We start from the raw sequence: 72,089 nt of genomic DNA on the forward strand, positions 1-72,089 counted from the left end.
TTTGAATATTCCTATCTAATAATTGCCTCAACGACACAGCATCCTCAAATAAACCAGTCTCCAGCGTGAGGACTCCGATCTTTCGAATATTCCTATCTAATACATGCCTCATCGACTCGACATCCTAAATAAACCCGTCTCTGGCGTGATGACTCCGATCTTTCAAATATTCTGATCTAATATGACTTCTGACCTGTAATGTTGCCAGAATCATAATCATATACTGTTTGTTCATTGGCCAGACTGAGCCTGGTTTCTCCCAAAGTTGATTTTTCTCCATTATGCCACCTGATGGAGTTTTGGTTCCTTGCCACTGTCGCCTTTGGCTTGGCTTGCTCAGTTGGGGGACACAAAGTTTTCAACTAAATATTCCAATAAATTTTAAACTAAATTACTGATCTGCCCGCATTGTCACTATATGGTAATTTAACCGAGCTGGATGACATCACCGTTTTCTCCAGAGTGTCTGTACAGCCGAAAATTCTGTTGCATTATTTTCCTGTTTAACACTGTGAAGCTGCTTTGAAACAATTGAAATTGTAAAAAGCGCTATATAAATAAAGGTGACTTGACTTGACTAAATCAAACGGCCTTCACAAAAATAAAGGTAAAACAACGATGTCGGACAATTATAAAGTTGGAGGAGAACATGAGATGGAGTTTTTGGGTACTTCCACCTACGGTGGTCTTCCTTTTATGGTCATGACCTTTCCGACATGATGACGTCATATGTCGTGAAGAAGCACAACACCAAAGTTAAAGTGCATATACATGCATATTTTGGGGAAATGATCGATGGTTTTGCTAGATAAGACCCTTTTCCTCGGCTGGGATTGTGCTGAGCCCTTTGAAACTGCATTGATTTCGATCTTCAACCCGTTGGTTGCAATTGAAGTCCATTATGTGGAGAAAAATCCAGGAATGTTTTCCTCAAAAAACATAATTTCTTTTCGACTGAAGAAAGAAAGACATGAACATCTTGGATGAGATGGGGGTGAGTAAATTGTCAGGAAATTTTCATTTTGAAGTGAACTAATCCTTTAAATAAGCCACTTTCCAACAAAAGCAGTTTATTCAGAATAGTGAAGACTCCTTCATTGACACCCATTCAAAATTACGGCCTCTGGTCTCCTTCCGTGCAGCTTTGGCAGGCTTTTTTTGCTAACCTTGCAGGCTTGCCTTGAAGTGGCTTTGGCCTTTGTAATCCTTAAAAACATTGATTAGCTCTTTCAGGTTTGTTTGATTATGGTTGGTTCTAAACTCTGCAGGACAGTGCTACTCCAGGACCAACGTTGCCCATGTCTGCGTTAAGGAATCATGTCTTTACAAACCCAGTTGACTTTCGTTCACAAACAGTGTTCTGAAGAGTGTTGCTCTGTTTCATCACGAATATGTGTCTGTTTGTCCTCTAGGAGGAGCTGCGGACAGGAGAGAGAGCCGTAGTGTGTTTCAGATTCTTGAAGCACCCCGAGTACTTGCGCGTGGGAGCCAAACTCCTCTTCAGAGAGGGGGTGACCAAAGGCATAGGACACGTAACGCACCTTCTACCCTCCACCCAGAACCACATGCCTGATCAGAACCGCAACCAGAACCACAGTTAGACCAAAAGAGGACATTTGATCTGTCCCTGCCTTGAGTTTGCATCCCCTAGTTTTATCATACACATTTCATTTCCACTCAGATTGTAGATTTGCCTGTGTGTAAATGCTCTCCGTTCCAGTGACATTTGCAGGGTTGTGGTACAGTGATTTAACGATTCGAGTATATGTCTGCTGGGTGTAATGGTCTGGGCTCTCCTATTTTTGCACACGTGCGTTTCACATGTTACGTTAAAGCTGGCTGACCTTGAGGGAAGCATGTGGGATTTCCAGTTGCTAAGTTTGGTATCTGGAGCAGATTTCTGCAGGAAAAACTCCTGCCTACAGACTGCATTATAGATAGGAGAACAATCGTAGCATCTGAAAATTCGTTTTTTTCAGCAGTAGTATTACTTCTTCAGATCCTCTGTAGTATTAAAAATGTACAGCAAATCTGGTGCACACACTTCGGATTTGTTTTTGTTCAGATTTACACAGAAAGGTTGGAAGCAAGAATCTTAGTGTAGGCATCAAGCCCAAAGTATACTTCAGCTTTGATGCGAAGGCACTAGAATTTTGGCCTGGTCCTACCAGACTCTCGGGCATTTCATTTGTACAGAGTCTGGCCACTCTAGGCGGATACTCTGTTGAAGTTTAAAACTATTAGATCTGCCCAGATCCACGTCATCGTTCTCAGTCACTCCCTCTGTTCGCTGATTGGATCGGTTAAAATTTGACCGGAGTAAACCAGAGAATATACCGCCATCCCAGACGGAGTACTGAAGAAAAATGAAAATTGAGCGGAAGTACGTAGGAGGGCGGAGCCAGGTTACTAGAGTTTGTCAGGTATCTCTTAACCTCCTCACACAAGTGTCTACTGATTTGTTGTTAGTTTCTTCCCCGAGCCAGTGTTGCCACCTTGTGGTCCACTCCAACTAGTTAGTGCAAACAAAATTCAAGGTGCATATGAGTTGAGAGTATAAAGTACACATGGTTAGAAAAATCAGGTTGAGTGCATAGTGTACATAACATAAATTTCGCAATCAGCTTAGAGTAAGAGTAAACACCAAGTATACTTTGGGCTGAGCTCACACTGAATGATTTTTATGGTCCTTTATGGTTGTTGATTATCAGACTGTACAATATTGTTGGGAAGAGTTTGGTTCCCGTTGTCCTGTTGCATGCTCGTAGGAGCAGTTGTAATGATGTGGCAAAATTGTGGACACTGTCGGAACTTCGTCAGAGGCTAAGATTTGTTGGAAAGGCAATTAGTAACCTTGGTGAACATGTTACATTATAGGGATAGTTCACAAAAAAAAAAAATGAAAATTGTCATAATTTACTCACCGTCAGATTGTTCCAAACCGGTATGAATTTCTTTCTTCTGCTGAACACAAAGGAAGGCATTTTGAAGAATATGGGTAACCAAACAGTTGATGGACCCCATTGACTTCCATAGTACTATGGAAGTCAGTGGGGTCCATCAACTGTTTGGTTATCGACATTCTTTAAAATATCTTTTGTGTTCAGCAGAAAAAAAGAGATTGATACCGGTTTGGAACAACTTGAGGGTGAGTAATTGGGTGAACTTATCCCTTCAAGTGATCAACGTCTGGTCAAGTGAAATATTAAATGATTCCCAAAAATGACCTTGAATGGAAGTATTGTGGCCGATATCTTACAGTGCATCATGAGTCGCAAATGAAAACAAGGTTGTAACGGACAACAATATAGTCCATTTGATTTTTTTGTAACAGACTTGGGGCCAGATTTACTAAAAGCTTGCACCAGCGCAAACCCTATTTTGGCGTTAAAAAACTACTTTAAATGACGACTTATTTAAATGAATCATTACTAAGGTTTGCGCTAGTCAATGGTATTTTCGCCATTATTTACCACCCAAAAAAATGGCCTTAAACCAGACGCTCATTTGCGCTAGATTGCTTTGGTCATTATGGAAATGATCCGGCTGTGTCTGTGTTCTTTAATTTGCGCGTCGTCAGTAGATCACATGCAGAAATTTCCACCACCATCTGCGCTTTGATTGGAATGGCGCTTATGCTAATTTGCCATTTAGTAAATCTGGCCCTTAATGTGATAATGAAAAATACACTGATTCCCAAACTATTCACAAATGCTTTCATGAACAACAGTTTTTTATTAATAAATGACCACAGCCTTGTTATCATTCACGTAATTTAGTTTATTTTCAGTGCGTTTGTTGGTGTGATGGGATATCGCCCCCATCTTCAGGACAGAAGATTTAACTGAAAGGGAATTTTTGGAGCTCTAGTGTTGTAAGATCAGTCAGGCACGACTGGGTTTTCATAATCCTGATTACATTGTGCCTAATAATACATTTATCTTCACTGATATGACTCCAAAAAAAATGGTGCATATTGCACGGTTGTTTGTTAGCAAATATAAGCGAGGTTTAGGTCATTTCAGGTGGCTTAAAGGCAGGGCTGTGCAACTGGTGCGACCGCACCGGGCCCCGTAGCGAACATGAGCGCCCCATGCTTGGGACGGACCAGGAAAACTTAAGGCAGCTTAAAGCGATCGGCATTCGTCTTGAGCATGCACAGGAACCCAGATAACAAATGTGTTGTGCGTCTCGTTCTCCTGTGCAGTCCTATTTGAGATACTGTGCAATTATTAAAACACTGAATGTATTGATCATAGATATAAATGAGTGATCATTTAAAGTTACTAAACTAATAATGTCACAGCTAATGTATAAAAGCTCATTTCATTCAACTATATTGAATATTTGGCATCATTTATGAAACTTGAGCAAGTGTAAATTACCCGTAAAACCATTCTTGCATACATTTTCACATGAACGATGTGTCAAGAATGGTTTTACAAAAAAAAAGAGAAATTTGTTCTTCTTGTGTTTCATAAATTCAACTATTGGTCAACAGTGCATGTTGTGCTTACCCAAATAATAATTAATATTGTCTGAAGTACAACTGGTTAGCTTTTTTATGTTTGGGATGTATCTTCATTTCATGTACTTCTTTAAAAAAAGGCTTTAAAAGCCTGCAAACAAACCTGACTAGATATCTATTGCTTTGCTATTAGCTCCTATGTAATAAAAATTGTTTTATTGTGGAAACCCTTTGTTTGTAATTTATTTTATTTTATTTAAAACAGTTCAATATCATGGCATTAAATTAGGGCCCTATGATTTCTTTGATGCAGAAAATGTGGATGGAATTGCATAATTTTATTCATAAAAATAGATTTTACTATGTAATGCAGAATGTCACAGAATTTGTCAAATTGTTGATGAATAAATCACAAGTAGAACAGTACACTTAAAGGGATAGTTTTTAGGGGTAGTTCACCCAAAAATGAAAATTCTGTCACCCTTATGTTGTTTTAAACCCATAAGACTTTCTCCGTTCATCATATAAAGCAATCGAGTCTCTTCAGGAAATTTGGAATAAACCTCTTGATTCGTATATATATTAGTCTTAAAGGGATAGTTCCCCCAAAAATGAAAATTGGCCCTTGATTTACTCACCCTCAAGTCATCCTAGGTGTATATGACATTCTTCTTTCAGACGAATACAATCGGAGTTATATTAAAAAATGTCCTGGCTCTTCCAAGCGTTATAATGGCAGCCCAAAATTTTAAAGGTGGGGTAATTGGTATTTCAAAACTGCTTTATAAAAGTGTCTCGGGCCGAGTACCAAAACAAATGTATAGCCAATCAGCAGTAAGGGGCGTGTCTACTAATGATGGGGAGAAGAGAGCGCTCAGTGCACGTCATTATTCAAAAGACACGACACAGGACGGACATTAGCCAACGACAGAAAGAAAGGTGGCAGATAAAAAAACAAATGTGGAAGATGTCTGTGGAACAAAAGAAGGCTTACGATCAGGCAAGAAGCAGGACCTGTGTAAATATCGGATCAGCTTTCCAGCGCTGGAGAGAACTCAAGGAGCGAAGGCCGAGGTTGCTTTATTTCTTCTCGATAGGCGAGTAACATTGATTTTGTTTCACAGGACTAATATATGCTGGCTTTTGCTAGAATATGCTCATGTGTCATGTTTGATAAAGACCCATTCATTTCCACACCGTATAAGCCTGGAGCGTCTAAACCTCCTCACTGTCTGTTTCAAGCGTCAGCTCACAGAGTGTGTCCGAAAAGTAAGATAATATACTCCTAATTAGGGCTGGGTATTGATTCAGGGGTTCTAAAAATCTTCTATCTAAAATCTAAATCTCAAATCGATTCGATTCTCGATTCAACTCAATGAATATAGATTTAATACAAATACTATATTTATAAAAAAGTGACAGTGGACATAAGTTTACAAGTTGGTAATTAAAAAGGAATTAAGAGCCACAAACCTGTATATTAAATAACTATATCATACCTGGACACAAGTAATTGCCATGGTAACGAACAACAATACCTTAAAGTGCTCACTTATGTGGACCAACTTGTATATGAGGAAATCTGTTTATAATATAAGTTATTAGGTTTGAATTATTGGTCCTGTGCTGTCTATTGACTCAGTTGATTTGAATATGTCTATAATGGCTAACGTACGTGCTTAAGTGAACGCTCAAGTTAATACAATGATCATAATGCAAGGCAAGCATTCGCATGTAAGTGATCTATTTTTGCTCGGCTGTGGGGGTGTTGCAACGTCTGGGTGATGTCTCATCAAATGGTTCCGCAGATTTGTAGTATTACTACAGCATTTCACCTCAGCATTACAAACGTCGACAATGCACTGGAAGATGCCATTTAAGCACTGAACGAATGAATGACAGGTGCGCCTCTCGCTCCTTTGTAACATCGCGCAAGGCAAATAAGAGGGTGATATCTAGTGGAGAAGACTAGTAATTCGATTTACGTTAATCTTATGTTTAATGTTTCCGGAAATAAATATGGGAAATAATCGATTCGTGGCCTTTGAGAAATGATTTTAAATCGACCACATTTAAAAAAAACGATTAATCGAAAAATCGAGCACGACTCCTAATATATGTTTGTTTCCTCTTTTCATGATCGATATAACCCTTGAATCTTGTCATAATAGTAATATGTCCGTTAGTAGGACTGTCGTGAGAACTGTGTTTGTGTTTTTGGGATGTAAGGGATGACTTTTTCACTGAACATTCGACCAGGATTACCATAGTAACACACATTGCTTTCACTTATTGATGACATCATAGCTGCGGCCGGCTGGCACAGCAGATTCCGCCATAGTCGGTGCCTGGGTTATGTATATGTGGGGTGGAGCTATCAAAATAGGGGCGTGTTTGTTTTGGTGATTTGAAACTTACTCCACACGGCTCCGGGGGGTTAAGAAAGGCCTTCTGAAGCGAATCGATGGTTTTTTGTAAGAAAAATATCCATATTTAAAACTAAAATAACTAGCTTCCAAGTTGACTTGTGGCAAAAGAGTACCCCTGATGCAGGATGTAGGAGTAGCTTAAGCTTTGACGCCTCTCGCGGTTCAAACAAATAGGTCTGGGCAACAAACTTAAGCCCCCCTTATTTCGAAATCCTCCGACTTTTTTCTTTACAAATTCTCATTTTAGACTTCCAATTCGCGACCGGTGTTTTGTTTTGCTCTATCCTTTGCCCTTATGCGTTCATCAATACGTCAAGTGTCAGGTCAGGGGTTATTCTTTCGCTGTAAATTGATGCGTACAGCCGTCTGTCGAAGCTAGTTATTTTAGTTTATAAAGTTTTAAATATGGATATTTTTCTCACACAAACACAACACTTCACTTCAGAAGGCCTTTATTAACCCCCCGGAGCCGTGTGAAACACTTTTATGATGGATAGATCATAAAACAGAAACAGCCATTCACTGCGATTATAATGCTTGGATTAGCCAGGGCATTTTTTTTTATATAACTCTAGGATGACTTGAGGGTGAGTAAATCATGAGCTAAATTTCATTTTTTGGTGAACTAACCCTTTATGATCTTTTGAAGCGTCAAAGTGGTAGTTGCTTAGACTGTCAATGGAGGGACAGAAATATTTCTGATTTCATTAAAAATATCTTCATGAATGAAAGCATGAAGATGAATAAAAGTCAGTCAAATTTATTTAACCAATAAAGCAGAGTCCTGAGAGAGAGAAAAAACCCCAACAGATTGTATAGGGCCCTAAATTTAATTGCAAAATGAAATTGGATTCACTGCAAAAAATTGTGTTCCTCAGGTTTTTTGTTTTAAACATCCATAAATAAAGATACATTTACTTGACATGCAAAATTAAATCTTGTTTATTAAGAAATTGAACATAAGTGAGTTCATGCTTAAAACAAGAACAAATATCTGTCAATAGGTACGGAAATGACTTACATTTGAATGAACACTGACAGATATTTGTTCTTGTTTTAATCATAAAATCACTTTCACAAGATTTCTTATCTCAAACTTTTAAGCTATTTTTAGTAAAATTAATTAAAAAGTTATGGAGATCTATTGGAATTAGTATTTTCAAATACAACTCATTGTGTGCTTAGTAGGGTTGGGAATCGTGAGAAATTTTCCGGTTCCGGTTCCGGTTCCGGTTCCGCCTAACGATTCCGGTTCCGATTCCGGTTCCATTAAAATTATTAAACAAATAGTGGTAAAGGAAAAAGGCACAATACGCAACTCAAACAATCCATTTTGTGTTTATTACTTGCTCTAAAATTTATTTACAGGTTGGCAATGTCAAAAAAGTCCTGTACTGTACATATATTACAGTATTAATTAAGCCATTCTTGCAACACATTTTTTTTCAAATGAACACCTCTGAAATTGTCTTATTACATTTTATCTCTCTGTCTCTGAATAAAACCAAGTTATAAATTATATTTATTAGTTATATTTATTAATTAGTTATATATTAATTTAATAGTAATTCAGTTATTCAGTGAACTTGTAAATAATAAATTGCAATTCAGCATTACAAAGGTAATTGTGCCTAAACGCTTACCTAAACCATGGTGACTCAACGGTTGACAAATATATATATATATATATATATATATATATAGGCTATATATATAGGCCTTTCACTATAAATCTGGTATAAGCCCTGTGGCACTCTGTGCTGTAGCAAATGTTTTGTCAAATTGCTAGTGCAGCCTCCTTTGCATGTTATTAACTTTTCACGTGTTACATTTTGCTTCATTATCATTCATTCTTTGGAGATGAATCCATACTTGTGACTTTCTCTTCGCTATGCTGGTGGTCAACGAGAAAATATCTGACGCAAAACCGTAAATGTGAAGCGCGAGGGCTTTCAGTGCTGAACTGCGTTGCCCTCCTGGAAGCGGCAGGCAACGTAATTAATATTCATGATGAGGTGAGCCAGGGTTGCCAGGTTTTCACAACAAAACCCGCACAATTGCACAATCGTTTCAACCCGCGGACATGAAACACAGCCCGCGGCAACAGTGGAAAACGGGAAAGCGGGAAAATCACGGAGTTGGCAACACTGGCTGTCACTCGCTATGAAAGGATACGCTTCCAGCGCTTCGCACACACATTGCACCAGAACCGTTTTCGGAACCGAAACTTAGGAATTTCGCGCGGTTCTGGTATTTTTCAAAAATCAGTTTCGGTTCTGCATAAGAACCGGTTCTCGGTTCCCAACACTAGTGCTTAGACATTACATGTAGAGAACACATTGACCGTGTTATGTTCCCCTTCAATTTATTGGTCTTAAAAAGATCTTAAATGTACCTTTATAAAACCTGCAGAAACCCTGATATCAGCATATCAAATCAATATAGATGATTTTGAATCATACCACAAAACATTCCTATAGAAACCAAGTGTGGGACAAGACGAAAAAACAGCAAGTCAGAAGTTGACAAGTTTTATTATGATAAATGAAAGCTGTCTTTGCGCAATAAATTGTTAATTGTTCACAGAACACACTGTTGTAGCGTAGCAGCAAGCACCATAAGAAGAGGTTTATGTAACATGGCGTTATGAATAAAATAAAAAAGAAAATATTATATAAAACTCTTATTTTACCTTCAAAAGATGAATGCTTTTTGTTTTGCACTTTGTGAAACAAATCAGCATTAGTGAATACAGAAAATTTCAGATGAAAAACTACCACTAAATATCCTTCATATGAGATATAATACTCAGATGACTATTAATGCATCTGTACCATTCATACATTCTTCATTCTTCCTTCACTTAACTATACATGCTTGAACCTGCTTGAAATGTGCATCTAAATCTACTTGTTCTACCAAAGCTTTTAACCTTACAAACATGTATAACATACCGACATGAAACTATTCATAGCTTTTCACAAATGTGTAAATGTGACGAGTTCATCTTCAGAAATTGCTCTGCGGAACTAAGTGACTGTTGAAATTATGCCTCTCGGGAAACGTCAGGCACATCAGTGCTGATTTGGACATTTTACGCAAGGCTCCTCTGTCTGGGCTTGATTCTGGGGTAGAGCTGCAGAGGAAAAACAAATATCAGCAATCGGTAGCAAAAGTCCGAGATAAGGCAAAGCTTTAAAAAAAATAATGTCAAGGTTGTAGAGATATACTTGTATTGATTGTATTAATACATTTTTGAAAAACATTTATACAATTTTCAACAAAATGTTTTATTTAATGACTTGTGTTAAGTGTCAAGTAGTGTAACTATCGAGTTAAAAAAGTGCTGAAATATTCCTTATGCAATCATAATTTACAAAAAATTGCTTCCTGCGTGTTTTGTACACCTTCCTTACTTTGTGGTTTGAAGTTTTTAAAATGAGCATCATAATCATTGACTCAGCAATTTTTTTTAAATGTATTCTTAGGGCCCTATTTTAGCGATATGAGCGCATGGTCTGTAGCGCATGGCGCAGGTGCACTTAGGGCGTATCTGAATCCACTTTTGCTAGTTTAACGACAGAAAACAATGGTTGGCACGTCAGGCACATGGTCTCTTAGGCCACATCCACACAAAGCCAGAGCTTTCCCTATCCAATTTTCTCAAGAAATACCTGCATTCTCACGAAACCACTGAAACCGACTCAAAACGATGTTGTTTATATGCCAGACCAGTATGTGGCGCAGTAATTCTGCCTCAGATATACAACCCCAAATCAGAAAAAGTTGGGACAGTATGGAAAACGCAAAAAAAAAGAAGTGATTTCTAAATTTACTTTGACTTGTATTTCATTGCAGACAATATGAACACAAAATATTTCATGTTTTGTCTGGTCAACTTCATGTCATTTGTAAATATGCATCCTTTCCTGTCATTCAGACCTGCAACACATTTAAAAAAAAGTTGGGACAGTAAAGCATTTACCACTTTGTAATGTTGCCATTCCTTTTCACAACACTTAAAAGACTTTTAGGGACTGAAGACACCAAGTGATGACGTGTTTCAGGTGTAATTTTGTCCCATTCTTCCTGCAAACAAGTCTTAAGGTGGGCAACAGTACAGGGTTTTCGTTGTCGCATTTTGCGCTTCAAAATGTGCCACACATTGCAGGCAGGCCAGTCAAGTACCCGTACCCTCTACCTCCGCAGCCAGGACTTTGTAATGTGTGCAGAATGTGGTTTTGCATTGTCTTGTTGAAATATGCATGGACGTCCCTGGAAAAGATGTCTTCTTGAAGGCAGCATATTATGCTCCAAAATCTCTATGTACTTTTCAGCATTAATGGTGCCTTCACAGAAGTGCAAGTTACCTTTGCCAAGGGCACTGACACAACCCCATACCATGACAGACCCTGGCTTTTGGACTTGTTGCTGGGAACAGTCTGGATGATCCTTTTCTTCTTTGGTCCGGAGCACACGGCGTCCATTCCTCCCAAAAAATACCTCAAATACTGATTCATCTGACCACAGTACACGTTTCCACTGTGTGATGGTCCATCCCAGATGCCTCCGAGCCCAGAGAAGTCGACGGCGCTTCTGGACATTGTTAACATAGGGCTTCCTTTTGGCACAGTACAGTTTTAACTGGCATTTGTGGATGTAACTACGTAATGTGGTACTTGACAAAGGTTTGCCAAAGTAGTCCTGAGCCCATGTGGTGATATCGCTTATAGATGAATGACGATTCTTGATGCAGTTCCGCCTGAGGGATCGGAGATCACGGTTGTTCAGCTTAGGCTTGCGCCCTTGTCCATTACGCACTGAAATTCCTCCAGATTCCTTGAATCTTTTAATTATGTTATGCACTGTTGAATGTGAAATATCCCAATCTCTTCCTATCTTTCTTTGAGGAACATTGTTTTTAAACATTTCAATAATTTTCTCACGTATTTGTTGGCAAACTGGCGATCCTCGGCCCATCTTTGCTCCTAAAGGATTAGACCTTTCTTGGATGCTGCTTTTGTACCAAATCATAATTACAATCACCTGTTGACATCACCTGTTTCAAATCACATCATTATTTAACCATTTTACCTCATTACTAGCCCTAAATTGCTCCTGTCCCAACTTTTTTTGAAATGTGTTGCAGGTCTGAATGACAGGAAAGGATGCATATTTACAAATGACATGAAGTTGACCAGACAAAACATGAAATATTTTGTGTTCATATTGTCTGCAATGAAATACAAGTCAAAGTAAATTTAGAAATCACTTCTTTTGTTTTTTTGGCGTTTTCCATACTGTCCCAACTTTTTCTGATTTGGGGTTGTACACTAAAAACGGAGAAGAAGTGTTGTGGCTAGATGGGGTACAGCAACGGTCGGAATTGAGGCAAAATCTCATTATAAAATCACAATAAATACATTTGCTACTTACCAGATTGTGTTTTATTAACACCTACCCCAATCCTAAACCTACCCTTACAATAATGCAAATACAGTAATTAAATGACGCAATATTGATGTACGCATGCCCAGTGCCTGTAGCTGTTTCGCTTCTAGGCTGAATCCGAAATCTACCCCCTATACCCTCAAATAGGGCATTATTTGAAGGGGCAGCCATTTGTAGTGGTGTCCGAAACCATAATGGATGTTATCAATTGCACTCATTCAATCCCACATTGCACCGCAATACACACAATGGCTGTCTGAATTCACTCACTCGTTTTCATTCACTCCTTCAAGTGAACTGTATTAGTGGACTAACTTAGGGAATAGTGATTGAGGGTTTAGGGGGCGATTTCGGATTCAGCAGTAGTCTTTACCATGCGGGACGTGGTGTGATGAGATCACCGTTTCACAAAATATACGGATTGGCTGTACACACAAAAACGCAAGGGTGTCGGTTTCAGATTTATCCACTCGGGGACCTGGTTTCAAAAAATCCCGGTTTCAGGCTCCTAAAACGCCGGATCCATCTGGATGAAAGGTTGATACGATACAAAATTTTTACGTATATAGTTAAACTCGTGTGGACGGGGCCTTAATGAGTCATGGGTGTGTTTTGGCGTAACGTGCATTAAACCAACCAGAGTCTCATCTCCCATTCTCTTTAAAAGCCTGTTGCGCTGGCACCATGGCCGATTCGCAATTTACATGGTGGAATTTGCAAGCGGAAAGACTGAACACTTCTCCATAGAGGAATCCTTTTATTTTTAATATTTAAAAATGTTTGTGTGCTGCTGCGCGTCCCTGTGTGTGTAATAAGCAGAGTGTGAATGCGTTGTGCACCCAGCCATAGGCACACATTACTAACGCGCCCTTTAAATAACAAAAAATACTGCACTATTGACTTTAGACCAGGTTTTTGTTAGTCAATGGCGCAGTCGTTTTCAGTTCCTCAAAATAGCAACAATGCGCCTGAACACACCTCGTTTTCAGACCAGCACGCCCATGGGTGAACAGATGGGCGCGAGTACATTTGGTATTTAAAACATTTAAACGTGGTGCTGGATGTGAAAATGATAACTGCGTCGGGCTAAAACTAGCAAGAAACACTTGCGTCGCACTGCACCGGGTGTATGATAGGGCCCTAGGCGTTAGTCCTGTGTCAAATGTACTTTTTTTTTTTTTTTTTTTTTTGTAAAGTCTCGTCTTTTTTATGTCATCGTTTAATGTAGTCTCGTTATCGTCTCATCATAGTCAGGTCATCACGTAAAAAATTTTGCCACAGATTTCGTTAACGAAATTAACACTAATGCAAATGCGAAAAAATAAAGGCATTTCCTTACCCCTAGGAGATTGCGAGGTATGTAGCCCTCGTTGTCGGCACATCTTGCCCACCACCACTCTGTTTCTTCGCTGTCCTCTCTTCGTAGGACGGTCAGGCAGTCTCCTTCATTAAAGGACAACTCATCTGAGCTCTCAGCATCATAGTCCCACAAGGCATAAACTACGCCCCTGTTCATGATGCCCATCTTCTCTTGCACACCTGTGGAAAAACACCTTAATGCTACAGATTTACTGCGATACTCTACCAGTTGACCCATAAAAAGTCCTATTTTCTCATAATGGTTTCTCACCATAGAGAAACTGAGAGCATTGGGCGTATCCTTCTTCCATCTCCTCGCACTTGTCTGCCGCCGTCTGCATGTCACTGTAGGTTGTGGCGTATACGGCAGCTCCCGATTCCACCAGGAACTTACACACTTGCACGTTATTACAGGAAGCAGCGCAGTGCAGAGGAGTCCTAACAAAAAGAGATGTTTCGATTTGCTGCATTAAAACTATGGACAGAATTATCCTGTGTTTACAAATGTTTTTCACTCACCATCCATCGCTGTCTGCGGCATTCGCGTTCACTCCATACTGCACCAGGAACTTTACGATTTCGGTGTGTCCAGCGCACACAGCATTGTGCAGAGCAGTGATGCCCTCATCATTGGGCAAACTGGGGTCGTCCACCTGGATATTACATTAAGACATATGCTTGAAATGCTAACCTGCAATGCATATGTCTAATCGTTATACTACTTGCTGGTGGACCAACTATGCTATCGATCTTGACCAATTCCTCACCTCATATATGATCCTCTGGACAAGGTCGTACTCGCCCTCTAAAGAGGAGTCCAGCAGGAGGGCCAGGGGGTTGAAGCGCACACGCATCCCGTGGTTGATGCGCTCCGAGCCTGTTTTGCGCAGATTTGTTCTTTTACCCTAAGAAACACAAGAGGGGATAGATGGATAGATATTTGGTTATAAAAGGGGATTTCGCACTGGAGGAACCTTTTCATAGCTCCTAGAACTATTGCCGGAAATACCAAAATGTTGGCGTTATGATGAAAATATTTAATTTATGCTTTTATTCACATATCAACATTCATCAACGCACACATCAGTTGTGGTAAACGGAAGCTCAAGCATGTTCGCTTGATGTGCGAGAACCAATGAGGTTCATTCTCGTGTTATGCAGCACGTTTGAGCTTCAGCAAGAACCAATGAGGTTCATTCTCATGTGTTATGCAGCATGTTTGAGCTTCTTCAAGAACCAATGAGGTTCATTCTTGTTATGCAGCACGTTTGAGCTTCCACAAGAACCAATGAGGTTCATTCTTGTGCGTTACGCAGCACATTTGAGCTTCAGCAAGAACCAATGAGGTTTATTCTTGTGTGTTACGCAGCATGTTTGAGCTTCAGCAAGAACCAATAATATAAAGTGATCGAGTCTCTTCAGAAAATTTTGACTAAACCACTCAATTGATATGGATTTATTTTATGATCTCTTTAAGGAACTTTTTCATAGTTCCTAGTTTACTAGTCAACTATTGGCGGAAGTACCCAGATTTTCGCACCGCAGGAACTGGGAACGATTTTAGTTCTAGGAACTCCTTTTTGGGGAACTAATTTAGCTCCTACTTCAGAGTATAGGGTCTACCCAGCACAATAGTCACTACCAGTGACGTAAGTGAATGCTGATTGGCCGAATGGACGCGAAACACCAGCACCTGTCATTTTTAAAAATGCAGTGTAAAAACACAGATTATAGCATATATATTTACTCTATGAACATGGAAAACAGTGAAAGATGGTCCTCTCAACCTTCACACTAAAGAGAAAATCCAATGCAACTTTGAGGGGACCAAGCGAAACATGATTATGTATTTCTGCTCAGCTAACTACATTGAACATCAACCCCACGGCTAACGCTAATACTTTTTCATATACAGTCTACTTTCTTTGTGTAACAGTTCTATCTAATAACGACAGGACTGTTAAACAGATCATAAACTATCGAAGACGGAGAATGGAAGAGCTGTGTGCTCAGGTTTTAGCTTTCTCAGCGCCATCAAAATAAAGGTCCGCCATGATGTCAAAATAAAAGTCACAAAAACAAGTGCAGCTTACGTCACTTCAGAGTTCCTACTGTGTGAATGCAATCCCAGGGGAACCACCATTGTGGATAGTTCCTAAAACTAAGTTTCTAGAACTACCCAGTGCGAAAGCCCCTATGGAACTTATGTAGCCCCGGCCCTTTTCAACGCTGCACTCGTTGTGTTCTTTCTTCCGGTTTGTATTTCCACAGCATGAAGGTAAGATCTTACTGATTTATGAATGAACCACTTGAAGTTAATTATTCTTCGACAGCGATGCCACAGAAATATACGCAGCTATCGCAAAAACAGACATTCAAAGACAATATTCTAAATATGATGTCTGGCGCATAAGGCCTATCCTAGAAGGAAATTCTGTATATATTGTGTAATTTATGCATTCCTTCATAAACTAAGTGGTAAAGTTCTTGGACATAAAGTAATAATCCTAGGTGTTGGCCAGACATGAACCACTCTTTCATTCCGTATATATTAAAAGCCCATTGAGGGTCACTGGTTGCCACTTCTGCTCCATTTAAATGTTTAATGAGATCTGCGGCGGAGTGCTCGGAATCTTAGTGTGGCTAGTTGCTAAGCAACAGCCCAGAATGGATGGTTTGTTTAGAATATCTACTGACCTGACTTGTCTCTACCTCTTTCTATCTGTGGCCATACTTGACTCAAATCTGTAGGCTAAATGGCTAGAGAGTTTTCTATAAAGACAAGGAACCTATCCCAAATATCGTCCTCATCTCTTAAGGGTCTTTTTCTGAGTCTACATTTTGGAGATGTAACAGCTTGTTGATGACAAATTGGACACCCTATAGTCTCGGGCACTTCATGGTCACACAAATAAAGGCTAAATGACCATAGGTTGTCCTAATTGTCATTTTATGAATCAGCAGGCATGCCCTTTTGTGGCCATGATATACCTTCTATGGACACTTTTGTCACCCAAGACTCCCTAAATAATACTGTCAGGCTCTTTTGCGCAGTGTTCGTCTGTAATGGACTGCTCAGCGTTGAGTCAGTACCTGACTATGCTAAAATGCTTGCACACCTTAGCACAGCAAAAAAGATATTCAATTTTGACCCGTCCATCAAGACCAACCCTGCTACATTTTGGATGTCTACCTTATATGACACACCCATTTGAGGTCTTGGAGTCTAATTTGTGTCCTGTTTGATTAGAAAGACATACAAAATGTGCAGTGTTGGGCAAACTCCAGGATCAGCGCTGGGAAACACTGATCAAGACAAAGTAGATGTTTTAGTTTTATGGCTGTATATTCACAGATCATAACGCCTACATCAATTCAAGTTTCTTGATTGGTAAAAACATGCCTGTTAAGGTTCACATTGACAGCAAAAAAAATACTGGATGTTGCATAGTCACTGTAAGGCTGGTTACTAGGAGGTCAACTTTATCAGGAGGTGAATCAATGTTTAAATGTGACAGAAAGTAATAATATAAAGCGATCGAGTCTCTTCAGAAAATTGACTAAATCGCTCAAATCATTGGATTAGTTTTATGATCTCTTTATGAACTTTTTGAAGCATCAAAGTGGTAGTTGCGTAGCTGTCAATGAAGGGAAAGAAATCTCTCATATTTCATCAAAAAGACCTTCATTCGTGTTGCAAAGATGAACATCCATTATATTTGTGAACTGAGAAATGAATCAGTGAAGTCAAAACTTTTGTGCGGTGGGGTTTGCACCTAAAGGAAAAGTCACCCAAAAATTATCCCATAATTTACTCACCCTCAAGCCATCCATGGAGTATATGACTATTCTTTCAGCCGAACACAATTGGAGTTATATTAAAATATGTACTTCCCAGCTTTGTTGTGAATAGTAGAGTTTTTAAAGTTCCAAAAAGTGCATCCATCCATTAAAAAAGTAATCCAAACGACTCCAGTGGGTTAATAAAGGCCTTCTGAAGCAAAGCAATGGGTTTTTGTAAGAAACATATCCATATTTAAAACTTTACAAACTATAATCACTAGCTTCCAGCAACAGCCGTACACGCGTTCACGAGAGAGTCGAGTTCCGGCGAAAGGGTGATCTCTGACCTGATGTATAGGATGGCTTGAGGGTGAGTAAATTATGGGATAATTTTCATCTTTGGGTGAACTATTGCTTTACCGGGTTTAAAACAAAGAAAAATCACACAGCTCAACATTGTAATATCAGTCACTCATGTAGCGTTAAAGGGATAGTTCAACCAAAAATTAAAATTCTGTCATTAATTACTCACCTTCATATCATTACAAACCTGTAAGACCTTCGTTCATCGGAACATAAATTAAGATATTTTTTATGAAATATATATATTTTTTATACCTTTCTGGACCTTGAAAGTGTTCATTTAATAGCTGTCTATGGAGGGGCCTGAGAGCTCTCGGATTTGAGGGTGAGTAATTAATGACAGAATTTCATTTTTGGGTGAACTATCCCTTTAAATCGACAACTCTTGCAGAAATTGAATGACATGGGCCATTTGGGTCACTGCCATTTGCTGTCAGTGGCCTTTAGTCCTCCATAGATATAGGTGTGCCTTTAGGGAATATAGTAGTACCTACCGGTGGTAGTGTGACCTGTCCTGTGACCTCCGGAGCCTTCATATTGATGCTGTCCTCCCCCGGTCCCTCCTGCTCTGTCATGCAGGGATATGGAGGTGGTGGGTAAGGTGGGTACTCCTCAACATAAGGCTCTGGAGCAGCCGGCCCATAGACTTCCTGTTCTTCCTTCAGCTGTGGTTCCTTCGGTCCAGTGCTAGAAATTGTGCTATCATCCAGTATAGGCGATCGAGGTGGAAGCGGTGGAGGCGTCAGCTCCTCCTCCTCTCTCTCACACTCAGGTATCGTAGTATCATGATGTCCCTCCTGGGGTCTAGTGCCCTCGTCAGCTACCGGCCCGCACCCATCCTTGCCTTCTGTTTGAAAGAAGGCAGCCGGCGTTATAGTGGTCTCCATGGCTGCCAATGTGGTCTTCTGGTAGAGGAGCTTCTGGATGTTGGGTCCACCAGGCCCCTCGGATTCTGTTATAGAGCCACGCTTTTTAAGAGGTCTGGGCGCATGGTGCAGTCTCTTCCTCAGGGCCTCCAAGTCAACGTCGCTCTGGAGCCGATGGGAATTTGAGAGGAACGGGAGAAGTTTGGTTGGGCTGAGGGGCCGGGGAACACGTTCTACCTCCTGGCCCTCGACAGTGGAGGATGCAGGGGCCATGTTGTTGCCCTGGTCCACTTGGTCACCATCTAGACCTCCAGTTTTCTCAAGATGACTGCTGTCCTGAATAAGGGACTGTCCCCCACTGGGTGGGATGACTGGTTTACCGTATACTGTGAGAGGAAAAGGAGAGATGATCAGGTACTTGAAATAAAACAAATATAATAAACATGTTGGGTGTCAATTGCTGTTTATATTCCAGAGCGACCACTAAAATAAGAACATAATGTACATTACTGAGCTAGAATCGAACCAATCCAAGGGTACTAAGTATACAGTCAAACCAAAAATTCAGACACCAGATATCATTTTTTACTAGTGGGTGCAGGACACTATAGTTCATTTATGTAAGTGAGGATAGCAAAATAAAGTAATTTGTGACATATTATACCCAAAGATTCTTCATACAGTAGACTAGCAGTAAAACTGATAAACATTTGGGACCAAAATTATTTGACCTGACCAAGTGTTTTTTCTTTAATTGCTAATGCGACCTTTTACAGCACAGACTGAACAAAATGAAGCATTGCTTGGTAATTGGTTGACCTAAATTGGTATTATCTAATTGTGTACTTAAATTTAACAGCTGATTGGTTGACTGTAATCCATTACATACCTTTCTATCAAAGTTATCTGACATTATCAAGATGAATTTGTTCTGACACAGTTTAACTCTGGGTTCTTGTCATATTTTATTACCATTTTCGAAAACCAAAGCGAATAAACTGTGATAATGTGAGAAAATGTTGAAGGTGCCTGAATACATTTTGGTTTGAATGTATATGCTAATGATAATATATTAAATTTTATGACTATATCCTCATTTAACACTTGTTTCCGTGCCACATTTGTTTCCGTGCCACAATGTGTACCTTTGCAAACAGAGCAATTTGCCTATGTGCTCCGAGTTTTTAAAGATATGCAAACCAAAACTGGAACCAAATGACCACAAAGTTATATAACAAAGGAAGGATTACTTTCCTTCTCTTTGTGAAAAGGGAGCTTCACTATGAGCCCTACTCACACTGTATAAAGCATTACTTACATTCTCATATGTACATTTTGGTACACCCTAAAAGCACACATCACACTGTACACACATAACCTTGCTAATGTGCAAGCAAAATAAATGTGTACAGCTTGTGGCAAATAACACTTCTGTGCCAAATACTGTCTCCTTGTGTCTTTAATTCAAATTTATTCCAACTTGCGTACTGTCTCTCCATCTGGTGTGTGCTAAAAAAGTGAATAACACTTGTAAATTGAATGAATACTGTGTAGCAGGGCAATGTAGTGTCCACTTGCCGCAGTGTCATTCAAGGGCACAAAATGCCATTTGGAATTTCCCCAAAATCTAATTTGGTGAAAAACAAGTCCAACAGACTTTCTGTTGTAATAATTAAGCAGCTTGGTTTAAATACTATATCCAAATCAGAGGCTGTAATAAATCCTTGTTTCTGGCCTGAGGAACTTTAAACTGATCTGAAGCTTTTGAACACTCAGACGCAATGTTTGGATCACGACTAAGAAGTAAATATATTTATTTTAAGCTCAAAAATCCTGTTATTAGACTTTCAGTCATTTACACAACTACTGTATACCGATCAGGCATAACATTATGACCACTGAGAGGTGAAGTGAATAACATTTGATTATCTCTTCATCACGGCACTTGTTAGCGGGTGGGATATATTAGGCAGAAGGAAGGAAAAATGGGCAAGCGTAAGGATTTGAGCAAGTTTGACAAGGGACAAATTGCAATGGCTAGATGACTGGGTCATAGCATCTCCAAAACTGCATGGGGTGTTCCTGGTCTTCAGTGGTCTATCAAAAGTGGTCCAAGGAAGGAACAGTGGTAAACCGGCAACAGGGTCATGGCTCATTGATGCATGTGGGGAGTGAAGGCTGGCCCGTGTGGTCCGATCAAACAGACGAGCTACTGTAGCTCAAATTTGACGAGAAGTTAATGCTGGTTCTGATAGAAAAGTGTCAGAATACACAGTACAGCACAGCACAACACCAGTCTGGGTGCCGATGGTGACGTTTTCCCTGGGAAACGGTATTCCCTGGTGGCTGTGGCCTCTTTCAGGAGGATAATGCGCCCTGCCACAAAGCAAAAATGGTTCAAGAATGGTTTGAGGAGCACAACTTGGCCTCCAAATTCCTCAGATCTCAATCCAATCGAGCATCTGTGGGATGTGCTGAACAAACAAGTCCGATCCATGGAGGCTCTACCTAGCAACTTACAGGACTTAAAGGATCTGCTGCTATCATCTCGGTGCCAGATACCACAGCACACCTTAAGAGGTCTAGTGGAGTCCATGCCTTGACGGGACAAGGCTGTTTTGGCAGCAAAAGGGGGACCAACACAATATTAGGAATATTAGGTCATAATGTTATGCCTGATCGGTGTAAACCACAGTATCTCCAAACAAATGTTAAGTTGTTTTCTTCTCCTGTGCTGAAACAGCTCTCAAATCTCAATAAACACTCATTTTGTTGTCAAACTGTTGTCTATGATGAGTAAATGATGGCAGAATTGTTGGTTTTGGGTGAACCATTCCTTTAATTCGAGATTATCTTATCTTAATACTAGATTACCTCTAAATTTGTTTGGGTGTCTGGTGTGGTGACGGTACTCACATCGAGGCTGTGAACGGGTCAGCGTACTTTGCCCTTGGTAACCCTTCCCAAGAGTGTTCTGTTGGGTGTACATGGAGTAGATGGAGCTTGCCGCCACTGTCTGGGGCTTGTGGAGTGTAGTGGGGGTGGACGTCTCTTTCCCAGCTAAAGTATCTGATGTGAAAGGACGTACTGTAGCAGCAGGTAAGGTGTCCGGTTTAGGGGGCAGAGGTAGGGGTAAGGTGTTGTTGTGGGATGGAAGGGGCATTGGAGGTTTCTGATTGGCTGATCTGGCTTTGCCAGGGAAGGTGCCCGTGCTGTAAGGAGTTTTACTGAAGGTGGACTGGCCTGGTAGAGCAGGTTTAGGCTTGCTGGGAACAGGAGGTGGAACCTTCCCAAACGTCCTACCTGCAGACTAGGATTGAAGAGGCATTAGTGTTTGTTTACCACATAATACCTATGCATTGGGATTAATTTACTGCAAATCTGAAAACTTTAAAATTCAGGCACTCAATGCAGTACCTGGGCATCCCTCAAGAGGTCCTCACTACTCTGGTTCTTGCGTAAGGGCAATGGCGGCGGTCTCAAATCTGCCTCAGGATCTACGAACAGACATTCAAGAAAACAGCTTAATCATCACTCTTGAAATTTAAACATTAGGCTTTCTCACTGGAGTAACACATTGTCTAGGGTTTTGTAATTGATATAAAAGGTGAAGTGTGTAGTGGATGTTAAATACTTTCGCTTATCCCAGTTTAATGAAGAGACAAATTCAAGTAAGCCATTTGTGGTTGACCTCCTGAAGAGTGTAAACACTGTGGCGCTATCAAAACATTGCTTTGTTTGTTTAAGCGGTCTGACATGTCAACTTCTGGCTCAACCAATGGCTTGAGTTTGAATGCAGGTTTTGAAAGGTAGGAGGGGTGTACCTTTTTCCTGGGATCCGTGGCTGGTCATACGGGGAAGGGTGGAGGAGTGGCCATGGGTGCTGCTGTTGGTTTCTGTGTTGGAAAACAAATCTGACACTTTGGAGATCTTACTTGTCAAGAAACCAATACCTGGAAATAGTGAAATATGAAAATATGAATCAGGGGTTATAGGTGCAATAGGACGGATACAAACACAATTTGGGCTGGGAGAGGTATGACGGTATATTGTTGCAATACTGGAATTTCCAACTTCGATACGGTACCTTGAAAAATATCGATATTCGATACCATTTTCGATACCACAGAGAAAACTGACATATATTTTTTTATATAACAGCTGCCATAACAGTTTTTTTTTTTTTGATTTTTTGACAGCACATGGAGGCGTTATTTGAATCATTGAACTAAATTCACACAAAAAAATACAATAGAATAAAGAGACAAATTAAATAAAAACTTGTTTTTTTTTTTCAGGTGGGTCTATCAGTAGGTAAGAAATACTGCAGAAATTAAAGTAATCAAATGTAAAATAACACGGGATAGTTTTCATTGTAAAAAAATAAATGCCGATTAATGCTTACAATTAAAGTTACAAAACAGCAGCGAGTGATTTTCTCTTTGTCTTTTGTTTTTTTGATTAACACGAACAGCAGCAGGTTTATTAGGCTGCTGTCACTTTAAGAGTTTATGCACGGATCCAATATACTGTTAAACAACATACTCAACTATTTGTGTTCCAAGACGGACTGTATTGACCTGAATACTCGCCAAGACGGGCATTTTGACACAATTTTGTATGCATTTGATTTTTAAAAGTGCACTGTGTGAATTTTAGTGGCATCTAGTGGTGAGGTTGCGAATTGCAACCACCCACCGCTCACCCCTCCCTTTCGTAGCACATAGAGAAGCTACGGTGGCCGACACAGGACAAAGATGTCGTCGTCTGAGACAGCAGAGAGTAGCTAGCGCTCTGTAGAGCAGTTTGTCCATTTAGGGCTAATGTTGGTACATAATGGTTCATTATGTAAGGTCTTTATACACCACTGAAAACAGTTATGTATATTATATTGCATTTCCTTCAAAATATCCTCATAAATACTACACACTGCACCTTTAAGTGCAATAAGCCACGAAAAAGAGTGGCACTTATTTATAGATCAGTGGTGCGCATAGGTAAATATAAAATTTATTATAATGGGTTTATGTAAAGATTGTTTTAAGTTCACTTAAATTAAAAGTTGTTTTTTTAAAGCCTAATAAATGTTGAAATTGGTATCTCTTTCAGTTATACTGAAATGTAATGTCATTAATGTTTCATAGAGACGTATCAGTGATACTGGCCTTCATTAATAAAAGATGCCATTACAACACATATTTAAAATATGCTGTCTTTAAATTGTTGCTACATTAATTTGGAGAGTTACTGAAATTAATACAATATCAAAATATTAAAAACTCATAAAATATTAAAAACTTGCGATTAATGTTGTTTTTTTATCGATTCCCAGCACTAATATATATAAATACTGTATAGTGCAGATATATAAACGCACCTGTAGTCGGTTTAGGGAGGGGTTTGGGAAGCGTGGCTGTGCCGTCGGGATAAGCAGGCTTCACCAGAATCTCCTGCCTGGGAGGAACTGGAGGAGCTGGGGTGGTCTGGATGTATGGCCCAACAGCGGCAACCCTGGAAGGGCCGATGGGCTGAGAGCTCTGCCCTTCAGATGGCTGCTGGAAGCGGAAGAGACAGAGAATGAGAGAAAGTATTTCTGTGCGTCACAAACTAAATTTGTGTCCAAAAAGAAGAAGAAATGTTATAAAAGTTATAGAGGTGCTCACAGGCAAGTTCTCTTTCTGTTGGAGAGCTGCTTTTTTCTTCCAGAGCCTCTCTCTCAGTTCAGCCACTCTTTTGTCCATGGCGGCCATTTCTACGTTCTTCTTGTTTAGATTCTCTCTCTGCTGCTGGAGTTTGGCACTTTGCTCCTGATTCAATTTATTCCTCAGCTGTTGAAAGGAGAAAATCCCAGAACAAAAGAGGGACTGTTTGAATTTTGGTGCGAATTCTAAATTTAAAAAACAAATTTAAAGCCTGAAAAGTGCATTCCTGCTATATTTATTTCAAATAAATACTACTTTGTTTGATATTTTATTATATAGTTCAATACTTTAAGTGTGTCCAAATACCACTGCATGTGTGAATTGCAAGCTGTAGACCAAGAGGAAAAAACTACCTGAAGTTCTTTATACAGTCGCTCTAGTTCTCCACTGGAGCTCGGTCCAGCCTCATGTGGGACGTCCATTTTGCCGCCACGTAACATGTCCAGTTGTCGACTCAACTCCTCCACCCTGCTGACGGCCACCACCAGTTCCCGCTGCTTCTGCTGGAACAGACCATTCATCTGCTCGATTTCCTCCACTACAGAGTGAGAAAATTAGGTTCACAATTCACTTTTTAATTAACTTCTCATTCCCATAAGCAAGAACATTTGTTGTTGTCTATGTTGATTAATTTAGCCGCTAATGGCATTTTTATATAACAGAAACAGCAGGATGAACTTTTCCATTAGTGGGCAAATGATCCACAACAAATTACAAATTACCTAAAACTTTTTTTAATCAAAATATGGATAAATGTCTAGCTTTATAGATCTCAATATAGATTATAATTAAAGTAAATCTGAATTCATCAGTGGGAAACCTAACTAGCTGATCAAACCAATTGGCTCGGAAAAATTTGGTAAAATAACTTTTGAGTTTCATATTTTTAATAATTTATTTAAAAAAATATATATATATAAATAATACTTTCATAAGATATAGATAAAACGTTATTTAAATAAGACTAATTTATAACAATAAATTTTATAACCATATTATAAGTCAATAATAATACATTAGTGCTTTCAAATCAATTAATTTCGATTTTAACATTTTGTCCTTAAAGTTGATGTGTTAGAAGCAGGAAAAATTGGCAAGCGTGAGGATTTGAGCGAGTCTGACAAGGGCCAAATTTTGATGGCTAGACGACTGGGTCAGAGCATCTCCAAAACTGCAGCTCTTGTGGGGTGTTCCCGCTCTGCAGTGGTCAGTATCTATCAAAAGTGGTCCAAGAAAGGAACATTGGTGAACCGGCGACAGGGTCATGGCTCAACCGGCTCACAGGGTCATGGCCAAGGCTCATTGATGCATGTGGGGAGCGAAGGCTGGCCCGTGTGGTCCAATCAAACAGACAAGCTACTGTAGCTCAAATTGCTCAAGAAGTTAATGCTTCTGATAGAAAGGTGTCAGAATACACAGTGCATTTCAGTTTGTTGCGTATGGGGCTGCATAGCCGCAGACCAGTCAGGGTGCCCATGCAGACCCCTGTCCACCGCCGAAAGCACCAACAGTGGGCATGTGAGAATCAGAACTGGACCACGGAGCAATGGAAGAAGGTGGCCTGGTCTGATGAATCACGTTTTCTCTTACATCACTTGGATGGCCGAGTGCGTGGCCGTCGCTTACCTGGGGAACACATGGCACCAGGATGCACTATGGGAAGAAGGCAAGCCGGCGGAGACAGTGTGATTCTTTAGGCAGATTCTTTCTGCTGGGAAACCTTGGGTCCTTTGGTTACTTTTACCCCTTTTCCACCAAGGCAGTGCTAGAGCTAGATCGGAGCCAGAGCCTAGTTTCAAATCGGTTCTTTGTGTTTCCACACCCAAAGCCCCAGCTCCGAGCCAGGAAAAGTGGTTCTTAAGTAGCACCAAAACATTGCTGGGCTAGAACAGGGCTAGAAGTAAGAACCGATTACGTCAGGTGCTGGGGGCAGGGTCAACAAGACCAACACAAACTTGAGATCCGCCATTGTTGAAATAGCAGCTAATGGAGCTAACAGCTGCTGCTCGTTTGTAATCTCCGTCTATACAAATTACGGCGAACTGCATGAATGCGTTGGATTCGCTGTGTTTTCATTGTGTTTTGATGCCGATGTAGGATCGTAAAGCCATGTGAATCAATAGTAACGCAACGTTTGCATTGTTGGTGGAAGGCTTGTTCGCAGCGGTGCTGTGCAGAGACCGATCGCCGTATGATAATTAGTCCAGCGAGAGCATACGACTCCTTATGCTTTTGATTCACTCATGCGTTTTTTTTTTAATATATCATACGTGGATCGGTCTGCACAGCACAAGCCTGGTGTGTTTGTGTTTCCCGCTGCCCAGGGTTGCCAGGTTTTCACAACAAAACCCGCCCAATTGCTACTCAAAACAAGCTCAATCGTGCTTCAGGGGGGCTTCCCCGGTAAAAATCACATTTGGGGGTAAAATGTGTTTTTTTGGGGCATGGATGCCTACTAAAATTTGCATTCCCGGGGCTAAATATCACATAATTGGGGTCGCTTCAACCCGCGGACATGAAAAACAGCCGCGGCAAAAGTGATGAAGTAGCCCAATTCCCCGGGAAAACCGCGGACTTGGCAACACTGCCGCTGCCTCGCTAGCGTTGCTGAGAAAGATGAGACGTATACAGTGACGTAAGACCTGGCTCTGTTGTGGCTCTCAGCATGTGGAAAAGCAAACGGTTCTTAGAAGGCTCCTCAGTCGAACTAACTATGAACTGGGACTAGCTCTGGCTCTGAACTAGCTCTAGCACTGCCTTGGTGGAAAAGGGGTATTTGACACGTGCCCCCTTTCTAAGCACTGTTGCAGACCATGTACACCCTTTCATGGAAACGGTATTCCCTGGTGGCTGTGGCCTCGTTCAACAAGTCCGATCCATGGAGGCCCCACCTCACAACTTACTGGACTTAAAGGGATAGTTCACCCAAAAATGAAAATTCTGTCCTCATTTACTCACCCTCAAGTTGTTTCAAACCTGTATGAGTTTTTTGAAGAATGTTTGTAACAAAGCAGATAGGTATTTTTTTACCCTTGGTGGGCGGCAGTGGTTCAGTGGTTCATGAAGGTTGTCTACAAACCGGAAGGTTGGTGGTTCGATCCCCGGTTCCACTTGACCAAGTGTCGAGGTGTCCATGAGCAAGACACCTAACCCCAGCTGCTCCCGACGAGCTGGATGGCGCCTTGCATGGACACCGCCGTCGGTGTGTGAATGGGTGAATGTGAGGCAATGTGTAAAGCGCTTTGGATGGCCATTGGTCTGTTAAAAGGTTTGTAAAACAGGTTTGAAACAACTTGAGGGTGAGTAAAATGATGACAGAATTATTTGCATTGAAATTTTATCCCTTTAAAGGATCTGCTGATAATGTCTTGGTGCCAGATACCACAGCACACCTTCAGGGGTCTAGTGGAGTCCATGCCTCGATGGGTCAAGGCTGTTTTGATGGGTCAAAGCAAAAGGGGGACCAACACAATATTAGGTCATAATGTTATGCCTGATCGGTGTATGTATATATATTACAAAAACTTTTATGTTAGATACGATTAATCACGAATAATTGATTTGACAGCACTAATAATAATCTATAATATTCTTTAGTGAACATTTTTTCAGTTAACTGAATTGCTTTATTTAAGAAAACATAATTTCTACACCACTGCACCGAACAAAACAGCAAAAAAACAACTATTTTTAAACAGGCATCCCAAACACTCTCCCTCAAACTTCACCTTGAACCAATATCCTTCAAAGAAGGTCAATGTTACATGCATTTTCAGCGTTTCTAACCCACTTTCTCCCATGAGTTTACTGGTTCTGACCTAGTTTGCTATTGCTGATGCGTTTCTGTTCCACTTGTCCTTTCAGAGCTCGAACCCTGCGCAGTTTGGCCTCCTGGTTCTCTGCGTTCTCCCGCAGCAGTCGCAGTTTCTCCTGCTCGGACGCCTGCTGCTGTTGCTGCCGCTGGTCCTGCAGCTTCAGGAACCGCAGTCGCTGTTCCTGTGAGGAGGCGTCAGGTCACAATCTCAGCCAAACTCATTTTCAGACATCATTAAGTTTCAGAACTATATGCCTACTGTTTTCATTAATGCTGATAATGGACAAAACAGTTCGGATATGGAGAACATGACAAATATGATGATAACTGCATTCACTGAATGATACTATGCAGTCATTTTATTCAAACAACCTTAATGACATCATTTCATGAATGACTTGGTCAGGTGATGGTGTTCTTTTCCATACAGCCTTGGTCCACATTTATTTACATTGTATGGAAAAAAGAGCAGCTTGGACATTCTGCTAAATATATCCTTTTGTGTTTGATGGAAGATAGAAAGTCATACAGGATTGGAACGAGTGTCCCTTTAAGTTGTGAAAAAAACGTAGAATAGTAATTTTTGTCAATGGTGCAGTCGGCTACCTTTGTGGCCAGGAGCTGTTGTTGTGAGTTGATCTGTTGTTGTTGCCGTGACGCCATCTCTTGCAACTCGCTGAGGGTGATGTCCATATGAGGGGCCGCCATCTAAAAGAATATCAGCGTTTGCTATTTTATATAGGACAACTATATTTTAACATTTTTAAAGGTTGTTTTCAAGGAGTTTAATATAGTAAAAATATGGTATAACATTGTCAGGTCACGTATATGCAGTTTTGGGAAAAGTTACTTTTAAAAGTAATGCATTACAAATTAAAATATTGAGTTACACCCTAAAAAAGTAACAAAGTAACTGTTACATTACTTTTGCGTTACTTTTTCTCACCTGGGCTGGGCTTGTTTGTTTGTTTTTTAATAACAACATAAAAGTTCTATTTTTGGCAAATGTACAGGCCCTTTCACACCAAAAGTGAAAATGAAAACGATTCAGGCTGAATTAAATGCTAATTCACTCTTGTACAGTAGAGGGCACAACTCAAACAAATCTTACAACTGTGCTTCCATAGTTGCCAAGTCTGCGTAAAACACACAAATTTGGGCTTCTTTTTTTGGCAAGTTGCGTAAAAAAAAAACACGAGTCGCGGGTTGCGTTTTTTGGGGCTTATTTGAAAAAATGTGGTTGCTTTTTGTAAAATATAATACCGGTAAGCAACTTTGTTTCTTTACATTTATGGTCGTTGTTTTGACCAATACATTGGCTGACACCGTCTTCTCACAGCTAATAGCCATTCAGTGCAACGATACAAGTGCTGTAGTAATTCGTCCTCACATCCCGCCTCCTTCTCCCCGTCATTGAAGAAAAATCGTGTTCAACATGCAGGCATGTCACGTTATAAAAGCACATAATAGTTAGTAGATGAAAATAGACATATACATTTTTACAAACAATGCCACCAGCAGAGATGTACAGAGATGGATATGAAACAGGGAGGAGAGGCACCTAATTTAATTAAAAAAATATTTTTATAATGTATTTATCATTACAGGCTATTATAAAAAAACAAGTATACTAATAATAACAGTATGGTATGGTTCGAATTTATTTTACAATAAATATGTGGCTATATTGCAGCGCTCCCTTAGTGCTTGCCTGCGTCCCAATATACATACTATCCATCCTAAATAGTACGTGACATTAGTAATTTTCAATACTATTTAGGGAAGATAGCATATGCACATTGAGATGCAGGGCTTATCTTTTTCACGGTTTGCAGTGTGTGCGTGTGTTCACTACTCACTGCTCCTAAATTGTGTGCACTAACTCCGAATATGGGTTACCATAACTGGCCTTCACGTCACTTTTTCTCTTTTTCCATCTCCAAACCTATTCTGTTGACAGCTGATCGGAGGATATTGCGTGCCCTTTATTGTAATTTGATGATTTTTGTAAAATCACATCTGTTTTTGCTTTTCAAACTCCGAGAGGTTTCAGTTTAATATGTTGCAGGCTTATTTATTGCTAAAAGATAATTGATCATAAATTATATTGATGATAATAAATAATATAATAATATTGGGCTTGTTTTTGAAGCTGCGGTTTCTTATTTGTCTCGTGAGAGTTGGCAACACTGTGTGCTTCTATACTGGATTGCAGAAGAACGGGAGAACAAATGTGGTTTATATAAAGTAATTTTTGCTTATTAGTATGGTTGAAGTGGATCATAGGTCAGCAGCAAAGACATTAAAGTGGTTAATAAAGTAAGATTAAATACATAAAGTATATTTGTGAAATTTAATATATTTAATTATTGCAGGTTTGCGTAATATTCTGAGATTGCATTTCACTGTTTTTATTAATTTTGAGTAATACTGAAACTAAAATTTAGTCTAGAATTACAATAAACATTATGTTTACACACAACGCTTCTGCACTTCCCAATTTCTCTCAACATGGGGACAGGAGAGCTGTCAGTCAAATAAATGGAAAAACAAAGTTAACTTGTGTTACTTATTTGAAGAAGTAACTCAAATATTTCGTTTTAAATGTATAAGTAATGCGTTATTTTTCCAGTTACTTGAAAAAGTAATCTGACTACATAACTCAAGTTACTTGTAATGCGCAACATATGCAATTATACGTTATACTGTATGCAGTTTGTTTTTCTTTAACCACTTAGCCGTTACCCCCGGTACATCCAAACTTAAATGGTTGTAATTCAAGAATGCTTTGGAATATAGACCTGAAAGTGAAAGCACTTCAAAAAATTAAACACAGTTTAAAAAAAATACTCCACTTTTTGGCCATTTTCCAACTCCCCAAGAGTTAAACAGTTGAGTTTTACCGTTTTCGAATTCATTCAGCCAATCTTCGGATCTGGTGGTAGAACTTTTAGCATAGCTTAGTATAGATCATTGAATCTGATTAGACCGTTAGCATCTGCGCCTGCTGCACCCATAGTACGGCAGCAAAGTTAATTGATTATTACGCAGGAATGAGAGTATAGTTCCTAGCCATATCTGATCTATGCTAAGCTATGCTAAAGCTAAAGTTCTACTGCCAGATCCGGAGATCGGCTGAATGGATTCGAAAGCGGTAAAACTCAACTCTAGGGGAGTTGGAAAATTATCCTATTTTCAAAAATAGTGTGTTCCTTTAAATTTACTGTAAATAAAATGTACTGTACAAAATATTTTTTTATTTGATAATATATATATATTAACATATATATTTTACAAACTTTTTTTTGCTATAAAGTTACTATAAAATCAAAGCCATATGTCTAACCAAGTTGTGTTCCAAATTTGACGTTGAAATCACAAAAATGTATGTTTCTAAGAGATTTTGTTACGGTGCTGTACCAAAATCAATTAAAGGCGATAAATAAAAAGAGCGCCAAGTGACCCGCTAGCGGGAAAGTGACAGTTAAGAGGGTTAAATGTATCTTGAGTGTGTAGGATTAAACTATAAGTGATCCCTCATTCCCAAAGTCTCCTCAGTTTTTAAATCACATTTAAAGCTTAATTAAACAAATTCTTTAAATTATAAAAATGCTTTGCAATGTCATAATTCACTCCAGCCCATGTAACAATAATATCTATTTAACCTTTAACACTTTATGTGCACATTTTACTGAAGGTTTCCAATTTATGCCTGAGTTAGCAACAGTTAACGGGGCGTGGGGGGTGGGGGGGTGTTAGCAGATTAACAAATCTTTGAGAGAATTCATACTCACTCCATTTTCCATGTGTCTCTCCAATGTCCCCTTCACTGCGTTTCTCTTGGCAAGAGACTCTGGAGCTCTGTGACCTCCTGTAGTAAAAGAAAGTTAGCAGTGTTAGCAAAGTTAGCAGCATTATTGCTCATACTTACTAGGGTTAGGGATGTATATTAAACTTTGACGGATAACTAGTCAAGAACTTTTTTTGCAAAGAACATGAATGATACCTAAAATCATGCAGCTTGTTGAGAAAAAGTGCATATTAAGACTTTGACTCAAAGCTCAACAGTTAGCATTTAGCAAACACTCACAATAAAGGCCAGGAATAATGGATTTAGCCTGAAAAAAAAGAGTGGCTGTGCTTGGGTGAACCTCATTACATAATGACTGTTTGGCTGGGGAAAACAACTAGCGCTCAATTATCCTCCATATGACTGCCTGTGCCAGGGTCCCACTTACATAACATCAACACTGGCACCGCTAGCGCCGCTTATGTGGGTTACTGGATAAACCAGTCTAGGAGTGAAACAATGCCCAAATAATGTTCTTGGTCACAGTCTGACACCACAGGGGTCCTAATCAGGGCTTACTGATTACACAAGCATAGGGTTTTACCTCAATTCTGTGTGAAAACATAACACAAACACCACGGATAAGAGTCAAACTGCGTTTAATTGACATAATTACGCTCAACAGAAAAATAAGGAACTCTTTGTGAGTTAAAGCCAGCCGTACAGAGCCGATATCACTCGCATTGTTGTGTAACAGCCGGTCTTTGTCCGGCGAAGAAGGCCTAAGTCAGTCAGAGAAATCTGAAACCACCTCACACATGGTTTCACATGACTGGGATGTTTAAACTTCTCGGGGGAACAGGGAGGATTCACTTCAAACACGCCGTGTAAACTTATTACAAGAAATTGCGACAAAAGGTATTTATGAGTTAAAAATAGCATGCAAAACAACAGACCAAAAAATTGTTATTGTGTTATTTTCAAAGAAAAATGTACTGGTACCATAAGCAACTAAAATAAATAAATAAACACACACACACCCCCACACGTATATTTACACATAAAATGACAAAGGGTATTTTGAGTTAACATGCCAAATAACTCACACAAAAAAAAAACGTTCAATTTTTTTTTATAGATTTTATATTATTATAAATGTATATAATATGTGGTGCAAAAACTTCAATATAAATACCAAATAATAATAAAAAAATATATATATACATATATAAAAATAAATAAATAAGATGACAAACGGTATTTATATAATTATATTTTATATTTATATATATATATATATATATATATATATATATATATATATATATATATATATATATATATATATATAATAAAATAACCAAAGAAAATACAATGATACCATAACTTACATAAAAATTATTTAATAATAGTTTGCGTCACTTGTCACATGACTTATGTGCTATTTATGTGTTTGATTATGTGGGAGTGGCAAATAAATAAACAAAAATGCGAGAAACATTGTGTGCGCACAGGCATGTGTATTTGATGTGTGTGTATGTGAGTGTGTGGGCATATGTGTTGGTAACTGAATTCTTGGATGCATTTGGATGGAAAGTGGTGACTCTCACACACACACACACACACACACACACACACACACACACACACACACACACACACACACACACACACACACACACACACACACACACACACACACACACACACACACACACACACACACACACACACACACACACACACACACACACACACACACACACACACACACACACACACACACACACACACACACACACACACACACACACACACACACACACACACACACACACACACACACACACACACACACACACACACACACACACACACACACACACACACACACACACACACACACACACACACACACACACGTTTGTTTTGCTATCCAAGTGAGGATATTCCATAGGCGTAATGGTTTTTATACTGAACAAACTGTACATTCTATCCCCTTACACTACCCCTACCCATCACAGGAAAACATTCTGCATTTTTACATTTTTAATAAAATATTTTTTAGTATGTTTTTAAAGCTATTTTAAATATGAGGACATATGAAATGCCCTCATATTTCATGTTTACTTCGTAATACCAGTGTAATACCCATGTCATTATACAAATTTGTGTCCTCATTAATCACAAAAACAAACACACACACACACACACAAATGAGCATCAGTGTTTGGGCTACACCGGTTCATTACTCTCACACAGGTGTTCCTTCACCATCTGCACTCTGCAGTATGAGCTAAACATGTCAATATTATCTTATTCTTTTCAGTGATTAAATGGATAAGCTATGTTATTCGCAGAAGTTTTGTTTAAGGATTTTTTTGTTTACTCGCATGTGCCTCCTCTGGAGTTTCAGAACAGATAAATCTCTCAAACTGCGCTTAGTATGCAATCATCTGTCTCTCATTTGTGTCTGCTTTTATTTTTCATTTTAGGAGAAACATATTTCATACCTAAAAAATACCCTTTAAGCTAAGATGAGCAACCTTTGAGAAATAAAATCTTCCATTTTGTGTGCATGTTTTCAGGACACAAGATCCATTCTGATCTATTCCAAAGCCCCCCACCCTTAGACAGTGCCCACAAAACAAGCCATTCTGCAGTAAATAATTCATGCCCCAACACAGCCATAACCATGTCTAATTTACAACCCCTTTATTCACAGTCTCCAATAAAGGGAAATGACATTCACGCCTATCTGCAACAACGGCATGTCCATACAGACAGCAGACTGCTGGGGGGGTTGGGATGCAGAGGGGAGAGGATGTAATCGAACGTGTCCGTGCTTTGGCATAGACAAAGAGCCTGTCTATATTCAACCATACAACAGATAATAATCCAACCATACAGTAAATACAGTAATACACAGTATCAAATATTATCCAACTCTTTCGCATTGCTACTGTCTTCAGTATTCAAAATCAGGCATGGAAACTAAAAGTAGGTAATTGGGGCTCTTTTTAATTCCATCTCTTTAAAAGTTTGATTAAAAAAATTATAATAAACAAATAATATATGTTTACATATACTTATTCTTACATGTATAAGTGTTAATAAAATGCACTGCACTTTCTCAGGCTAAATTAACCATTTTTAAATCTAAGCTGAGACATGCTTACATAATGCTATCAGGATTGATGGTAACAGGGTTGACAGTTATACAGTTTAATTTGACATAATGAAATATAATATGCTTCTTAGAAGGAAAATGTATCATGGTAACATGGTAACGATATATAGTTAAGTGTAATTTATTCCTATGATAAAAGCTGAATTTTCAGCATCATTACTCCAGTCTACAGTGTCACATGATCCTTCAGAAGTCATTCTAATATGATGATTTGATGCTCAACAAACATTTATGATTATAATCATTGTTGAAAACAGTTGTGCTGCTTAAAAATGTTGTGGAAACCATGATGCATTTTATTTTTCAGGATTCTTTAATGAATAGAACGTTCAATGAACAGCATTTATTTGCATTTATTACATTTATTAAAGCATTTATTAAATATAAATATTTTGTAATATTATAAATGTCACTTGTGATCAGTTTAATGCATGTTTGATGAATAAATGTATTAATGTCTCTCTATTTTTAATCTTACCACAAATGTTTGAATAGTATCATGGTTTCCACAAAAATGAAGCAGCACAACTTTTTTCAACATTGATAATAATCATAAATGTTTCTTAAGCATCAAATCATCATATTAGAAGGATCATATAATCCATATCATATTATTAGAAGGATCATATATTTCTGAAGGATCATATGACACTGAAGACTGGAGTAATGATGATTAATTCAGCTTTGATCTATCTTTAACTAATATATATATATATATATATATATATATATATATATATATATATATATATATATATATATATATATATATATATATATATATATATATATATATATATATATATATATATATATATATATATATATATATAGCTGCTTTACATTTGGATAATATTTCACTGTACTGCTTTTTTACTGCATTTTTTTATAAAATAAATGCAGCCTTTGTGAGCAGAAGACTTCTTTCAAAAATATTTAACAATTGTAATGTTTCCAAACTGTTGATAGGTGCTGTATATTTTCTGCCTTATTCAGTGAGATATACAGTGTGGAGAAAAAGTATTTGATACACTTGATTTTGCAGCTTTGCCCACTTACAAATTATGTAAGAAGCATGTAGAAGTCTGTAATTTTTATCATAGGTACACTTCAACTGTGAGAGACAGAATCTAAAACAAAAATCCGGAAATAGCCAGAAATCACATTGTATGATTTTTAAATAATGAATTTGCATTTTATTGCATGACATAAGTATTTGATCACCTACCAACCAGTAAGAATTCCGGCTATCACAGACCTGTTCATTTTTCTTTAAGAAGCCCTCCTGTTCTCCACTCATTACCTGTATTAACTGCACTTGTTTGAACTCATTAGCTGTATAAAAAACACCAGTGCATACACTCAATCAAACAGACTCCAACCTCTCCACAATGGCCAAGACCAGAGAGCTGTGTAAGGACATCAGGGATAAAATTGTAGACCTGCACAAGGCTGGGATGGGCTACAGGACAATAGGCAAGCAGCTTGTGAGAAGGCAACAACTGTTGGCGCAATTATTCGAAAATGGAAGAAGTTCAAGATGACGGTCAATCTCCCTCGGTCTGGGACACCATGCAAGATCTTACCTTGTGGGGCATCAATGATCATGAGGAAGATGAGGGATCAGCCCAGAACTACATGGCAGGACCTGGTCAATGACCTGAAGAGAGCTGGGACCACAGTCTCAAAGAAAACCCTTAGTAACACACTACAGCGTCATGGATTAAAATCCTGCAGTGCACGCAAGGTCTCCCTGCTCAAGCCAGCGCATGTCCAGGCCCGTCTGAAGTTTGCCAATGACCATCTGGATGATCCAGAGGAGGAATGGGAGAAGGTCATGTGGTCTGATGAGACAAAAATAGAGCTGTTTGGTCTAAACTCCACTCGCCGTGTTTGGAGGAACAAGAAGGATGAGTACAACCCCAAGAACACCATCCCAACCGTGAAGCATGGAGGTGGAAACATCATTCTTTGGGGATGCTTTTCTACAAAGGGGACAGGACGACTGTACCGTATTGAGGGGAGGATGGATGGTAGGGATGTGATGGTGAGGAAATTTTTCCACCGGTTAATTGATGTGTGACAACACTGGTAATACCGGTATCACCGGCGGAGGCTTTTAAATCACTAATTCTATCTAACCGAAAGTAACATGCACACAACCGCTCTGAACTGAAAACGTGCCAGTGCGCACACACCGTGAATGACAGCGCGCTCTGTGAGGCCATGGGTGCGTCTCAATCAGTTCCCTAGTTCAGTAGTCAGGGCACTGATCAAGCATTGATCAGTCTATGATTGAGATGCACGCCATGAATGAATAACAGTTCGTCCGTAAAGCCTTGTTTATACTCGACGCGCCCACACGAGCGTGAGGGTGCGCGCGGCAAAAATAAATGCGCGCAGTCAGCGTAGCGCGGAGGCTCGCACTGCGGAGCCAGGCGAAAGTAAACAATGCGCGCTCTGTGCGGCCGTGCACATTTTACTTTCGGTTTTGAATTAGCGCCAATTCGGCTGTGGGTTGCTTGAATTGTGGGTTCATTAGCCTATTATTTTTAATGAAAAACACAACAACAAAAATGACAAACTCCCTTAAATAGGCGCTTTTACGTTTCGCTTTGAAACCAAATCTTCCGCGATCATCTCAGTCAGCTCCTCACTCTTAAATCTGATGAATGACTCCTGCCACTGCCGAGACTCACGGTTGGATCCTGCTTTATTAAGCAGATAAGTTCAGTTTTTACTTGTATTGTCTGTTCTCTAACTGAACTAAATTATTTTATTACTATAAAAAAAATCTAAAAGACGGTGGGCGGTGCCACGGTGGGCAAGTGATGTAACCGGTGTTGAGTCTGGACACCGGTAACACCGGCAACACCGACTATCGTAGCAAGCCTAATGGATGGGGCCATGTATAGCGAAATCTTGGCCAACAACCTCAGTAAGAGCATTGAAGATGTGTCATGGCTGGGTCTTCCAGCATGACAACCACCAAAACACACAGCCAGGGCAACTAAGGAGTGGCTCCGTAAGAAGCATCTCAGGGTCCTGGAGTGGCCTAGCCAGTCTCCAGACCTGAACCCAATAGAAAATCTTTGGAGGGAGCTAAAAGTCTGTATTGCCCAGTGACAGCTACGAAACCTGAAGGATCTGGAGAAGGTCTGTATGGAGCGGGCCAAAATCCCTGCTGCAGTGTGTGCAAGACCGGTCAAGAACTACAGGAAACGTATGATCTCTGTAATTGCAAACAAAGGTTTCTGTACCAAACATTAAGTTCTGCTTTTCTGATGTATCAAATACTTATGTCATGCAATAAAATGCTAATTAATTACTTAAAAAGCAAACAATGTGATTTTCTGGATTTTTGTTTTAGATTCTGTCACAGTTGAAGAGTACCCATGATAAAAATTACAGACTTCTACATGCTTTGTAAGTGGGCAAACCTGCAAAATCGGCAGTGTATCAAATACTTGTTCTCCCCACTGTATATATATATATATATATATATATATATATATATATATATATATATATATATATATATATATATATATATATATATATATATATATATATATATATATATACATAAAGAGTGAGAGAGAGAGGTATTAAAGACAAAATGATAGCTTTTACTTTTATTTTATATTTAAAAAATAATATTCACTAACATAGCAAGGAAATACACAGGCGCCAAAAATGCATCCTCATGATAAAAGGCAAAAGTTGAACTTTGTACATTAGCATATAGTAAATGTTATTTTTTGCACGTATGCATATGAGGAACAAAAGTGTCACCAGTTTTGTAAAATGAACCAAACACACTCTAAAAGAATTTGACCTTTGAAAACACAGTGACCATTGACTTTTCTCTTTCTCACCTGTATCGTGGCCAGGTGCTCGGTCATGGCGCAGGAAGAATCGCACCTCCGCCCTCTGCTGACCCCAGCGCTGCAGTACACTTCGATAATTCGCTCGCTGTCCCCAATCACACGCTCTGAGAAAGGAACCGACCAATAGGAAAGAAGGAATGCAAATTAGGTGGCAAAGATCCATTCTAGAGTGATGCATCACTGCACCTTTACACCACAGTCGCATGGACAGGTGCAGCAAGATGATTTCTATCATTTTTATTGCTGTAATGACTTTGTTAAAGGAATAGTTCATCCAAAAAAGGAAATTCTGTCATTTATTCTCCAGTCATTTCAAACCAGCATGGTGTTGTTTCTTCCGTGGGACACAAAAGGAGATATTTTGATGAATGTTCATGCTGCTCTATTAACCGTACATTTTAAACTTGATAAATAAATGACAGAATCATTTTTTTTGATAAACTGTGACATCACATCATATACATTTACGCGTTTGGCAGACGCTTTTATCCAAAGCAAATCACATTGCAATCAAGGTACACATTTTACATTTAGTCAGTTCTTGCTTTCCCTGGGAATCGAACCCATGACCTTGGCTTTGCTAGCGCGATGCTCTATTGTTTGAGCTACAGGAACGCTTATATCCAAACAATTGTTGGAATGAACTTGCTCAATACAGTACATACCAGATCCTCTCCACATCTCGGCCAGATAGCAGTCCACCTCCCCCGGCTCTTTACACATGTCCACGACATCTCGACACAGTGTCTCCGGCGTGATGGGAAGCTCTGTGAAGTGCTTGTCGCTGTTGCTGAGGTACACCGTTAGGAACATCTTAGTCAATAAAAAGAAAAGACAACATGGGACATTACAAAAACATTCTACAGAAGACATTTTTTTGTTCCTCAGAGTCAGTGAACTTTTGATTCTCTAGTTCTTTATAAGCCATCTATGTACTTGTGTTTTAAAGAACCCAGAACATATGTCTATACACTCAACTGAAGCATTGTTTAATTTTTAACCCTCTGGTGTTCTTCTGTCATTTTTGACTGAACAATTTTGCTTTGTTTTTTTAGATTTTTTTACTTCATCGGTATGAAACTTGGTAAAGGTTTTGGCACTTGGTATGTGGACACAAAAATAAATCATGGACATGATTCGAAAAGGTTAAATGGTTATGGCCATGGTAAAAATTGGCCACATTGGAAATTAATTGGAAACGAATTTCATCTAGTTCATTAACACATTTTCAATTTCATTTGTTTTGTCCTGCGCCCAAACAAAATCTTACTGAAAGCTATTTTTTTTTAAATATCAACCTCAAATTTGGAACACAACCTGTTTGAATTCAGCCTTAGATTTTCTTGCAGTTTTAGAGTAAAACATGTTTTGGAAAATACACATTTTATATAAAAGTTGAAAATAGTATTTTTGTGTATTTTTACAAAAGTGTATTACTTCTATAACTTTCTCAAGTTCACTTTTGTTCCAAGTTGTCACTTTAGCAATAATCTGCCAAGTGTCTTCTTTAAAAAGAGACCAAATTTAAGCATTATGACAATTTAAGTTGGAAATTTCAATTTCAGATCTATGCTCAAAAAGTGAATAAATTGATTATAACTACTGCACAAATATAATTTAGTACCATAAAATCCCCTAAAAACACAAAATATTAAATAAAAAACATTATTCGAACTAAAATACAATGAATTAGTTTCATTTAAATAAAAAAGGAGAAACACCAGAGGGTGTTTTTAAAGATTATTTATATACTATTAAATTATTTATTCACATTTTGAATTGGCTTTTCATTTTTTATTTAAATTTTTCATGAGTAATTAGTTGTTTTTGTAAAAATGTATATTTAGCTTTATTTATTTTCATTTCACTTTTTATTTTAGTACTTTCAGTTAGTTTTTTGGTGTTTCAATAAATGCTTATATTTTAATCTTAAGTTTGAGAAATTGTTATGTGCTTCTGTAATGTTTTTTATATTACAATTTATCTTTGATTTAATGTCATAATGTTTAATGTTTAGTATGTCAGCTTCCACTTATTTTATTTCAGTTAGGTGTTCTGAAAAACGTATAATATAACAAAGAATGTTACATTTTCAATCCATACAGACAGACTCAAAAACCATATTGTAATGTGTTTGCTCTATTTTGGTTTCGTTTTCATTCTGTTCCCGGTTCTGGTTACTGATTTAATTCACCTGTTCGTACTTATTTTGATTACTCTCCTTGTGTATAAAACCATGAGTTCTGTCTGTTCAATGCCTGGTATCGTTTATGGTTATGTAGTTGTTATTTTCTCCCTGTGATATTCTCATGTTTATTCATGCGTTTGGATTATTGAATTTAAGAATGTTGTGCCCACCTTACAGACACAATCACAGCAGATAATGGTTTTGAAGAGGTTATTTGCTTACATTCATGAAGGTAGCTTCATTATGAAAGCTCTGAACCATCCAAGCCTATTATAGATATGTGACTATATGCCAGATGCCCACGTAATGTTATTATACAGCCGTGCATGTGGGTGAAAATGCCAAGATGGATGGTTGACAGCAAAAGAAATGCTGTATTTCTGTCTTGGCATTTTAATTGCAGCCGGCACAGATGGCTGTCACATCCAGAGAGTTCTTATCCCCGAAATAAAACACAAGCATGGGGTAATTAGTCAGAAAGCAAGGAGGTAATTGATTTGTAATTCCGAAGGAGGAAAAAGACAAGGTTATTGCCATCATTTCAAAAATACTATATCTTAATATAAATTTGTCAAAATTAATTTGATTCATTATTAAATAAACATAAAAATCGTAGCATATTTTAGCATAAACATAGCAAAAAAAGCATATTTTTGAAGGACAATTTTGCTAGTGTCTGTTTATTTTCAGACTATCGGCAGAAGAGTTATTATCACTGCTGATAGAGTGCAAAAACACTCAGCAGTTCTCTGTTACTATGTGTGTGTGTGTGTTTACATGCTTTGGCAAGCGAAGCTGAGGTACTACTGTCACACCAGATGGGTAGAAGCAAAACTCAGCGGCTCTGCCACCTTAACCTGAGTCACGCACCGGGACAGGAAAAAGAACTGCATGAGAATTCCTGAACGCACATATTTAATTGTACGCTTCTCTGGGATACTTGATTGTGATTTGTCAATTGTGGCATTCTGCAGTGTTTTTGTAAATTGGCTTCTAAATTTATGCTAGACATTCATATTACACTCTCTTTCGTCTATAATAAAATGATCGAAACTTGTTTATTATGTGCATATTACGTGTTCAGTCTATAGGCTAGGGGTTGAACGACTTCAGATTTTTTAAGTCGACATTTATGTTATTAAAGTCGAGTGGCCTAGTCGCTGATAATGTCAATAATGAACAAATAAGCCTAAACCTTGAGCTGAGACTCGAACGCAGGTTTCCTTGTGCTCAGCTATGGCATATGACACAGCGCTGCCCATAAGTCTATTGCTTCTACATAATAGCTTATTTTTTATCAGTTATTTTGTCTATGGGTTGTTATGTTTCTCACAGATTTCGTCTCGTTCTAAAACAGATACAAAGTAGCACAGTAAAGATTACATTTATATGAATGCATTAGAGAGAGAGAGAGAGAGACAGAGAGAGAGAGAGAGAGAGAGAGAGTGATTGCATGTGAATTCATTCTACACGGCAACATCTCTCTACTAATAGTGAAGCTGTTCTGAAATAATTTTGGGTATCAAATAATTTTGATACCCACATTCCTGAGATGGGCGTGCCATACATTTTAAACATGGTGATGGGGAGAGCTACTGTTGTGTCAGGTTAGCCTGATAAGCCAGACCCACATCAAGATGTTGGGTCTGGGAACACACCATTGGCAGGGCTTAATCCGAGGGGCGGGATAAACGGTTGTCTTTCAAATTCCCTCTGCACACAATACGATAGCGCTACAACCGACTAGAGCAACGAAGAAGGTGAAGCGGAGCTAGTTGATAGATTCAACTTTTGCCGTATCCGGTCGGCAAAACTCTGAACACATCTTGCTTTTTTAAGAATGACTTCAGTGCCGTTCTTTGTTCCCGCCCACCGACTCTATACAGGATGTGATTGGCCTGACTAGAGTTTGGATTTTCTAGCTCGCAAGCCAACGGAGAGTTGCTAGATGCCTTGGCTGCAAATTATATTTGCTGCCGCTAGGGTGCGTCTAGATTTCTAGGTTAGTGTCAGGCATGATGTTTGATTTAGACAGATTTGTGAAAAATATTTGAGAGAAATAGGCCTTTTGTGTACATAGAAAAAGTCTTAGATCTTTGAGTTCAGCTCATGAAAAATGGGGGCCAACACAAAAGTGTTGTGTTTATAATTTTGTTCAGTGTATTTGTCATTTTAACTGTTGGAACCGGAGCATAAAAGTGGACAAAATTTGTTATCCTGTTGCGCCCTCTATAGGCCATGATCAGAGACTAGTCGACGTCAAGATAAAGTGTCATGGCAGAGCATTAAAGTCGACTTACTCGACTAGTCTGTGAAACCTCTACTATAGGCGTGTAGTGTTTCTTTACAAAGTGACATCGCCAATTACTGGCATGCCATGAATATTACAGCGTTTTTAGTCGCTTTTTCCATTTCCGTTTTTAGTACATCGCTGTCGTGTAAACGTACCCTAAAACTAGAACTATTAAAGATTGTTTTTGATGAAAAACTTCTGAAGTAAACTGAAGTACTAAAATTACTAAAACTAACAACTGAAATACAAATAAATTAAAGCTAAATTGAAATATTTAAATAACAAAAACTAATACAAATAATAAAAGCACAAAACAAAAAAATAATTATTAAAATGAGTACTGAACGTTTAAAATAAAAGCTAATTCACAATGCATGTTATTTTAGTATTATTCAGTATTAGTTTCTGAGTTTATGTTTTTCGTATTTATATTTTATTTCAGCTTTATTTCACTTAACAAACATTTTCCATGAACACCATTCTCGATTACGAGTCGGACACCGCATGTAGACCACCGCAGAGAGCTTAATAAATTCCCTACTGCAGTTTTTAAAATAGCTAGACTTGTTCAAACAGTTATCAGTATTTTGTGATCTGTTCAATATCGGTGCCATTACATTCATCTGCCGTCACACACAGCTGTGCGAAAAGGGTTTAAGAGGCTTTCACTCCTTCAATGCGCACACACTTTACACACATTCAAGTCTAATCTGGCTTTGGATGTGCACTGTACACGACTGCTAAAGCACTTGTATCCGTGCCTACTGTCATGCTGCAAGCATGTATGAATAAATGTTTGACAAGATTCAGTCAGGAATAACTGTGGTTAGGCTTGTAATCCAGCAGTCTTTTAAAAAACTGTCCAGTTGATCCAAAAGGGTCATAAAATGAGGCCAGTTAAAGGCTGCGGACCTCCACTGAAATGGTCACGAATGTCAATAAAGACTTAGAAATGTCATCAAATAGGATCAAATGAAAGAGATAATCTTCATGTAGGCATAAAGATTACCGTCTCTATCAAGCAAATCTGGAAGTTTTTTTGTTCCACAGCGATGCCAGAACCATTTTTGGTTCCTCAAAGAATATTTCAGTTCTTAAAACAAAACCATTTTTCGCTATAGTGTGAAGAACATTTTAATAATCTAAAGAACTTAAAATATTTTTTTGTACAATGTAAAGGTTCCATGGATGTTAACGTTTAGGGAAAATTTTGGCCGATACGATAAACGATAATTCAATAATATTTGAAAGCCGATAAATAATATATAAAGGCCGATAAATCTAAATCCTACTTACAAAAACAAAAGTCTCACCATTAAAAGCCATGTCCATGCACCTTAACTGTATTTTCCTTCTTGGAAGTGATTCCAATCATATTTCAAGCAATTTAAAGGGGTGGTTAATTATGATTTCCCTTTTTAACTTTAGTGTAACTTTTTAAGTGTAGTGTAATTTTGCTGTTTGAGCATAAACAACATCTGCTAGGTTACGACAAGTTCAATGCAAAGGGAGATATTTTCTTCTACATAGATCGCTTTTTAAGGACTACAACAAACAGCTGGTATGGACCACAACAAGCTTCTTCCCGGGCTGGTGACATCACAAACCCTAAAATTTGGGAGTCTGCTCAAGCTGTCACATCTGTCTTTTCACATTTATTGCAATACAATACATAACACAAATGCAATAGCATGTCATAAAAGCAAGATGAAAACATAAGTTATAACCATAATTAAACTAAACTATACCTGTTCTATCTCCATGCAGTATATATTCTCTGGCTCTGTGCATTAACAGTTACTACATGAGCGATTTATAGATTATCATGATAAAATATGCTAATCAATGACCTGAAGATAGTTAACTCCACACCAGCTACATAAATTCATCAACAAACAATTCAGAAACATCCTGTTGCATTCTACATGTTGTCACTTCTTCTTGAGTCTCTCCATCATTGTCCGACTCCGGTTTTGAACATAAAAGGCTGAATAGTGACGGATATTTTCAGTGCGTGTCTGCATGAGGTAATCAGAGCTGCTAACACAAGCTCTTGAAGCTCCACCCTCTTCTAGAAAGGGGCCCGGGAGCAGCAGCTCATTTGCATTTAAAGGGAGACAAGCAAAAACGCATGTTTTTATTTTACATCTTGTAAAAAGGAGCATTATAAAACCCCCTTTTCAAACAATCATTGCGAACAGTGCACATCTGAAGTTCTCTCAGCTGAAGAAAATATTTTTTATCAGCTTTAATATATCGGACAAATTTTCTTATTGGGTCGATAACATTAAAAATGAATATATACCAATTTGGTTGCCGATATATCGTGCATCTCTATTAAAGTGTGGCAAGAGTGTGGCACACTGCAAAAACCTCCTCTTGTAACCCCTCATTGGAAAGAGTGCAGGCCGTAGCCCTGTTTAAGTTAAATGGATGATGGATATTTCTCTCAGGCCATTCTGTGTGAATCTCTTGGGATGACCAACAAAAGCCTTTATTAGATGAATGACCCTAGCTGGGAATGAAACTTCATTAATATATCTAACTCTAATGCACTTATGTTGTAAACTGCATACGTCTAAATCATGTTAAACACTAACTTAATTAGTCTCTGGGTTATGGTTTAGAAGATGAGCTCTTAAAAGATCCAAATTGAATTATGGATGGAGCGTATTGTCTTATGTCGACTTACAAACCGCAGGCCTATTACATATTATTTTCCTTTTCGGAGGGAAATTCAGTGTAAATCTTTATCGAATGCATATGGTGGTGTAATTGTAAGAGTGTCTTGGAAGTCATTGCTAATAATGATACAATTTTATGATGAAATTAATTAAACATTCCAAGACATATACCCAATAGCTAACATGGCTATTTTCCAAATTTCAAAGACAGTGCTCTGTCTTTGTGTCCTCCTGTCAAATCATTTCTAGTCTGGCCGCATAACAAAAAGTGCTTTTGAATCAGCGTTTGCATCCATAGGGCATTAAATCCTAGATAGATCACTGCTGTTAAAGAAAAGCCCTTGTGCCAAAGGCCAGCCTGCGGCGGTGACCCCACACTTGATCCCAAGAGAAAATTTCTGAGAAATCTTAAATAACACGATTCTGTCTTAGGGCATGGGACAGAGATTCAGGTTTACAGTATTATAGCACTATTTTGTAACAGGACACTGTTTATGTTGCCACAGGTAACCACAGGTGACGTAATGGATTTGAATAGTCAAACAAACTGGCATTTACCATCAGCTGACAAGTGTTAAACTCTTGTTGAATATTCACCAAATGTCCTGGAGACTTCCCATACAGATTCATTTAAGTACTTAATTTAGTTTAACGGTTTAAAGAGAAAGGTAACCCCAACATGAAATTTCTGTAAATTACATACTTTCTTCTATATTATAGAACATTTTTAAGAGTGTTTCAGCTTTTTTTCCCCCATACAATGAAAGTGAATGGGGTCCAAAACAACTCTGGACCACGGTCACATAAAAACACTAAGTTTCAACAGGAACTTTTATGCTGGTAAGTGTTGGTCTTCTAGATGGTCAAAGCCTGATCTGACAAAGAAAGGTTAAGCTGGTTGTTGGGTAAGCTAGTTAAGCTAATTACCCAACAATGCCCAACAATTTTCTCAGCAGACTTTTCCACTCTATACTTTCTTACCTCCCGTTAATACTGGCACAAGTTCTCTAACTGACCTGATTTTATTTATGCTTCGCCTTTTATGTGTTCCCTACACATTTCAAACAGCAAACAGTATGTAGGCCAGTTCATTGGGCCATTTTGAGTGGACAAGAAAAAGGACGTCATTCTCTTGCTATTCAAAGTCAAAGGCGTAGCCCTGGGCAACCTTGCATTTCGAAGAATAAACATTAAACACAAAACCACATCTTTGTCAACAGTTCATTTGCAATGGAGTGCGCAGCTTTGACGCAACAATATTCAGGTAAACGCCTGTACTCATTAACCTTAAAATATATTGAAACTAACCCAGCCTCAAAACCTCATGAATTAAATGGCATTTACAACATATTCCCATAATGGGAAACATTCTTCATTATTTTTCGTGTTGTTGAATGCTGAAAACAGTAGATGCATTGTTCAACTGAATTACCAATGAGATCGTCTGTTCTACAGCATACAATGTACATTCAGTGCCTGTATTGCATGGTTTTCATTAACTGTATAGGTTCATTGCTTTGACTATTGGAGCTTGTGCAAAGGTGGGCAGAAATCACCTTCGACAGGATGAATGAAAAGCAGTCAGCCACAAAGTCGAAGAAAAGCCACTATGCCAACACAAAGAGGTAATCCAACGAATGACGGGAGCATCAATTATTCAGTCTGATCACTACAAGAGCATCTGTCAATACATGCTCTGATCAGACACGGTTTCCTCTATAATGTGGTTTTAATTTAGGCTATCGTGCTTTGTTAGGAAGTTGCTGCTCGTGCTTCTGTAAGTCACAGGACAGAACCCGCAGATTCAGCAGGCTGTCAGCCAGCAGTGTGTGTGAGAATACAGGCACAGAATCAGCCATATGGCCCCTGCAGTGGATTGACACAAAGCACGATTAATATGAGGATTAGTCTTGAGTTCATACACTACAACTCCTACCCACACACTAACCCTCCAAAACCCTTTGGCCGCCAGGAGAATAAAGCTTGTTTAAAGGGATAGTTCACCCAAAAATGAAAATTACCCCATGATTTACTCACCCTCAAGCCATCCTAGGTGTATATGACTTTCTTCTTTCAGACAAATACAATCTGAGATATATTAAATGATGGATTTGGGTTGATATGGTGCTTCGCAATGGTTACTAGGGCATGGCTAGGAAGTAGTCAAGGTGATTCATGATTGGCTGTTTGCTGCCCCTAGTCAAACAAGCCCACCCTTATGTTTCTATGTCGCTTCTTTTTTTCGCTCCCTCTTTCAATGGAAGTCTATGGAACTTGTTACTAGGGTGTTCTAAATGGTTGCCTTCTGAAGAGAAGCAATGTGTTTGTGTAAGAAAAATATCCATATAAAAAACTAACGTAACTAGCTTCCGGCAGACAGCCTACGCAAGTCGACTTTACCCCTACCGCAATGTATGACGTAGGAGTAGCGTAAGCTTTGACGCATCTCGTGGTTCAAGCAAATAGGGCTGGGCAACAAACTCAAGCCCCTCTTCTCTTATATCGAAATCCTCCGACATTTCTCTTTACAAATTCTAGTTTTAGACTTCTAATTCGTGATCTGTGTTTTGCTCCATCCTCTATGCTTCTGCATTTGTCAATACATCATGCATTAGGTCAGGGGTTACTCTTTCGCCGTAAATCGATGCGTACGGCCGCCTGTCGGTAGCTAGTTATTTTAGTTTATAAAGTTTTAAATATGGATATTTTTCTCTCACAAATGCATGGCTTCAATTCAGAAGGCCTTTATTAACCCCCCGGAGCCTTTTATGATGGACTTTTATGATGGGCTCCAAAATCAAATCCTCTGCCATTATAAAGCTTGGAAGAGCCAGGACACTATCTATTATGTCTCTGATTGTATTCATCTGAAAGAATAAAGTCATATACCTAGGATGGCTTGAGGGTGAGTAAATCATCATGGGGTACTTTTCATTTTTGGGTGAACTAACCCTTTAATAAAAAAGCTGAAGCTTCAAAAATAGAGTCAACTCACTCAAGGATATAGATGGTTTAATTTAACCTCTAAAGAAAAGGTGAGCTGTGCTCTGTTCAGCAGTACAGACCCTATTTACTGTGGCTAGAAACATCTTAAAGGTCAAGGTTAAAACATTCCGAGTGCCTGATTACCGGTTGGTCCTTGGGAGCCGAGTTTTCCAAATAAGGACTTCTCTGCATAGCAGCAATGTTGTTGTGTGGAATGTGATCTTAGCAACAGTTGCCGTGGCAACCGGCCGCCGCAGTTCTGGTCATTGTTTCCCACTGAGGCCTCAGGTGGCTGAAAGGGCCCGACAACAATCAGAGATATTTATAACTCCTAATGCACAGCCTTTGAACTGAAGTGGGATACAGAATTAAATTACTACAAGCTAATCTTATTCCACAAGTGCTCCCAGCCCAAGTCATCCATTCACCTGTCAAATCAATTTAGAGTCTTGAAAATAGCTGCTCTGGGTACTTTTCTAATCGACACAAAATACATGACCACACAAGGACCCTTCAATGCCTTTCAACAGAGGGAAGCTATGCAACTTGAATCAACTTCCTCTAGGGGAACTATAAACAATGCCTTGATATTCTCAATGCAGTCGAAACGCACTGAGGACAATGCAGGTTACTTCTGTAAAATGTCTCACTGAGAGGAATATCCCACTTCTAGTTTTTTTTTTTTAAATCACAATTGTTGTTCCTTTGAGACTTAAGGCAGCTAGTAATTCACAGCAAAAACAATGAACTCAGCGTCTAAGGTATGGAAAGATTTATGGGGTGAACAAAGAACACAGTCACTGTTCAGATAATTCACAGTGCTGAAAGAATATGCTTTATAACAATGTGGTTCTCTCAAACACAGTGTATGACTTCAAATAGATGCTTAAGATTATCAAGGATCTAAAACTGACCATGACTCAAACCGAAATGATCATCTATGATGACAGATATTTCTTTGCAAGCTAAATATACCATGCTGTGGTACCCACCTCAAACACACAACAATGCCACTGTACATAAACATTAAAATTACTACCTTGAAACCTATGTCTCAGAATAGTGTATTTCCATTGAAACAATTCCAAAAAATCGAAACGCCTAAAGATGTTGTGCCTGCAGGTCATTCGTTTCATTATTTGCATTTGAAAATCCATAAAGTGATAACACAGATACACAGGGATTATAATTCACATTAACGCTATAAATCCGTGGATACTACGGTTCATCCAGATTGAAGGCGGACATCCGGTGACAAAGCCAGTGGAGATTAAGGACTTGCTTGAAAATGAACCCAGAGCAATGAGCTTTACCCAGTACTGTATCTTCAATAGAAATGTACTATAATGGAAAGATCAAAATGACTTAGAGCCCTTGAGATCGATGTGGACAGAGGTGACACAGTCATATGTTTTTACTCAGGACGACGGGTGTATGAATGTGTGACTCACTAACACACACCATTAGTGACTCACCCATATGAGTAGTGACAGCGAAGGGATAGCAGGTGCTTTAGCACACTAAAACCTAATTTCACTATACGTTTTACTAAACATATATAATCTCAAAACATGTATGTTAACATCAAATGACACTAAGATGATCAATCTTTGTGCCAAACCCATTGACTTACCTTATAAGGTCTGTGAGGTCAATTATATTGTGCCACACATCTTAAAATTGTAGATTTGCTGTCAAACAATCTTGATTATTAGGTAACATTATTTGTTTGTAATAATCCTATTTGCATATGAAAATTCCATGGACCCTTATTTAAACCAAAGAAATTCTAAATGACTTATAGTTGAAATAAAGATTACTACGTGGTATATTATTAATACAGTTGATCAGTGTTTTTATTGTTTCAGCACTGGATTTAATTAAAAGATGCGCAATATTCTGGATCAGTCTTTATTATCAGATAACAGGATATTAAATCTAAACAAGACAAACAGGTAATTCGGCCTCATATTTTTTTCATAATCCCTTTTATCACCATTATAACACTGCTACCATGGAATGTTTATCTGTTATCTGATACAATCAATGCAACTTGGTTGAACACATACACACACAAAATGACATTTACATATTGTTGAGTTTACCTATGACAAAGAAGTAATGTTTATGCATGGAGATGAAAATTAACGTTATACATCAGAGTAGCCTATTACAAAGCTTGATCTCGACTTACCGGCATCATATTGAAAACGACCTCCAGGTATTGTATATTCCTATAGATGAAAAAAGACCTTCTCCTGGTCTCCCAATAAGTATTCTTATTTTTGCTGTTTTATAAGCAGGTAAACTGGGCACGTATTATCCTCTTCTTTTACGTATCATTATTTTAATCTCCGCTGATGTTGTCCGACAACTTTGTAGTGTTGATTTATTATAGAAACCTGTTGCAGAATGAACCCGAGATGAACTCGGTAAATACAGTAAAGTTTCTTATGCGAATCGCTCAGATGTAGGGAACCGCAGACCGCTGATCACACCGAACCATTTGTGTACGCAGCGATTCACTACCGCTATACAATATAAGCCATATAAAAAATAACGGTATTCCGCTAACGTCTTTTATCATCTACTGTCCGCTAAGCCGATTGCAGGTCCTCGTTATATCCGTGCGAGCGAATTTTTTCGCTGGATCAACAAACGCAACCCAACCCAAGATGACGCTGCGCGAGATTCCGAATATCCCCGGCGCGTGCATGACAAACTCCGCCTCGCGCCACCCGCGCGCTTCCCGCCCACTTCATCATCATTATCCCCTTCTCCTCAGGAGCTGTTCAGCGGTCAACTAAGATACGGTTTGCTGATTTTATATGGTTTTGTTTTATTTAATGAGCCCCACACTATTTAGAAGCCTTTTCGAATAATAATGCAAAGGACCTTTTAGTAATATTGAATTAACAAACGCGACCCAGCAAGACCATTGCTGTGGGTACAATACATTTCATTAAGTTTCATGGCACAGTACGGTTATACATAAACTGTGACTAACAAATACTTATAAAATGCTATCAAAACGTGAAGAAATACTTAGATTGGATAGATTAGAAATGACGAAACAATAAAGTCACCAAACTAGCTGCACTACTTCTTGACAAACTAAGGTTAAGTGGATATGGAGAAGTACCTGAACTTTGTGTTGCTAAACATGCTCCCATGGTAATGTTTGACAATATTGAATTTATTTGGACATATTATGTATGAATATGGTAATAATTCAGTTATTTACATGTCAACGGTACCATACATTGCCACAATTTTTGTAAGATTGGTTTGATCAGGACAAACCAAGAATGAGTGAAATAAAGAAAGAAGCATTTATATCAGATATTTAACAAGAATATATTGTCTGTCCTGGGCTGTGTTTCCCAGGGGAGCCTTACGATAACCAGAGGCCCCTGGGCTACAACATTATGGTAGCCTGGCCTCCCTACCCCAAATGTTATTTTAGCTCCCTGCCAATTATTTATGTAGAAATTGATCTTGTCGATACACCGGTTAACATTTACAACACTGTGTAAATGCTGCATACAAATAGGTCAAATATAGGTGAATATGCAAATTCACTCTTTGCCAGTAGGTGGCGCTTACGGAACAGCAGAATTATAGCAGTTCCATAAACAAAACAGCGTTGCAACACTACATTATTACAAGCATTATACAGAGGTAATATGAAAAGAAAATTCCTTCAAAACTTTTCCGAAATGTGAGTTTACTGGTATGATAAACGCAATTAAACAAAGTATTCATTATCAGTAGTAAATCAAAACAATCACTTGGCATACATTTGAGCTATTTGGGGATATTTGGGCAGTGCTCATGTTTATTTAATTAAATCATAGCCTTTTGAAGTGTACAAAAACGTTGACGTTACAGAAAACTAGTTGTCCACTCCAGTTAAGGTCACACAGCAGGGCTTCGCCGAAAATGCGGTTGCGAGGCATAAACATTTACGAGTGTGTGAGTTTGTTTTTAGAATGCAATTATCACTGCTGGTAAACTCCCAAATAATTAGTTGAAAAATATAATTTTCATGCAGCCAGTAGGGCCCTCCCCAGTGGAAAGCCATTGGTGGCAATGGTTCTATGATCAACTTTCAACTGCTTTTAAGAAATGCAGCCCTGAAATACTCGGGTAAGGGCTGTTGAGGTACACCAGTGGGTAGTCCGTAATGTCAGGACTGGAGGAGATTACTCAAGTGTGATGGAAATACCTCTGGCAGATCTGTTATCTTAACTATAAGGGTAATGTCTTTTCAGCACTGCGCTTGAGATGATAGCCAGGTGGTGGTCTGCATTAAAACATGGTCTGAGAATGCAGTTAAATTGTGTTACAGTATGTGGTGCAAACCATTGCCATAAAGACAAGAAACCTCTTGAGCAAAAGCTGGTATAATCGTGCTTTAACTCCCTGAAATCATGGGAGAAAAACTACAGGGAGGAACTGCCTTAGGACAACAGCAATAATCAAATATAGGGACAGATCCAATTTTTCACTTTTTAAAGCACTTAGATTATGATGATACCTCATTTGTCCCGCTGAGGGAAATTTGTTGGGCATACATATGAAGCTGTGTAACAAGACAGCAGATTAAAGGGTTAGTTCACCCAAAAATGAAAATTCTGTCATTAATTACTCACCCTCATGTCGTTGGACACCCGTAAGACCTCTGTTCATATTCGGAACACAAATGAAGATATTTTAGTTGAAAGCTGATGGCTGAGAAAGGCTTCACACAGGCCTCCATTGGCATTCAGTACATTGACACTTCGAAGATCCATGAAAGGCACTTAAAACGTCGTTACAAAGTCTATCTCACCACAGTGGCTCTACAATAATCATACAATGCGACGACAATAGTTTTTGTGCGCAAAAAAAAATCAAAATAACACCTTTATCCAACTTGTTCTTGTCTTCCGTGTGCGCCTCCACGACGCATGCGCGAGAATATGACGTAGCGCCGGTGTTCGGGAATCGATGAAATACACACTTAAGCTCCATTTTGAGCACTACGCCGAGACCTAAAGCACGATCAATGTAGAATCCAACAGCTTAGACACGCGCGTCTTCCTCTGCTCGTAAACAAATCGCTTCTGGGTCATATGTCCGAACGCCGGATCTGCGTCATATTCTCGCGCATGCGTCGTGGAGGCATACACGGAAGTCGAGAACAAGTTGGATAAAGATGTTATTTTGATTTTTTTTTGCGCACAAAAACTATTGTCGTCGCATTGTATGATTATTGTAGAGCCACTGTGGTGAGATAGACTTTGCAACGACGTTTTAAGTGCCTTTCATGGATCTTGGAAGTGTCAATGTACTGAATGCCAATGGAGGCCTGTGTGAAGCCTTTCTCAGCCATCAGCTTTCAACTAAAATATCTTCATTTGTGTTCAGAATATGAACGGAGGTCTTACGGGTGTCCAACGACATGAGGGTGAGTAATTAATGACAGAATTTTCATTTTTGGGTGAACTAACCCTTTAATAACAATCACACTGTCATGTCATGTAGGGCTGCACGATTCTTGCTAAAATGTGAATCACGATTTTTCTCCATGGGAATTGAGACCACGATTCTCTTACACGATTCTCATTGTTTCTTATACTTGAAAAAAAATTAATCAATTTTAAATAAAAGTAATTAGTTACAATTAAATTAAAATGTAGAAAAAACAAATGTAGACAGACTAGATGTAAATATATGCTTATTACTGTTTATTTCTATTTTTATGATTATTTAATATCTTGCCTTGTGGAGAGAGGGTTTTTGTTGTCTTATTTCGTTGTTTCATTTTGTTTTTGCGTTTTTGTAAAAAATGAAAACTAAATAAAATATTTTTCAAAAAATGTTATAAGAAAACGCTTAACGTGGCTTAATGTACTAAGACAGTGTTACAGACATCCCAACCTAACTCAAACATTACATGTCAGTAACAAACTGTACAGCGTGCAAGATTGTCATTATGTTTATACTTTATACTTTCGTTTTTTGGGGCACTCTCCCTCTGCCATGGCGCTCCAGTTAGATACACTGAACTGGGCTGCATTTCCCGATAACGTTGTCTCTTAGCGCGCTACGAAGACTCTAAAGGTATAACTTAACTAAAGGTATACCATTTCTAGGTGTGTTCCTCGAACTATACCTTAGGAGGTTACTTAAGGTAAACCTTCTTAAGTGCGACGTTAGCAGGTGCTGTCCGTGGCGGCGGTGCTGAAGTGGCTTATATCGATAGCTCAAGAATCGATTATTTACTCTATGCAGGGGTTGTTTCACTGCTTTATGCGAATTTTTTATATTTAATTTTTTTATAAAAGAAGCACTTCAGAAATAGTTGAACTTGCAAACTAAATTTTATATAATTCTGACATGAGTACGCGAACCAGCAATTTCATGCTCAACCGCATCATGCGTCAACCCGCTACACTAACTGGCAGTATGCCTTCACTGGCATTTGAAAGAGTCATTTATATTATTACAATATATTTTCCATAGTGTGTTAATTTACTCCACAATCAGGGATGATTGCCCAGCAGCTGCATTACATTATTGTGTAAATAACTAATTTCTGTTACTGAATGAACGCACCGCCACCCCGAGGTGTTACTCAGCCCATATCCATCCCCAACCACCTCCAGAAAACTCCCCACGGCATAAAAACGGAGAGCCGCCAGCAGCTGGATTTCAGGGCTGAGAGGGTAGCTCCGTCCAGTTTGTCTCGACAAAGTTGGACCAACAAGATCTAAAAGCTGCTCAATTTGCTGTCGTGGCAGGCGAAATTTATTTTGAATAGCGGCTTCTGACATTGTAGCAAGGGGACTAAAGTTTTCACGTATGAAATAGTGCATATACACTAAATGGCTCCGCGGGCGGCGCCGTCTTTGATTTAGCACAACTATTCGCTGTCTCGCTGCCATAGTTTGACCAAACTCCCCTCCACAATCATTCCCTTTAAATAGGCTCCTAAGCTTTTCCTGTCTAATGGTTTGCCAGCTGATGTACCTTTGGATAATATAATTAAAAATCTAACAAACATTAGTGTAATGACAATTGTAATCCTTTCATTAAAAAAAATTAGCCTGATTGAACATTAGGTGTATATTACAACTTCAGAATTATATTCGTATAGACTGACATGTAAAGATGCTTTTTGCACAGTGGTGGCCACTAGTGGAATTAACTGTCAATAGTGATAAGGTATGGCTAAGAGTGGTCCAGACCAACCTTACGAAAGTAATACTTACAGAAGGTATTCTTAACTAAGATAGTTTCGGGAAACACGTATTAATGTTAAGGTACACCTTAAGGTATAACTTAAGAACGACGTAGTGTTAAGAAGGTTTCGGGAAATGCAGCCCAGATTAATTCGGTTCGGGAGAACAGATAAAAGCCCGCCCACACTGACAATTGATTGGTTGACTTACCGAAACAAGCCAATCAGGATGCTCTCCGTCTTACATGCGCTTCATTAGGTGCACACCAGCGCACACACACGCAAGGTCTCTCGCTCTCTCTCCCTCTCTGCCGTGCGCGCGTGCACAGTTTGCGGTTAATTTTTACCTCTTACCGCTACAAATCAGACTCCGTTTAGGTCTGCTCTGCCGTCTTGTTACACGTCAGTAACAGCGAAACATGGCCAATTAGAGGAGAGAAGTGGAGATTTATGATTGATTGGTTAGTGTTTTGTTATTGTGTGAGTGTGACAAGCTCTGGTGTGACCAATAACGCGTGAACGCAGCATGATTTGAGGGAAATACACGGAAGTGAATCGCCAACATTAAGAAATGAGATCGCATTTATGTTTGAATCGAGATCGTGATTTTTTTGCGATTAATCGTGCAGCCCTAATGTCATGGCACAGTCAAATTTAGCCAAAGGAACAATAGAGTAGGCCTACTTACAGCGGTTGTATCTAAACCTCGGGGATTTGAACAAGCCCTAAACCCATTAATTTGTGCTACAACATTTTGTTTTTTGAGAAGAACTATTATGTTTCTTAGCAATGTGTTCTGGCAAATGCAAAATTTGAAAGAGTCACCTATTGATATCATAAGAATCCACCAAGATACCGCCTAAAACCCCCTAACAACCATTTAGCAAAGCCCTAGTAAGCTTCCAGAAGACCCTAGCAACGTGGCTGCAGCTTCTGAGTGGAGAAGCGCCACATTCTCTTCGGAAAATGTAAAACCTAGTTAAGCTACAATCACACACTCTTAAGTCAAGTCAAGTCACCTTTATTTATATAGCACTGTACAGCCGCTCTGGAGAAAACAGTGATGTCATCCAGCTCAGTTAAATTATCATATTGTCAATGCGGGCGGATCAGTAGTTGAATATTTAGTGTCCCCAACTAAGCAAGCCAAAAGCCAAAGATGACAGAGGCGATGGTGGCAAGGAACCAAAACTCCATCAGGTGACAGGATGGAGAAAAAACCTTGGGAGAAACCAGGGTTAGTCGGGGGGCCAGTTCTCCTCTTGCCAGCGAACAAATGGTGTATGATTATGATTTAGGCAACATTACAAGTCAGAAGTCCGATTAGATCGGAATATTCAGAATATTTGTTCAGTTCCATCTGGTTGAAGATCGGAGTCATCACGCAGGAGACGGGCTTGTTGTTTTAGACAAAAGGTTCAATGGGGTTCTACTGTATAAAGAACCATAGGGTTCTTGACTCAATTATAAAGAACACTTTATGCAAAAAGGTTCTACTGTATATAAGGAGAGATGTCATAAATGATTGCATAATACTTTCAAGTTCAATGGGTTGTGTAATTATTTTACATCTTCTATTTTAGTGCTTGCAGTGCAATGTCTTTTAATTCATCTATTTCATTTTATTTCCTGTTTCTTTTTTCCTTTCGTATCTCTCTTTCTCTCTATGTATTTCTTGACCTTGTGGAGCACCCATGATTGATGGGTTGGGGACAATGTTATGACAGGTTCTGTACGTTCTAGATTAATGATGTTTGGCTCAGATTTACAGGTATTTGGCTGTAAAACCCCCTCTGTTGTATGGACATCATAGATTTTAGTGCCATTTTCAGTAAAAGCTGTCAAAAGGTTGTTCAGGATGTAGGACATACTGAATCTGTTTCTTTTAATACTGCTGGTTTATTTTTATTTATTTATTTTTGTGCATGTGTATGAATGTTCATTCTGTCCTCTACTGGACAAGAGCAGGTATAACAGATGCCTAACCACTCCCCAAAGTAAGGTCCCACCCCTAGTGAAAAATAAAAATACTAAAATGTATTTGAAATACATTTATATTTATGCTAAGTATACTACAAATATATTTACATATTTATGTAGTTAATATAAATACCCTGCAATTGTACTTTGGTATACTAAATTGGTATGCTTTAAAGGGATAGTTCAACCTAATATGAAAATTATCCCATAATTGACGAATACATTGGTGTATGGACGAATACAATCAGAGTTATATTAAAATATGTCCTGGCTAATCCAAGCTTTATAATGGCAGTGAATGGCAGCCTAAAATTTGAAGGCCAAAAAAGTGTATTCACTGGCCACCGGGTTTTTTTAAAGAAAAATATCCACATTTAACAGGTTATTAAGTAAAATATCTTGCTTCCCGTATTCAATTTACGAAGAAAGTTTAGCGCCTCTCGCAGGTCAAAATGCTTACGTCCAACGTCATGCGTCGCAATTTACGCTTTTTTGGTTAGTTTAAAACGGAAGGCGGTCCGCCGGAAGCTAGATATTTTACTTTATAACGTGATAAATATGTATATTTTTCTTACAAAAACCTTTATTAAAGGTCCCATGGCATGGCATTTTTCTATTATTTTATAATGTTTCCTGAGGTGTACTTATATTGTTAGTATGATTTTTACATCATAAAATATCATAATTTAGAAATAAAAGGCATTTTTTCTATACTGCTGTTTGCCCTGTGGCTGAAGGCCCTGTTACAAGAGGCGTGTCTGCTGTGAGACTTCAGTAAAAACGCCCACTGTTGTGATTGGCTGACATCTTTGCATTTGATATGAGCGGAGGGGGCGTGGTTTAACGAGGTCTATGAGGCACGAGCAGGCACGAGCTGCTGCCAGAGAGATGGATGGACCTGAGTTCACTTCACATCGGTTCTGTCAGTCTCAGTTCAGTGAACTGTTTTAGTTACAGCATATACTTCAGGTTATTAGTCTATTTCTAGTCGGAGGGGCTGTCACTCATGTCAGAAAGTTAGTAACTTTAGTAAATTATGGGTCAGCGCTGACTGGAGACGCGAACCGTTTAGAACGATTCAGTCCGATTTGGTGAACTGATTCGGTTCACTAAAAAGAACCGGTTCAAAAGAAAGATCGTTCGCGAACTGGACATCACTAATGTACCAGAGACTGAGCTCAGCGATTGCTAACAAAGTTATTTATAGTAACTACTGAGTTATGAGAGCGCTGTCTGTCAGCGCGAGTTTATTGTGTTTGTATTTGAGAGTTCTGAATAAACACGAGTCCCAGTCACGCCGAGTCCGTCTTCATCATCAGGGTTTTTCCTACATTGAACATTTTTTGGCGGCCGCCAAAACAAATTTTTGTCCCGCCAAAGCCTTATTTGATCAGTTATTGTGATTTATGAGTGATGTAGAATAGATGCTGCGTTTGCGTTAACTGAGTGACAGAGAGAACGATCAGAGCTCCTCCCCCGCTCGCACTCTCTGTCTTCAAAATAAGCATTCTTAGCTTTCTAATATTTCACATATTACGTTAATCAAAATCAAAAGGTCGGAAGACCGAATCCATGTTGCATGTGGCGCTATCAGACGTGGCGCTGTCAGACGATGTCTTCCTTAATTACCGCTGGGTGTGAAATGCGCTCAAAAAACATTGACTGATTCTTTGACCAGCTGACATAAAGCATACTTTCAATAAACGAGAAACAAATCCTATCCGGTTATGAAGTGTTTTCTGTGTGTTGACAAATCTTTCGCGATGTTCTAAAGACGGGATTCACACACAACGCGTCTGCTAATGTCCGATTCGCCACCTAATGACTCCTTTGAACCGAATCATTTTAACGGGTTAGAACAACTGAACTGTCCAACACTGAACTAACGAATCAGTTTAATCATTTACTCTTAACACATCTGAAGTGAGAACACAAGTGTGCTTACCCAATTTAGCAAGAGTGGATAGTAAGAATTAGTTTTAATCATCCACAGTCTTTCAGCTTATTTATGTGGACAATGTGTAGTAAAATAAATAGCCTATAAATCATTTAGTTTAGACTGGAGTGAGGTGAACCCAGAACAAAGTTGTTGTTAGCTAGCTGATTGTATATGGCAGAAAATTGTATATGGCTGAAAATTAGGCTATTTGTTCATTTTTTTAATACTATTTTTTAATATTGATATGATATACCAAAACAATTATCAGTAAATAGTGTAAAAATGAGGAACAAAAACAAACATCAAGGTATCAAAATAAGATAAGCAAAAGTTACAAACTTTCTTTGAATTTATCTCAAATTTATTGTCAGTATTGCGCTTGCAGATCACGTGGGTAGGGTATTTTTTTTTTTACCGTGCGTGTGCGTATGTGTGTATGGATGACCATGTCTGTCAGCCACCACCGAAGACCATTTTTGACCCAGGAAAAACCCTGATCATTATTACCAACTTTGTAACACATGCAAAGTACCATTACAGCTGTCGAGATGAACGAGTTATGAGTAAGTGTTGATAATAGCATTATTTTTAGTGCCGCGTAAGGCGCCTCCGCTGTGGGCCAGATGCAGTACTGGGGGTCGGGGATGTTGGAGGCCGACCGGACATTGCAGCCCGAGCCTCGGCGTGTGTAAGGTTTATCTCTAAAGATGTAACGACTGTATGCACATTGTAGAACCGATAGACGCGACGAGGACGTACAAAAACACTGACTCACAAGATAGAAAACACGAAAACACCGTTCTGTCGGGAGAGAGAGAAGCCGCAGCGTGTGCACGAATAATAAATAATTATCTACACATAAGAAATCACTGATCACAGATCAGAAGGAACTGAAAAAAGACTTCTGTTTTCATTTGTACATCCAAACACTGAGAAACTGCCAGCGTTCACTCGTTCACAAGCAATGATGCAATGATCTCTCGAGCGTTTGCATGGGCGTGCCAGATTCTCTGGGCAGGGGAAAGGGCGGAAACCGTTCCTGCTTGGACGTCAAACCAGGAGACTTCAGGATTGGCTCGTCTGGCCTGTCAAGGCAGAGAGAGACAGCCAGAACTCGGGTTTACACCGATCAACATTTCTATCCACTTGGGGACAATATTCAGGCTAGGGGAACTCATATTAATGTTGAAAAACCTCATAAAATGAAAATTTCATGCCATGGGACCTTTAAAGGCCTTTATTAACCCCCCAGAGCCATGTGGATTACTTTTGTAATGGATGGATACACTTTTTTGGGCTTCAAATTTTGGGCTGCCATTATAAAGCTTGGAAGAGCCAGGACATATTAATATAACTCAGATTGCATTCATCTGAAAGAAGAATGTCATACACACCTATGGCTTTAGGGGGAGTAAATCATGGGGTAATTTTCACTTTTGGGTGAACTATCCCTTAAGTTTTTATCCCTTGCTAAATTGGAACAACTAATTTTGTGCTGAGGTCCAACTAAAGAATTACTTTAGTATATTTAATTGTGCTAAAATGGAACTATCGCAAGTATACTTTAGGTACATTTTAAATATCTTGCATTTAAGACTGATATTATACAGTGATAATACTATCCTTACTAATAGTGATAGTAAAACACATTTTAGGGTTAATATTAAGAAATGTGCATTGTGCAATAAAGAAGTACTCCAAATAAAGTTTAATTATAATATTTATATCAGTAAGTCTCAAGCGAAATGTCAGTAAATATGGTAATGGATTTGTAGTATGAAATTAATGTGTTTTAAATACATTTTGGTATATATTTTTTTCACTAGGGACATCTCAGACAAATATTGCTGATCTAGGATCAGGTTAGACCTGTCCTTTGTTACTGCAGTTGTAGTTTGACAGTCACCAGGGGGCATGACATCAGACCTTATTTAGTATGTGCTTCAGTTCAGACAGGGCGGTGTATGTTGTGACGGAGGGTCTGGTCTGGGCTGAGGCAGTTGGAGGGATGTTTTTGACTACTGCCAGATGACACTTGTCTCCCCCAAAAAATACACAAATGACCTCCAAAGGCTTTAAGTAATTTTATACATTGCGGATTTAAATTTATATGCTGTGCACGTATTATTATATCAGTATCATTACTGAAACAAACATTTGCAAACATTTTTACTTATTTATCGCATATTTCTTTCATAGTTTTCATAGAATCAAAATGCATTTATACTTTAATTATTAAAGAAAATTAAACTGATTGACTGAACATTTCTTAAAAAGAATATTGATCTAAAAAAACATTCGTTTTTAGACATGCAAAATGTATACTTTTACCTATTTCTTAGGTAATATGAAAATAAAATATTTATTATATGAAATTAAAATGACTAAATAAATGAATTTAACAAAATATTAATATATAAATATATAATTAAAAGCATCCTCTTTAATACTGTTCTAATGCATCAAGCATGCAAAGGTGCAATCCAGACAACGTGTGGCTACTTAAGGTAGGTTTTGAGATATTATTTTCAGTATTTCGCATGCATATAATATACTACTATAATTCTGTCAAAATATGCAAATAATCTTTTCTTTAGGTGTGGATAAAAGTGAGGAAATTACTATATTACAGTCCACTACATCAAAGTGTATTTTTGAGGTGAGTCTTCACTGTTCAATTTACATTTACATTAATTATTATTCAATTAGTGTACAAATGTTATTGTGGTTAATTAGATCAAGATGTTGTAATGTATTCTTTTTTTCACTAGATGGCGCTATGAAGAAGCATTTAATACAGTGGAAAAGAATGGGACAGCGCTTCTATTCATGTGATGCAGACCCAGTGAACCTGTGGTCATGGTTGCATGCTATGTGCAGTAACTCACTGCTACTCGCAAACTATTATGTGCCATTATCTTCCACGCAAATTTGTATTTACTATGTTTGAGACTGCTTGCTGTGATTACTTGAGTATGTGAAGTCCAAGGATCTTGCTACACTACTGGTACGTACATGCTTTAAAACACAATATGGCATATTTACTTCATCATTTACACTTTACATGTTTCATAATTTCTACAAAATCTGTAGACTGCATTTATTCTATAACCAGAAATGTTTTATCAGGGGTGCAAAGCAGAGAGATCCTTTCTAAGGGAAAAGTGTCACCCCAATTTCCACAGAGCGTGAACCACTGCCCATTGTGCTTGGTGTGTGTGTGTGTGTGTGTGTGTGTGTGTGTGTGTGTGTGTGTGTGTGTGTGTGTGTGTGTGTGAGGGAGGGAGTGTCTTTTTATAAATCTAAAAAACTCATTATATTTTATGATGTGCACAAGAAAAATGTCCAAGTCAATGATATGAATGAACGCCTGACATCAAATATGTTTCCTGATGCACGTTTTGTCTGTTGCCACAGGGAAAGGACAGCAGAGGAGAAGAACAGAGGAAGGGAAGCGAAAAATAATAGGAGTGTGCTTCTTCTACTGTTTAATCTCCAGACAGTCCCTAATTTCTCTAATTATCAAGCTGCTAAGCAAACAGAGGCAAGCAGGCAGGAATTGGCCGTCTCCTGCGGCTTACACTTCGGGGGGTCGTGTCTAATTTGAGGGAAGACCCAGTCCATCTCTTGCACGAACACATCTAGGGCTAACACACCCCTACCAGCACGGCCCCTCCCTTTCAACCCCTACCCACATGCACCAGCTTTATGGCAGATGGCGTAGTTCACCCTCCCTCTGAACCTCCATTCCACCCCCACCCTCGGCAGCTTTTGTGCCCCTGTGCGTGCGGTGTTAGGGGGCTGCGACAACAACAGCCCTCCCCACTGCTTCCTCCCGCCCTGGCCCTATTGTAAATGGGGTTCTGGCTTCATGCTTGGTGCTGCGATCAGGTGCCCTAACAGGGTTGTCAGCGCCCAAAAAAATCTTTTAATCCCAGTGGTGGGCCACTGGAGTTCGTAGTGCTTTCCTGACACACTTGACCGGGTTTGATCCCGAACCATTGGGAGAATCTCAAGAGCATTCGAAAGGCCTGTTGCAGTTTGTTGCACTACTGAATGTTTTCAATAACTTACTATACTCTTTTCTTAAGTGTTGAGCATAGAGATGGTTGCACAAATTCATAAGTTACCAAATTCTAATCGCCAGTGCATCAATTGAAGATTTTTTTGGTTTGGTTCCTTTGCCAGGGTTCCTTCGTAGCTCTTCGCTGCAACTAAAGACCTAATCTAGGTAGTGCAGCAGGCAAATATATTCTGCTTGGTCAAGAGCATTGAAATGGAAAAACCTTGAGCAAGGTCAGAAGTAAAAAAAAAAAAAAAAAAAGTTTAATTGAGGCTTTGTCCAATGTCATTTCTTTGCCAGGGTTTGTTCCAACAAAGGCCTTTTTTGCAGCCAAACACTAAACAAAAATGGCAAATACTAGCAAAATTTTGCTTGGTCATGAGTGTTATGTAACTGCTAAGGGACTTCTGTTTCCCTGAGGTTATTTCCATGACAACAGGGTTCAAGTCTCTTGGGGCCTTTGGCACACGCGACCCTACTGCAGGGCAAGACCCCAGGGGCCTGGGGGTGGGGATAAGTGTGGGTTAAAGGTCACTGGACACCGCGGACACTGAAAGCGAATTGGGAAAGGGTTACGGTGACACGGGCCGAGGTCGCCTCAGAAAATGCCTTGCATCTCCATAGCATTAGTTTCGGTCAAAGAAGTCCTTTCTGGCCGTCAAACCCATGATGACCCTTGGAGCGGATGGCACACGCCACCAATTTAATCTGATAAAACGCTAACTCACAATCCTGTTTCACCCTCAGTTTGGCTAGATTCTTTCTTGGATAAATCTGTGATCTACATTTCGTGCCAAGTAGGTGAATCTTTGCTTATGTTGCATTCTACTGCCCCACGAGATTTTAGCAGAGATTTGAGATTCTCCTGCCACTGGTTTTCGAACAAATGCCTTCGACCTTCGACATTGAGGAGGACACGTATGGCTCAATATTAAGAGTAGTGGATGATTCTTAAACTTTTACTTTTGTCTACATCCTTGTCCCCTTACCCTTCAGTTTCAGGCTACTTTTCATTAATTTTTCCTCACATTGTAGGCAACACAGCAAGGAGCCAAATAGAAGGTGGACAGGAAAAAAAAAATCAATACTTTGTGTATACGGATGACAAATGCAGCAACAGAAGACGCGAAGATCAGTTGGCCAATGTGGAGAGAGAGAGAAGAATGAGTCAAGAATAAAAAATACAGGGAATGAGTTGGGAAGAGAGTCGAGCCCCCACTCTCTCCTTCATCTTCCCTTTGTTTTTCCCTTTTTCTTTTCTTGTGAACTGTAACGTGTTCCTCAGTTCGCTTTGTTATTGCCTGACAACCTGCTGACACTCACCCACTAACTCCCTGAAATTCTTGTTGCCTCTCCCACAGTTGTTCTTTTTTGCTTCCGTATTTGTATCCATATTTCTGTCTCACATCCTTTCCATATCATATTGTGTAGTTACTATTTATTACTTTCTCAACAAGTTAAAAGAGTCTGGGAAGAGAAAGAAGAGAGAAAAGAAAGGCGTCGGGATGAGATTTGTGGCTGTGGTCATTCCAGCAGCTCTTGTCCCACCTGCCATCCGTCCATGATGGAGGGGGTGAAAGAAGAGTAGAGTGGGGAGCTGCATCTCTCTTTCCCTCAGCTAACTCACCCTGACAGGCGGGAACGCAGACTGCAGAGAGGAGGAGGACGACGAGGAGGGGCCTCAGCCCCCACCCTCCAATCAGATGCTCCCTCCGCTCTCAGCCAGTGGCAGCAGGGCAAAAACAGTAGCAGGGCTAAAGCTAGTGGTCCTCTCTTCTCCTCTCCTCTTTTGCCTTCTCTTTTCCTAACACTCTAGGCATGGAGTACTATTCCTCCATCTCCTGGGCGTCACGCCTCTCTCCTCCACCCTGGCTGACCACTGCAGTGCATCCACGAGGTACTCTCACCCTCTCTTTCTGATTTTCTTTCTCTCTTCCTTTGGCTCTCTCTCACGTACATTCTCTTTGGCTTGTTGCTATCTTAAATTGTTCAAAAAAACTTTTTGGTGAATCTGATGCCGTCATCGTACTCTGTCCTACTAACGAAACAGGACCTGTAAATGTTGGAAATGACTAAATATTGAATTGCAAAAATTGCAAGATTTTTCTGTGCAACTAATTATCCTAAATTCATTATGTTGCTCTCATCGGTTAAGTTCTGCCTTGCATAATTTATGCACTGCATTGCTCTCTGGGTTGTAAAGTAGTAAACAACCATTTATGTTTTGACCCCACCATGAATAGCAGATGCTGTGGTGCAAAATATTCCCTCTCATCACACTTGATCATAATATGATGGAATTCAATTGCACAACTTTTCTTTTTCAATGTAAAAAAACAAAACAAATTCTGTCTGTTGTGCATAAAAAAGACTCTTGTGATAGCTGTTGGAACGTGCATGAAATATGTAGAAGAGCGTTATGCAGATATTCCTTCACAAATGCATTTTCTGCATTTATTTTTCAACAGCGTAATGGGTACCTTTACTATCTCTGCTCAGTTACTACCTCAGTTTTGAATAGCCAGATATCTGTTTAGAGCAGCATGGCACACTTATGCATGGCCTCTCAAATGGAGAACGCATTTCCAGGCTGCACATTTCTAAAACCAGTGTGTCCACCCCCTCTTCTGTCTCTTGTATTGATTGGTTAATGGCATTATTTGTGGAGTGTGCCTCTCTGGACGTAAGCCCTTTTTGGCCCCCTCGCTGTATTTGTGTGTGTGTTTGGCCAATAGAAGGCCATTGAGGCCTGACCGATGGTCATCTTTCAGTGTTATTTGCTTTCACACCAAAGGTCAGGAGGGGTCATAAGAAGTCAGAGGGTAATAAGTTTAACCCTGATAGGGCCAAGGTCACTCATAGCGTGACTCCAACAACACCTAATCAATACGCCCCTCACACCATCCTCTTCCTCATATTCTGAGCAGGACTCTTTCCCTCTAAACAAGCATCTCATATCACCATGTGCAGACCTAAAAGTGTTACAAATGTTTCTTGATATACCTTGTAAATCTTTTATTTTCAGTCTAATGCCATTTGTTTACCTCAAATGTTTTTTGAAGGCTGGTTACAATTTTTGTTTTGTTTTAAAGCCATTCAAAGATGTTTGTGTCGTCTTAGAAGCAGAGAGCCAATTGTTGGAGGCAGCGCAGGGCAACACCCACCCGACAGATTTGTGAACCTTCTGGAAATTATTCACTCTGTGCTTCTGCACCTGCACATCTTGTTCTTAACCCTCATTCTTACACTGATAATACTTTCACAAAATGTAATATCACTGTTAAAATTTTGTACATTCCAAAAATGGCACAGCCATACAAAGTCTTTAGACAGTGTTACACTGCAGTTCGGTGTGGAATTCGACTTCACCTTAGAAAGTCCTGAGAGAAAAACAGCAGATGTTTGTGCACCATACCTTGCGATAGAGGCCGACTAAATGTTTAAACATGAACCAAGTATGAAAAACGGTAGTGTGGGAAGGCCACCGTCTGGGCCACTGTGTACGATAAGAGCCTCCATCTTCACTGAGTCAGCCATTTTACTACAGTACTAATCATCTTCTTGTCATCCAGCCTACACATACTGACACTAATCCTGATATTTTTACTTTTTCGTTCAAAATGTAAGATTTTCACTCAATTTTGCAAAGTTTTTATAAAGTTCTCAACCTTCGCTATGTGATCGAACTGTGATCAGTACGATCACAAATGCGACTGTAGATCTAATTTCAAATCAGCGATTTTGTGCAAATTAAAAAAAAAAAATTGTCAGCCAAATTGTGACAGCATTCTAGAGTAGTAAATATGCCCTTTCCAAAAACATTTTTTTTCTAATTTTATAGTACTGTCTGAATTGTATGTATTGTCGTAAATATAGTTATACAATGCAATTAAAAAAAAAAAAAAAAAATATTTACATACTGGTAAGCAGAGGCACATGTATGCTCAGATCCTTGAATCCCAGTTGACAAAATGTACAACACAAGAGTGTACCAAAAAACGAAACTACCAAAAAACTATCTAACTCTACTACAAACTTTTGAACATATCTAATATGCAAATAAGGATCCTTTGATCATCTTGTAGCGTTAAAAACAGGTTGATGAATTTACAGTCTACAAAAAAAAAAACCCTAACTAAAACACAAAGTTCAAGTGATCTACTTTGTAAAATACTAATTTAAATGCGCTGTATGTTTGCGCAAACCTCACTGTCAAAACGTGTTATCTCATTAACCTGAACCTGTCTCAGTGAGGGAAACTTTAGAAGAGCAAGGTTTTAATACTGGCTATGTGGGATATATTTCTGTAAACATAGCCCTACTGAACAGTGTCACCCCTTCAACCAGGCCACATACACTCAGTGCTCTTTAACACACACATACTACATTCCTCCTGTCCCACCGGACAGAACAAGGGGAAAGAGGGAAAAGCGAAGTGCCCTTTTCACATCTCGCTGTCTGTCTCTCTAGCTGAAAAAAATCCTTATGATTGCAGCTCTTTTAAGAAAACCAAGCAATGGTTAAACAGGAAGAAGTGACCTGCAGGGTGGAACGCCTATCAGGCAGGCTGAAGATAGATCAATGAAGGGGGGCCATTGGAAGAAGGAGCCGTGTGCTGCTGTACAGTCAGAGAGATAGGGTGGGATTTCACAGGCTAGCAGCACATGCTCTCACCACGCCGAGAGCTGAAAGACGTATAGTACACGTGTGTGTGTTTGCACTAGAAGGCCCTGGCGTCTTGGGACTGTTGCTTTTGAGGAAAAGGCAAGGTAAGACGCTTTTACGATAATATACTGATAATATCCTGCTGTTGCACATTTATCCTCAGAGAGGGCTCGAATGGTAGGTTTCGAAACCGAAAAGTGCTACGCAAAACGTGTTTAGTATGTTGGCTATGTTTTAAAAGCACGATGTATTCTTCAAACCACATTTCAATGTAAATGGTACGTTTTGCAGATTGTATCTTTTTATGTTGAGTTTTTTTCGTAAAAATGTGCTTTGTCACCACGGGCCCCTGGCCCATATGGCATCGCCAGTAATTCAGTTGATTGCAGTAATGCATTCATTGATTGATTACTGAAGCCACTACTGTACAAGCACATCTGCTCGCAATGAAACGAAGACTAACCTTAATAGTACTACCACTAATATTTTTTAAATATGATTTTACTCAATATTTTAAAATAGTAAAATATTTAAAATAAAATGTAATTTTTATATAAATATAGGAGTGTGATTACATGAATAAATTAAAATACGCATATGTATTTTAGACTGCAATATACGTTTTATTACCAATGTGCCACAGCTGGGATGGTGGAAATTGTCGCAGTTACAGCTTTAAAAAACATACATACATGTGACAGGGTGTGCATGTGTAAATGTGCAAGTTACTGTGTGTAATATACTATAAAGATTAAATGTTGGAACATTTGTTTGATTATAGTATGGTTAAATTTAAGCAGGGAGTCTATCACAAAAGGCTTCTTTTGTCCGTAAGCTATCACTAATTAAAGATGACTATTACTCTAATTACGAAAACGTCTAAGACGTCCAGGGTACCAGAGTAGCAAAACTTCAGAGAACACAATATAACAGCCCTCATTAATGAGACAAGTGCAACACCATGTATCCTTCTGTCAAGGTCTGGTCATATTGTCTTTTTTTTGTTTTCAATTTTCTACCAGACAATACGATGACAGAGGGGGGTCCCAGGCTACATCTACTGCCAAAGAAGCTGTTCCACTTTTTCAATTGTTTTTTTCCTCTCGCCCTCTGCCCCTGGTGGGAAAGTATTTAGGACTTTAGGTCTGTGACAAATAAAAATGTCATCCCTGCTCAAGTCTGCCGTGATTGTTTGTGGGCAAACTGGCACTCTGAGGTCTTGAGATGTTGAGGGGAGATGTTGGGAATGGCTCCGTCCCCTTCACACGCCATCTTTGGTCAAGCCCAAGTTCTGGAACACCGCTGGCCTTTCCTTAACAATACCACTCTCGGCACAGGGGGTCCTCTCATACCAGAAGCTCAAACAGATTCGCATAGAAACACCATTGTACAGTAAAAGCCTTTTGAATATGACCGCCAACTGACACATCTCATCTCAGTTTAAGGGAGGAAGAAAGTGGTTGGTGACTCAAAAACAAGAAAGGGGCCGTTCACACAGAACATGCTTTTCCATTGTTTTTCGATATAAACACGCTTGCGTCTTTTGCAGTGTCTCGCACATGGAACAGCATTCTAAAAACTCTAAAATGTGTCTCTGGATATTGTGCTTTTTTTCTGTTATACTGACCTGCGGCTCACGTTTTTAACAGCTGCCCTAACAATACAAAAAAGAGTGTGTATGAGGTGTGAATTAGAAGATTTAGCATGATGGGATAACAACAAGAACAACAGAACAAAATCCAATCAAAAAACAACAGAGCTTTTGGAAAATATCGATATTCATAAAACATGCGCCACTAGAGATTTAATGGGAGGGGCACATTTTTGTTTTGAAAGGACCAATTCTGAGATATGACATAGCAGGCAAGCATTAAATGGCTTATTATAAAACTGTAAAATGTGTTCTTGGATGCTTTTAATGTTTTTTTTTATAAATGAGCCACATTTACACCTATGAAATTTTTGTGGGAAAACATTTATTGAGCACTAAACAGAGACAAAAAAATATTAGACGGCTCAGCATTGGACGTTCAGCTTATCGGTTCAACATAAAAATTCAGGTGTTCAGTAGGAAATTACTTTTACAGCAATAGTTGAAATGGTCAGTATACAATTCCCACAAAAGCTAAGCCCCTCATGCTTTGTAAAAGGTCTACTAGTTTTGGAAGAACTGGCCTTTGATCTGGCCAAACACACAACGGCTACTCTCTCTCTCCCTCCCTCTTTCCCTCTCCCTCACTCCTTTCTTCCGTCTTTCTCAATTTGTTGCAGTGTTCAGGGGTGTCAAAGGATCCGAGCTGTGACTCTAAAGAAGAGACGGCGAGTGGGACATACACATCGGACGCTCTGACAATACAGGCTCAGGTTCCTGTGAGTTTGCCATGGCGACCAGTGGGCCCTGACAGCAGCGGGGATCACAGTCTTGCTGAGGAAGGGTGTGTTTGTGTGTGTGTGTAGTTGAGGGGGTGTGGGGGTTATTGGGGGACACACGCCAGATGCCTTGGGGAGACGCCCTTCAACTCACCAGCTGGGAGAGGCTAAACTGCCCCTCACGCGACGGTTCTCGGCCTTAACGGATTAGAGTGTTTGTTTACGGCACACTTCGGCTATCATACGCTCACAAACGCAATAACAACAATAGTATAAAACAGTGCTTCTCAATTGAATTCAGGACCCTTATGCTGTAGCAAAACTGTTTACCATACAAAATGAAACAAAACAATTTCTTAAAGTACTTACTTATGGAATATTGCAGTGTATATTATAAATTATTTATCGGTTTTGTTCTCGTAATCTTTAATCAAAAACTTCCCCTCGCCCTCGCAACGACTCTTCTCTCCTCACCTCCAGAAACTAGTAAGTCTTTTTTTTTTCGTTCAAGAAGCTGTTTAATTTCACAATAGGGAAGAAAAGACAATCTGTTTCATGCTGACTTTAAAATCAAACACTGACGTTTATT

At 39.0% G+C, this 72,089-nt stretch overlaps 2 protein-coding genes across 6 annotated transcripts in view; one reads left to right on the plus strand and one right to left on the minus strand.

Annotated features, from left to right (window-relative positions):
- Positions 1 to 4,692, plus strand: part of gtpbp2b (GTP binding protein 2b) — a 22,535-nt gene extending 17,843 nt beyond the window's left edge. For 2 of the 3 annotated variants that reach the window (XM_079807763.1, XM_079807764.1), the window contains one exon: positions 1,413 to 4,692. In XM_079807763.1, coding sequence (XP_079663889.1) covers positions 1,413 to 1,601 — 189 coding nt within the window. In that variant the 3' untranslated portion in view covers positions 1,602 to 4,692. The remainder of the gene's footprint in view (positions 1 to 1,412) is intronic. The other variant, XR_013815837.1, reaches the window with a different exon arrangement.
- Positions 4,693 to 9,412: 4,720 nt separating this feature from the next.
- On the minus strand, positions 9,413 to 51,971 carry tp53bp2b (tumor protein p53 binding protein, 2b). 3 transcript variants are annotated; one of them, XM_079807154.1, is made up of 18 exons: positions 51,450 to 51,971; positions 39,771 to 39,918; positions 39,094 to 39,209; positions 32,030 to 32,106; positions 28,842 to 28,943; positions 28,240 to 28,417; positions 24,775 to 24,959; positions 24,383 to 24,547; positions 24,097 to 24,274; positions 22,544 to 22,615; positions 22,137 to 22,216; positions 21,636 to 22,029; positions 18,348 to 19,105; positions 14,475 to 14,612; positions 14,227 to 14,360; positions 13,979 to 14,145; positions 13,688 to 13,887; positions 9,413 to 10,033 (listed from the first exon to the last, which is right to left on the minus strand). In XM_079807154.1, the coding sequence occupies exons 4-18, from the start codon at positions 32,039 to 32,041 to the stop codon at positions 9,992 to 9,994; spliced, it is 2,805 nt and encodes a 934-aa protein (XP_079663280.1). In that variant the 5' UTR covers positions 32,042 to 32,106; positions 39,094 to 39,209; positions 39,771 to 39,918; positions 51,450 to 51,971; the 3' UTR covers positions 9,413 to 9,991. The 3 variants fall into 3 exon arrangements, with proteins under 3 accessions (XP_079663280.1, XP_079663279.1, XP_079663278.1); XM_079807153.1 differs by having other exon boundaries at positions 22,544 to 22,672; positions 51,450 to 51,960; XM_079807152.1 differs by lacking the exons at positions 39,771 to 39,918; positions 51,450 to 51,971 and having other exon boundaries at positions 22,544 to 22,672; positions 24,097 to 24,271; positions 39,094 to 39,172.
- Between the last annotated feature and the right edge of the window lie 20,118 nt (positions 51,972 to 72,089).

The sequence above is a fragment of the Gobio gobio genome (assembly GCF_949357685.1).
Source record: "Gobio gobio genome assembly, chromosome: 24".
Lineage (NCBI taxonomy): Eukaryota > Metazoa > Chordata > Actinopteri > Cypriniformes > Gobionidae > Gobio > Gobio gobio.

Bases quoted from the DNA above. Each gene is read 5' to 3' on its own strand.
- tp53bp2b (XM_079807153.1), bottom strand. The intron at 24,960-28,239 runs GTCAGAACCAGT...CTCACTCTGTAG, and splicing joins CATCAGCAATAGCAAACTAG to TGGAGGAAATCGAGCAGATG. The intron at 22,217-22,543 runs GTACACCCCTCC...GTCTGTTCGTAG, and splicing joins CCACGGATCCCAGGAAAAAG to ATCCTGAGGCAGATTTGAGA.